This window comes from Carya illinoinensis, chromosome 1, assembly GCF_018687715.1.
Source record: "Carya illinoinensis cultivar Pawnee chromosome 1, C.illinoinensisPawnee_v1, whole genome shotgun sequence".
Lineage (NCBI taxonomy): Eukaryota > Viridiplantae > Streptophyta > Magnoliopsida > Fagales > Juglandaceae > Carya > Carya illinoinensis.
In genome coordinates this window covers 29,964,902-30,036,990 of record NC_056752.1, presented here as the reverse complement: position 1 = coordinate 30,036,990, position 72,089 = coordinate 29,964,902, and the positions used below count along the sequence as shown (strand labels likewise).

The window sequence follows — 72,089 nt, the reverse complement described above, 5'->3', positions numbered from 1 at the left end:
CATTTCCTGCAGTTACAGTTTATCATCATCTCTTTTGGAACTGTCTACGTGATTTCCATTGTGAAAGTAGTCGAATTCTTACTCACTACCAGCTGTTCTGAAGCGAGCTTCTTTTGGATGCTTCACCTACAACATTTAACTAAAAAGAGGATGGGAAGTATTGGAAAGTCAATAACTGAGCTACCTTGCTTTGTAAAATGAATGCTTTTGTAGGTAGCTGCAGATTGCTTATTCAAATTCTAGATAACAGAATTCAAGTTACAGTTTTTCCTTCTTTCAAGGAGGTAGCAAATATTTGTTTTTCAAGGAGGTATCCCTTCTTTGTGCTTTAGTCCAAGTAGAAGCAAGTTAATGATTTTCAAGGAGGTAGCCCTTCTTTGTGATTTAGTTCGAGTAGATATAAGTTTTGGTGTCAAATATTTGTTTCAATGCCAATGCTTTCATAGCTGGCACTAAATTAGCTAGAAATGAGTTCGGGGCCTTTTATTTCATTTTCCAAGAGTTCGCTTATAGTTCTTTTCTTTACTAAGGACTATGCTGAGATTTTGCAAGTTCAATGGGTCTTTAGCCAAATTTCTTTGCAAGCTCTAGAGAAGAAGGAAAAAGATGGAATATGAAAAGGTACATCTGAATTGCAAAGTTGGTTGTATAGTTCTCAAAAATATTGATAAGGAGGTTTTGGCAAGGGTTGACCTCAAATGTCTTTTTTTTTTTGGCAAGAGTTGGGGTTTTGGGGATTTGGAAACAGAGCAGGGTGTTCAGTTGAATTGGGAAGAAGTGGTTGGATGACTAAACTCAAGTTCAGTTGGAAGAAGATGAGATTGTGGTGGAATTCTGGTGATATAGTAGTGGTATCTGAACTCATCACTCATGTTACCTACATTTACCTGGCAATTTCCTATTAGGATTGAAGATAATTGCTTACACTCCAACTATGCACTCTTCATTTCCTATGTTAGTTTGAACTATGAATGCTGATATAGTGGTGGTGGAGAGGGTTTTTAAGTTACCAAGTTTGGACAAAGTTCATAGAGAACTTCAAATAAGATGGGTTTGAAACTAGACTTATAGCTAATTATCTGGAGGCAGTTCGTGGCATTTGTGAAGAAGATGAAGGAACCCACAGGTGCCGGGAGCAGGTGGAGCGAGAAGCTGAGCATTTTCTCATATATTACCCAACCTTTGGTGCAAGAAGCCGCTGTTGCTCATATGCACTAAGAATCTTAGGTCATGCCTGCTTTTGAACTTGGGACACTAGGGGGGTAGAACAAAGTCATATAGTGGCAAATGCGTGTCTTTTTCCTATTTGTGAAAAATATAGATATTTGCTTTAATTTTATCATGTATGGAAATGTCTAATGTTGTCTTATAAGATGGACAATTATAGGCTTTGGAAGTGTATAATGTCGTCTTATCAGATGGGGATTATAGGGTGCATTTTATCATGTTAAAATGCATTGTCTTCTCTCTAGACTGGATAATACGTAATTATATATACTCCTTCACCTCGTTACACTCTATTTGACGTTAATGTCAAATAATCTTGTTCTCAATCACAATCGTGCGTATTGGTGGCAAAACATTTTTTTTTAATGATCACTTAGATTTGTGCCATCTCGGCAGTTTTGGGGCAACTTTCTAGCAATAATTGGCTATAAGTCCAAACTTGCTTACCACCACGAACCGCCTCCAGAGGTTCAAAACTACAGTCGTTTGGCTATAAGTCCAGTTTCAAATTCACAGGAAAAAATTTATACATTAAACATTTTCAGTAAATATATCTAGCAATACCACATTCTAACCATATCAAAGACACACATATATCGCCTTGGGCTTAACCATATCACACTCACACACACTTTCAAGCCATATATTGTTACCCAAATGAGTTCAGCACTATCAATAACAAGAATAAAGTGATCAATCTCTTTTGTGAGAGAGATAGACAGAGACAGAGACAGAGAGAGAAGAAACAAGAGGAGATTCAAGATAGGCATGTCGATATTGTGTGAAAAATCTTCTTGTAAATCAATTCCTAAGCCAACCAAATTTCACCAAAAATTCAAAATTCCCTCAAGTAATAGGGACTAAGAAAGTTACCTGGTAGGACCTTGTTCTAGGACCTGTGGTGGTTTAGAACTGACGGCGACGACAAAAATGAGATTTGTGCGCACCAGTGTCTTTGTTGATGGAGTTCATGGCAATTTTTTCCCCTCAACTTGGGGTGATGGCTTTTATACACCATTTGGGATTTTACAACAAAGAAAATCCGCTTTGTATCGTACAGAGAAACCATGTGTGGCTACTGTGTGCATAGAGGTCAGATTACTTATCCTCAAAACTGACCGAGACAGCCTTTACGGAGAGATTTTGCTCTAGCTAGAGGAGAAGGTGTCTGTGACTCTGTTTTATCATGTACGTTTATTTGCACTACCTCACAATTTCCAACCAATCAAGGTGAGTGATTCACCGATTTTGGGTGGAAAAAGCAAATAATCGCACATCTAAACGATTTCACATTCAATCTTGAATAGGTGAGCTTCCAACCAATTTTGGGCATGTTTTGTAAAAACCGAATGAAATAAAAATTACACAAGAAAATCATGTGTTTTGGTAAGCTCATCTTCACCCAGTCGATGGGCTCACTTTTTCATCACCTTCAACCTCCATCCCATGCGTATAATTTGAAAACTACAAAGGGTTGCATCGTGACCAAGAACAGCTGAGGAAATCATTCTCACTCGGGGATTTTCCCATTTTTTGCTAAGGAATTTCATCTGACTCGGGGATAAAACCATGGGTAGCTGAGGTTTTTGGTGTGACTCTGGGAATAAACACAATGACTAGCCTTCGAGGAACATAAAAGGATTGAAAAATTTTGGACTTATTGGTGTGTTGTCAGACGCAAGTCCATCTCAGCTACAGTTCAAGACATAAAATTCTAGCTTCAATTCTATGACCTTTGACCGTTAGGTAATATGGTTTTAGTTGAGATGGAAAATTGGGATAAGAATTTCGTGTCTTATCCTAGTGGCCATACGGTACCAGGTTCTGTTTGGTTATTGAGAATTTTCAGAAGAGAATTTTGAATTTTAAGATTAATGTTAAAATATTATATTTTAATATTATTATTATTTTGAGATTTGAAAAAATTGAATTGTTTATTATATTTTGTATAGAGATTTGAAAAAGTTGTAATGATAAGATGAAAATTTTATATTTAAGATAAAAAATTCCAATAACCAAACGGTAACTAATCTTCTTTTAAGTAAAAATTCTTTGTACAAATTCATACAATTATATTTTAAAAAAATAAAATTATAATAATATTTTTTTAAAATAATAATTTTCTTTTTTAGCCTGATTGATTACACACGCAATCCTCATTCAAAATTATAAATAGAATTTCTCGCATTACTGGATTCGAGGACAGAAAGTGGATCCCATGCATTTTTTTAATATTAATCCCAGGCCTCTGAGTTCCTCGTGTCAGAACCCAACTCTCCAAATCACCTCCGTCTTCCTCCATCATTTCATTTCTTCTTATCTTCAACACTTCCTATTTACTGTATCTGACGAAGAAAGGCACTCTCTCTATACGACATAGAAAGGCATACATACCAAATACAAGCACAAGGATGACGCTCGTAAGGGCAATAAGCCCCAAGCTACTGTTCCACGCAAAGCCAGCAAAAACCACACCCAACCATGTCAGAGCCCCTGCCTTCATCCAAAGCATCATGTCTGAAACAGGTCAAGCTCCTTCTTTCGAGACGCCCAGATTGGTGGTCAAGACGGTTTTGGCCACAGAACAACCTGAGGGTGATGGTGCTGTTGTTAGGAGATCCATTGGAAGGTATGCTTGCATTTCTTTGACCCATTTCTTTTTGTTTTCCTTACAAAGTTATATCACTCGATTTTTCTGGGTTATTGTTTTTTTGGGAGATAATATCAACTTAAGAATTTGATTTAATATGATCTTGATTTATTTAATCACATTTTGAGAATAAGAAAGTTACAGCTATCAATTTTTCTTCCTCCCTTCTCTATCTTTATTTCTATGTTATTTATATTTTTTTTTATCATGGCAGGAGAGATTTTGGCTAACGCCAGGCTTGATCCCGTAGATCATTTCTTTTAAAACTCTTCTGCTAGCTTTATATTTGACAAAATTTTCATCTCACTTCAACCATATTTAGTTTAAAATCTATATTTTTGGAATATCTTTATTAGCTGTGGACCTTATTTATTGGATTATGCTCTATTGTGAGCATTGTTTGGAGCTCTAGATCTATTTTTAGCCTTTTGATTTTGGTTCTGTACTTGACTAAGGCCATGTGTATCGTATTGTCGGCTCAATTTCAGTCTATTACTAGGTTTTTATTGGCTTTGGCCCATTATCAACCCATTGTTTGGCCATATCTTTAGATTTGATGGCAGTCACTTGGTGATCTTAAATTGCGATCAATTAACGGATACGAAGACTACATTCAAATTTTAAAATTTCAAAGTTTTCCACCTTAGTTTAGGAGATGGAATATCAAAGTCAAGAATTTGATTTGACAATTGATATTATCTTGATTTGATTTTCATAATGATTAAGATATTTAACTTATCTTATAACAATGTAATTTTCTTATAAATAGAGATATATGTCTTATATTCAATCACATTTGATAATAAGAAAAATGTAGCCATCGGTCTTTCTCCCTCCCTCTTTTCTATCTCTATTTCTATTTTATTTATATTTTCTATCAGTTTTCATCACTTTTAGGCCTCTGGGAATTGATTCTTTTGAGTAAATATTCGATTTTGGTTCATGGTCATTCTGTTTTTGGCTTTTTTCATCTGGTATTAACTATTTTTTTGAGTTTTTTTGTTGGTTATTTGATTCTCAGGAGGGAATTAAGGTCTTTGGATCCCTTTTTGCTGTTGGATCATTTCTCAGGTACACTTGGTTCTAATCTGTTCTTGCCCAAGTGTTAGTTTGCCTTTGATTGATACATATGGTATTGAGATTATGGACTGTTTGATCTTGCAGTGAGTCCTCCTGGGGGATTTCATGATCATCCGCACAGAGGTTCTGCATTTATACTATATAATCAATCTCATTGTTGTTTGAGAAATTATACCTAGTCCACAAATTATGATTGCTTATGGTTTTATGTGCTTATGTTCTTGCCTATATTTGATGTGAGTTTTCTTTTACAGGTTTTGAGACTGTCACATACATGTTCCAGGTAACTTCGGCAAATTTAAGGTTGAACCATTAAGAAAGTAAAGTTTGGATTTTCAGAATCTATTCAGTACTTTGTCCATTACCCAACCTGATCCAACCCTGCAATCTTATGGTAACTGCGTTTTCCTATTACAAAGAATAAGAACAAATTGTGATTTTTCCCCATTTTAGGGAGCCATTACCCATCAAGATTTTGCGGGCAACAAGGGGACAATTCAAACTGGTGATGTGCAGGCAAGGCATTTCAGTTGCAATCTATTGTCTTTGGAAAAACTAGATAAAAAATGATTGGAAAACTTAATCTTGCGACACTCATCTTTATTTCATACTATGTTTGTGCAGTGGATGACAGCAGGTAGAGGAATCGTCCACTCTGAAATGCCTACAGGAGGACTTTCAACGGGATTACAGCTTTGGATCAATTTATCCTCCAAATATAAAATGTAAGAATTCTTCTTTCCATTTCCATTGTCATCATTTTTTAATAAAATTTTCAAGTTATGAATCACTCGTTTCTATGTTCCTTAGCCCCACAGCCAACTCCTCTAGAAGTAGTTTAAATTCTTTCTGGGTATCGCATACTTCCTATTATAGATTCATGGCCCCCCAAAAAATTGAATACTGAATGCTTCACTGCCTTGCCAGTTTTCTAAATGATTGAAGACTCAATTTTCAGGATTGAACCAAGTTATCAAGAACTCCTAAGTGAGAATATAGATAGGGCAGAGGAAGATGGGGTTGAGGTCCGAGTTATAGCAGGAGAATCCATGGGAGTCCGATCTCCGGTTCACACCCTAACTCCAACAATGTATCTGGATTTCACTCTAAAACCCGGAGCTGAACTGCGTCAAAGTATCCCAGAATCATGGAATTCCTTTGTGTATATAATTGAAGGAGAAGGGATCTTTGGCTCCCCAAACTCAGCACCCGTGGCAGCTCACAATCTCCTGGTTTTGGGTCCTGGAGACGGTCTAAGTGTGTGGAACAGGTCTTCAAATAATTTGAGATTTGTGTTGCTTGGAGGGCAGCCACTTAATGAACCAATGGCTAAGTACGGGCCTTTTGTGATGAACACACAAGCTGAAATCAATAGGACTCTTGAGGACTTCAAACATTTCAAAAATGGGTTTGGACTGGCCAGGACCTGGAGATCTCAATGAGTTGAAAGATAAACCTCTCTTATCATTAACGTTTCATGAATTTATTATGGGTTCTTGGATTTGGATTCCCTAGAGTTTCTTCCCAAATTTTTAGGGTTTAGAGTGAGAGATAATGAACATACATATTGGATCCCATTATATTTATTTAGCATAAATAAAAAAACACCTCATGGAATTATCATCCCAAGTTAAAATGGTGTAATTTCTATGACAATTTGCCTTTTTTGCTTAAACCTAAGCAGTTTGTATATTTATGTGTTTTATGCACAAACTTTGGTTGTATCAATTCTTAATGCTTTATTAAATATATGGACCGGTTGGATGATGTGCAGAATTCATAAGATCTATGAATGTTCAATAGGTGATTCACCAAATTAATGGTATTATTCGAAAGAGATTTTAAGAGTGTTCATAGTTTTTAGAACAGGGGTGAGAATTTTGAACTCTTTCTAGTGTTTTATTTGGAGCCTTCAAATAGGGCTTATAAAGAGGTAAATTTTCTTGAATATTGTATGATACGCACTTGGTTTGAATATAGAGGTAAATTTTCTTGAATATAAATTATGGTCTTGTGATGTGTTGATTCTGAAGGGAGTTTTTCAAAAATCATTTGGACAATTTTATTTTTCTGCAAACTCTGTAGTATCAGAAACTCCATGAATCATGTTCTTTGATTTCTTTGATGATTATTAAACTGGGTTTCTAGTGTCTTTGAATTGGTATTTGTAGAACTTATTTATTTTTTTATTTGAAAAATTTTATACACTATATTACTATCTCACTCACTATGTAAGATATAACATATTTATCATGGATCCTAATAAGTGCGCCACATCTTACATAGTGAAATGAAAATGGAATGGTAGTATGGTGTATAGTATTACTCATGAATATAAACTGAAATACCTTTGGTAGACCTATCAACCTCAAAACCTAGGAAATATTTGAGATTTCCAAGATCATTGACCGTGAAATGAGAGATTGAAGAAACATTATAAGAGCGTCAACAGTAGGAAGATCAGTACTGGTGAAGACCATATTGTTAACATAGATTTTTTCAATATTTTTGAAAAGAGAATAATCTAATTAGGACTGATGGAAGTTAGAAGCAAGCATCTATGTACAAACAATACAACCAAAACTCCTTGAGGTGCCACAAGAACCCTAGTGGCTACATGCCCCAGGAATATACTTCATTAAAAATTAGCAGTATGGTGCGAAACATCAACTATGGAGCTCTTATGAGGCATTGCTTGTAACAGCCCGCTAGAAATTCAATTGTGAAATTTCTATTAACTTTAAGAACCTCATGAAAACCCCGTAAGTTTTCACGAATCCATTAATCGTATAGGTTTTTGTCTAACTACATAGTTAGTGTTATTATTTACTATGGTATCAGAAGTGTGTTTTTGATTATTGGAGATAGTTAGAAGTGTCAAAATGTATTATGGTTTGTGCCATTAGACTCGGAGGGTTATTTAAAGTCTTATGGTGCAATAACATTTTTTTTTCATATTTTCGGACAAAACGTCTGTTCAAAACTGTAGATATTATTGGATAAAAAGAAATATTTTGAGGTAATTTTCATGAATATTATTGGGTAAAAATATTTTGAGTTGATTTTTATAGATATTATTAGATAAAAATATCTTAAGTTGATTTTTTGTAGATACTATTGGATAGAATATTATGAGATAATCTTTTATAGATATTTTGGGTAGGAGAAAACTACATTCAACTCTCAACTCCAGTCTCATCTCTTCCATATCTCATCCATAAGTATCTTCAGCCACCTCTCCCCACGAAATTATCTTCATTTACACTTTCCATTGAAAGAATATCAAACACTCTCTCTCGGACAGCTTTTAGGAGGTCTTTTGCACACCCATTTCGAAGTTTTTGTAAGTGTTTTATCATAAAGTCTCCTTCATATAAGTTGTTCCTTTTTTAGTCTAGTTTACATGGATATCTTATTTGTCCCATTTGAAGATCATTTGGTTAGTCAAATATTGTGTAAACTATAGAAAGGTCATTCTGGAAGATAAACTGGAGAATATGTTATAGTTTGGAGTTTTTGACCAAGCTAATGAATAGATATTGGTCTGAAATTTTTATAGAGTATTGTTAACATGTATATGTGACTATTAGTTGAGGATTTTTGCATGAATAAAAGTTTTGATGAAAGATTTTCTTAGATTTAGAAACTTAGAAACTGGAAGAAGAAAAACAGTTTCTGTTTTGAGAAAGTTTAACTCTTTGGTGGTCTAAACCTATTCCAATGACTTTGATAATTTTATTGGAGGATCCTAAGCATCTTATATACATGTTATATTATTATTTTGAAGATATTTGGTGTTAGTTTCAAAGATATGAAATTTTATGCAAAGAGATATTCAAATAAGCCAAAGTGTGGATATTCTTGGCTAAATTTATGTTTTGGTTAATTTCTAACCATGTGATCTTGAATTAGAAGCTTATATATGTTTTATGACATCTTTTTAAACCATGTGATGGTTTGGTTTGAAGATCATGTATTTATAAGTCATAGATCAAGAGATTTATCAAAACTAGTTGAGCAAAAAGTTTCTGTTTTTGGACTAAGTGTAAAACCAAAAATTCCAAATGTTATTTTGTGATTTTGGTGACTTTAGTTTGATGATTTAAAGCATGGTTGATGTTAGGATGATATTATGAATATGTTAGAAGTAAGATTTGATTTTTGAAATTCTTGGAGATGTTTTGATTTAAGGTCAAAACTTGTGATTCAAGTGCTTGGATCTTTTTACAAAAAAAAGTTTGGTGTTAATTATTAGCTTTTTCTAAATGGATGTTTTAAGTATGGTTTTGAACTTAGGATTGGAAGATGTTTGTTGCAAAATTTTGGTTTAAGCATGAGTTTTGAAGTTAGAAGGAATTGCAACAAAAATCAAGGGAAATGGCCTATGGATGTTTCGGCCATAGTGTGTTCTTCATAGTTGTGTTTTGTTTTAAATTTTTCTGAGTTGATATTTAAGTTTAGGACAAAATTTACATGAGGAATGTAAATTTTGGAAACTTTTGGAGTTAGTATGCAAAATCCTTAAGTTATGGGTAAAACGGTCATTTTCCCACATGTAGAGAGTAAAATGAAAATTTTACTCTTTAAGTTAGTATTTTCCATATTTCAAATTATTAGTGATTTAGTTCTAACTTTTAGAATCACTAATTACAGTTCCTCGTGGTCGCACTTGAAGTTTTATAAGAAACGCGGAGATCGAGGTAAGTTAGCTTTTAACTTACTAGCAGTCTACTGTGTATGTGTGCTAAGTAAAGGAACTACAGTGTATGTATGTGTGTTATCATATATGTCATGCTATGCCAAGTTATCACGTAATTATCTATTATACAGAATTTATTCTGTCGTCAATTTTTATCTGTTATATAATATATTCTGTCATGTATTACTGTACCTTACAAGTACGTCATACTAAGTATGCCATCTATTACATGTATGTCAAGTCATGTAATATTCACTGTTGCAAGTATGTCATGTTAAATATGTTGTCTATTATATGTTATGCAATATTACGAAATATTTCTATCTCAAGTTGGTCATGTATTTCAAGTTATATTCAAGTCACGTTATGTTACGTCAGGGTTTCAGTCATTTCGTATTCCAGTTACGTTTCATCTTGATTCTTTATGTATGGGGTCACAGCAATTGTGACGCATACACTACGTGAGACACAGCAATTGTGACACGTAGAATACATGGGGCCACAACAACTGTGGAATGTGTATTTTTCATGTTAAGTCAAGTTTGTGTAGAATACATGGGGCCACAACAACTGTGGAGTATATATTTACACGTAGAATACATGGGGCCACAACAACTGTGGAGTATGTATTTTTCATGTTAAGTCAAGTTTCAGATCAAGTTCATGTTTCAATTTAAGTTATGTCAATTATACTATGTTGTACGTCAAGTTATGCTTTAATTACTTATGAATTTGATTATACATTTATGCTTTTACTGTCATGCATGCATCATTAGCTTGTGTGGAAGTTTTTTTTGTTAACTTACTGAGATTTATAATCAAATCTCACTTTGGTAGTCCCAACTACCATTCCACCCGAATGGTAGATCTTGTTACAGGACCTGAAGGAGAATCATGAGCTGATCAACTAGACACAGTTGACTAAGCGACGGTGCGACGTCAATGTTAATATAGTAGTTAACGTAAATTACTACTTGTACAATGGAGTTGCATCTTTAGTACTTTTTGGATCATAACCATTTTGGACTAGTGTTGTGATCTATTCAATGGGTTTTTATGTATGAAGTATGTTTTAAGCATTTGAGATATTTTCAATTTGGTGCATAGTATTGCTAAAGAAAAAAAAAATTATCCGCTGCGAATATTGCATAATGTTAGATGCATGTTAGGAACATTGCATCTTATATGTCATGAACGGGGGCAGGTAACTTTATGTTGCATGTCTCGACGCTTCAAATGTCCGTCCGATCCCAAACGGAATTTGGGGGCGTCACAGGGTGGTATGATGACAGATAAAAATTGAATTCTTATTATGTAACAGATAAAAATTGATGACAGAATAAATTCTGTATAATAGATAATTACGTGATAACTTGGCATGGCATGACATATATGATAACATACATACATACACTGTAGTTCATTTACTTAGTACACATACACAGTAGACTGCTAGTAAGTTAAAAGCCAATAACATTCATGAAAATTACCTCAAGATATTTCTTTTTATCCAATAATATCTACAGTTTTGAACAGACGTTTTGTCCGAAAATATGAAAAAAATGTTATTGCGCCATAAGACTTTAAATAACCCTCCGAGTCTAATGACACAAACCATAATACATTTTGACACTTCTAACTATCTCCAATAATCAAAAACACACTTCTGATACTATAGTAAATAATAACACTAACTATGTAGTTAGACAAAAACCTATACGATTAATGGATTCGTGAAAACTTATGGAGTTTTCACGAGGTTCTTAAAGTTAATAGAAATTTCACAATTGAATTTCTAGCGGGCTGTTACATTGCTCGGGCATTTTGATTTGTTATCATCAAAATAGACCATTTGATATTGTAAGCATTCCGAGTCTTCATCATTGCCAAAGCATGGCTATCTGTGGGCCTCGCATGTGTGTTTTTAGTTGTCACCACACTTTAGCAAGATGGTTCAGGTTTGCAAATTTAAGCTTGTGATTTGGATTATCTAATCTAACATGTTTGGTTTTTTAGTGCAATCGCGCTCCATCTCCCACCACAATGAAGCGGTCGAGCTCAACTTTAACTTCAGTGTGGTCGAGTCCATCACCCGCCAAAGTTGATACTCCACACTTGGACCCATAAGCTTTAAGCTCAATGTGGTCGAGTCCATGTCTCACCTAGCTCTTAAAGTTGAGTAACTCCACTTGCATCATTAGCGTGGTCGAAGTATCCTCCCACCAAAACATAAGCCGAGTGTCTCCACTTGCCCCCTTAGCATAGTCGAGGCATCCTCTCGCCAAACACAAGCCAAGTGTCTCCACTCGCCACAATCGCTGCCAGCGAGTTACCTCCAAGAACGAGCCTTTGAGCTTTACAACTACCTCGTGCAGGTTTCGTTCGAGAATGAGTTAAGGGGCTTAGCAACTACCTAGGATAGACCATGGAGGTCAACAGGCTCCTTGACCACTTAACCACGGGTTCTACAAACAAACTCTTTCATATACACCAAAGCAGAAACATTAAACACCAACAAAAAATCACAGTATGTGGCAAAAATCCACTGATGGCACCAAAACCGATCACCAAATATGGAAATATGCGCATTTTGCTAATGATAAACAGTCATATGCAATCGTTAGTACACTCAAATATCATGAAAATGTTCTTACAAAAAACTTACCAAAAGCCCATCCTCGAAGACCCTTACTACAAATTTCATAGATTCTTCTTAACCACTAAGGGAGATCTCCATTACATTGCATAACAGTAGGAAACTACGGACTAGTTCACAGTTGATTTGAAGATTCACAAGGCCTTCTTGTTGAGTAAGTTGACCTTAAGAATCGAGGGCATCTTTTAGGATAGAATTGACTAGGTCCAACCAATTGAAAATCTATCACTAATAATAAGGGATAGGGCCAAGAGATAAAGTAGGAAAGAGATAAGGCAGTGAAGAGATAAGACAAGGAACCGATAAACCAAAACAAGTTCTGACTTCTAAAAGGAAAAGGCTTCAGAATGAAAGTTGGACTCAATTACTCTAAGGAAGAAAATTGATCACTATAAAAGGAGGAGATCTCTACAAATTAAAGGGCTCTTCACAACTTCTCTACGCATATACTCCTCCATCCACAGCGACTCCACAAGAGGTTCTCTCAAGGGAGGCATTGTCTTCAACCACCTGAAAATTTAAATTTCTCTATCGTATTAAGCGATATGTGAGGCCATGAGATATTGTAAAATCATCAATTATAATAGATTTTGCCCCCAAATAACCCGTAGATATAGGCTTTTATGCCAAACTATGTAAATCATTGTTTCTCTATTTATTTTTTACTTACTTATTTACTATTTATTTTATGAATGAAAGCGAAGAGCATCCTTAAAAATCTCTTGGCATCTCTTTCTATCCTAAGTCCCTCACTCTCTTTCTGCCCCATCTCTTCTTGAAGATCATTAGGTTTTCTACCTCTAAGCTCGTCGACATATGGGAATCACAGTCACCTATATCTCAACTGTTATAGACGTGTTTCATACTCTTCTTGGTCACTTGCAACTTACAACAAGAAGGAATGAAGAGGCTCATAGGTGTAGGGACATCTCCGATGCCTAAGTTAGGAGAGTTGCTTGGTATTAATCGTAGAATAGAAAAGTAATGTTTGTGTACCTCCTGGAATACTGATCAATGGATATATATAGAGTGGCAACAAGTGCTCCCTTTTGGCCTTGTCACAACCTTATCCTTCATTTGAAATTAGATTAGGGGCTCGTTAGTTTAATTTACCTCATGTTACTTGCAATTCATCTAATCTATAGAGAGTTATTAAGATCTCTTGGTCGTTAGGAGTTTGTTAGACTCTCATCTCATCAGGTGTGGGGCCGTGGTTATGATTTATAGCCAGTATGGTGTTTTTACTCGAGCCCCAATTATCTGGGCTTGGCCCTTGGGCTGCATAACATGTCCATTGGATCTAAAAGGAAGACTTGTCTCCTCCATTGACCATTTCAGACTTGTTCTCTGCCCTCACCTCTTCCCCACAATGGCCCTCCTTCGACCCAATAATACTTTGCAGCGATGTAAGCAACCCGCTGGGTGGAAAAGTCTTAGTGCCTTCACGAAGTCTTGCACCTCCAATAATTGACACTAGTTCACCCTTTTAATGAAAACGAACAAGATAATTCTTAAACTCTTGGGCCCTTGGCAAGTTTTTTGTACAAGTCATTATTCAAGGTCCAAGAGAATCTAGAGTTTTTAGCTTCATAATCACATCGGAGTGTTTCTTCAAGAAAGATGGGTGGGTAATAGCGGAGACTCTCAAGCGATTGCTAGAAAGGTCTTGGAAATCCAAGAAGTTGTTTCTCACCCCTTCGCTATCCCACCCATATCTCCTTCTGGCTTGCATGATTTTCACATCGACTCATCATTCCCCCATTTCTTGGAGTAAAGATTTAATAGAGTAATTGAGGGGGAAAAATTGAGGGCTGAGGAGGGAGATAGAGATAGAGAGACGAGCTTCATAAGAAAGAGAGAGAAAGCGACTAATGGTGGGGAGAGATACTTTGTATAGGTGGATTATTCATTGGAATCGTTTCCACAGTAAGTACATACTCCAGATCGTTTACGTGTCCATTTTCATTGAATGGTATAAAATCAAAATTTTCACCTCATCCGATTTGAAGATTTTATCTTATATGGTCATATAACAAGCATTTGTTTGTTTGTTATATATATATATATACACTAGGTTGGGAGTAACGTGCAAAGCACGTTTGTTTAGTTGCATGAAATAATTTTTTTATAAAAATAATATGGCTTTTCATAAAAAAATAAAATAGAAAAGAAGGTGATTAATTAATAATTTAATGCATAGAAACTCTTCCATCTGATGCAAAGAAAGTCTTCCATTATTTTGGCAGAATGGCATGTTTTCTTCTCCAATGTGATCAAGGTGATTTAAGACTAACCCTAGAGAAAGAACAGAATAAATTAGAAACTTTAATCAAATGAAGGAGAAACTGAGGCACGAAATAGTATAAAACATTTATCTCCACCTAAAATCAAATAAGGTTCTTATAAAAAGCAAATGTATGACAGTCATGAAAAACTCCAATTGCAGGCATAGTAATGGTAAACTGGAAGTTGTAAAAGTAATCCACCATGGTACACTCATTTAGAGCGAGCAAAATAAACTTCTACAAGATTGCACAAATATTAATTTTGCCAGAAAAGCTGATGAGCAAGAAAAACAAATTGAATCCCCAACCAATATAAGCTTAGCAACTTTGTCATGACAGTCGGAGCAGCAAACCTAATAAGGAATTCTAATTTTGGAACCCATACAGTTAATTATTAGATATAAACAATGAGGGGTTTTTTGAACAAATTCATAAATAAACACCAAGTTCATCTCCAACATTTTTAGTTATCAGCCTAAATGTTTTGTATAAATGAGGAAAACAAAGACTGAAAAGGAAAAGCTCAATTACAGTATCAGTCAATTTATAACTGCAACAATCAGTGATGATGAACTGCAAGATAAATATACTAATATACCATCAACCTTAAATTGCTCTTTTCAAGGATATTTGTAAATTATATTCTTTGCTTTCAACATCATCCTCATTCTACCTGAACAAGAACCATTTTCAATCTTTTGAAGACATGCAAGAGTCACAAGCAACTGAGCATACCTATAATTAGTTAGGGGGATAAAGTTAGCAAGTTTCCCACAATCTAGGTCATCCTCAAGACTCTGTGTCAAGAGTAGCCCTTCATACTTCTCTGTCATGCCGCACGACAACATCAATGACAAGCCCCTCATCATCAAAGCTCTAAAACATTGAAACATCACTACTTAGTAACAAAGGAAACTCATCAAATATGAAAAAAATAATAAGATACTTAGGACTTATGCTTGCTTTTGTAGAAAATAAATATGTTTTGGAGGTCTTTTCCAAGACTCCCATAAAAATTAATGGAAGTGGTTTAATTTGAAGAAAATAAGTGACCCGGGTCACGATCACACCCACTGATGGATGACACATTTCTTACATGTTTTGATATGGCATGATCGTCTCTTTCAGAAGACATGCTCTTGTCAATGACTGCCCAAATTCAATAGGAACAATATTCAATGAAAAGAAACATCGGAGATATCTATATTATAAAGGTATGCTTTTAAACTTGAGTGTTTTACTACACAAACCAAATTTGCTTGGCAATTATATTGATCAATAAAATTTGTTTTACCTATAAAAAAAAATTATGTTATAAAGATATGCTTTTAACTTGAATTTTTTACCACAACATGGTTTCTTCACATGCGCATGAATTATAATGTAACATCATCAATGGAAAATGAAAAATACATTTTGACATACCCATGTATTAGATACAAGATTGTGAACAGCAGTTTTCAGTTTATCAAGTTGAGCTTTCAATGCATTAGCATTATCCTGCATACAAATTTAAGCATCATCATCATCTTGTAGACCAAATCCACGTGGCTGATCCATGGCACAACAACATTGGGGATATTCTTATTCCCAGAACAATTTCCCCCTAAAGCATGGAAATTTTAATCATACTTCTCACTCTAAAAGTCCATGTAACATGAGCCTATATTAATGAATCTCGATCCATCTCCTATCTTTGCTCTATGTAATTTAGAAGTAATTGATTTTCCATTAATCGTGACTTCTAATATTTTAGTACCTGGCTAAAATTATTGTGAAAATTATTTATTATAAATAAACTGCTGCAATATGAAGCTATGTTAAAATTGTAATTCATTGGTGAGAAGTAGCAAAGAAAGTTTAACTATGAAACTATTATTCCTGAATGGGTAGAGGTACTTTAAGAGTCAAAATTTCTATAATAGTCTCAAAGAAGCTTCAGCATATGCATAAGCTAGCATATAGTTCATTTCTATCATAAGCCTATGTTAGTCTCTGGACAAGAAATAAAATTCATTACATCAAAATTAGCATGTCAACTTATTTTAACAGGCAGAATTAAGACCATTTTTTAACAAAATAATGCATGCTAACAAACAAAAAAAATATCCAACTTATTAGAACAAACATCAACATTAAATTGCATAGTACCTATAATTGAAAATACCTTTTTGACAAATAGCAACAAATTACATGCATTGTACCAACAAAAAAGATCCTTCTCAAATAAAATTAAGAAAAAGATCAAAGTAAAAACGTTTTCTATCTGCTTGGCAATTATATTATAAAGATATGGTTTTTAACTTGAGTCTTTTACTATACAAACCAAAACATGGCTTCTTCGCATGCGCATGAATTATAACGTAACATCATCAATGGCAAATGACAAATACATTTTGACATACCCATGTGGGTAAGCCTCAGACATTGTTCCAATGGTCTTCTTATCTTTAATGTCATGTCTTTTAACCTACAAGCAAATATTTTATTATCAATGGCCAAAACAACTGGGACAAAACAAAAGTTTAGAAATAATAGTATGATCAAACTACTTACGACATTCAGTAATTCAAAATACGTAGTTGGACCAAAAGGTAGATGGCTTATAGTCATACCATCTGGCACACTGGCCACGGTGTTCATGAACTAAGATAACATCTGTAAAATCATGCGCATGACAAGTTTCAATACTTTCTTTAATAACCTATAAAAAAGAAATATTCAAAAATATGCTTGACGATGGAAAAGGACCACAAGACGCATGCAAAGGACCACAACGGCAAGTTTCAAGGCTACTACACCATTTACACTTTATTGACAATAGAAAATTAAATTCAAAGCATGATAATGAAGAATGAATCTCGGTAACTTTGAAAAACAAAATTTTTTCATGTTCTAGATAGTTATGTAGATCCATGCTTCCAATCATCAAAATCCTTACAAAGCCCTTGAACTCTTTCTTCATGGACCTTCCTAGGAACTCCATTCGGAGTAGCTCTTTTGTGATCTGTGGGAAGGGAAAAAAACAATTGAAGATATTTCAAGCAAATGGAGAACGCATGCTCTGTTTTTGTGTGGTAGAACAGAGCCTTCCGTCGTGCGGGGTGATCTAGGATTTATTGGCTTCTCTTGGGTCTAACTTCATGGAATCGGTACCCAGGATCTCCTGCTTACAAGGGCCCTGGGGCTGCCTCCCCATCACGTACAACACCTCGGCTATCTCTATCTCGATCTCATCTTGAGCTGAGGAGGGTGACTTGGAAGACGATTTCAATGGCCGTGGTTTGGGACCATTAGGCTTCTACAACGGCAGAGAACCTCGTTAATAAATCACAAAATGAATGGAAAAGCACATGGGAATCAAAGGAAAAATTGGAAACCAAGCCCGCCATCTTCTTTCACATCGAAGCATTGGAAGATGTCAGTGAAGCCAGAGCTGGCAAAGCGACCGTGGCCATCTAATGCCGATGAAGCTGTAATCAAGAAAATCCCAAGAGATACTGTCCTCTAACAACGATGGATCCATTTCATTTGAGTTTTGGGATTTTGGAATTGGGAAAATGGAATTCTAATCATCACTTGCTTGGTATTCAAACGGACACGACACAAATGGCCATAAACGGTGGCTTAACTGCTATTTAACGGGAACAATAAAACTAACGGAGAAACAAATTTTCCGTTTAAAGCAAGAAATTCCGTTTCATACACACCTTTTATATATAGAAGATATATCCTTTTTTTTATTTATTGGATTTTGGTCATACAATGCTTGAGCCTTATAAATATCTCTTTCAACTATCATCCCATTTCCAAACATATTCAACCAAATAAAGTTGCATTGAAAGTTAAGAAAAATTGTATTTACAAGTCGGTGCAGAGGATACAACCTCTACATTGTTTATATGATAATATTTGATTAATGTGCAAATTTAAAAATTAATTTAATTAAAATTAAATATGATCATTATACACTATTGAGCTTTGAGCATAATAACTCTTAAGAGCTGGTTTGGATTAAGAGATGAGATAATTTTAGATAAAAAATGACAGTTAAATAAAATATTATAAGTATATTTTTTTAATATTATTATTATTTTAAAATTTAAAAATATTAAATTTTAAAAAATTATTATAATGAGATAAGATGAAAAAAAATAAAGATTTCTAAATTCAAATGACCTAGAGCTAAAAGGTAAAAGCTTTTAATTGGAATTTGATGATGCTCTACTGATGGGCTCCACTGGCCCATTACATGCCACCCGTTCAACATTTTCGGAGCCTGGAGCGCTTTATGGTTCTATTTGAAAAAGACTAAAAAAAATGAGTAGAAGTAAAAACACAATGCGGGAACGATCAAAGTCATAGAGCTTTTACAAGAAATTATTTGATCAAATAATAACAATAGAGACTTAATTTTTTTATAATTTTATTTTACAAAAAGTATATTTTTATAAAATAATACATTTAGTTTTATAAAAGACTTGCTTATTTGCAAGCTTCATATCTTTTAACATTGTTGTAAAATACATAAATAGAGACGCACATACACACATATCTAAGGATTATTTAAATAATTGCCTGTGAGAACTATAACACAAAACTTCATATAGAAAAATAAATACATTATTTTAAGCAAATAGCCTTTTCATTTTTTTTTTTTTTGGAAAGATTTCTTTCGTCTTTTGGGAATGTGTATTGTGAGAGCTCTCTTTCCTCTTTTGGGAATGTTAATTGTGCGAGCTCTTTCAATCCAACTTTATTAGCTTAGAAAATAATGTTAATTGTTATGCAATTAAAGAAGATTTACCTTCCTATTGAAAAATGTTAGACATACAGTCTTTTTTAAAACATTTTCTACAATCATATTTTAAATGAATGGTATTTTTATAAAATAACTTAAAGCACTTACAATGGTTTATCTATCCTATCCTTTAAAATACATCATCAAAACCTACTTTTTCTATTTTACATACTGACTTTTACAATATACCATACATAAGCTTATCTATTTTTTCTTCATATCATTTAAATATTATATTTTTTATTCTTTATTATTCATTTCAAATATTTTCTCCAACTATCAATAATATCCTCATATATTTTGATATTTGCAATATCTCCTCATATATAGTATCATAAAATTATATTCTATTTTAAATTAACCCAAATTTATAAGGTAAACTAAAATATAAATTAATTCAAAAAATAAAAAGAATAGATTATATAATAAAAATATTCTCAAAATATATTATGAGAAAATTTATTTTTGATAATTGTAAAAGAATATTATTAATATGTTTAGAATATTAAATGAGGGAAAGAGAAATGAATTAAAAATGTTTAGATTGATGAACAGTATTCTCTACATGTAGAGGGATCACTGTAGCAAAATGTAAACTAATTTTAAAATACAAAATCCAATGGAGTAATACTTTAGGAGCATTTCTTTAAATTTTGAAGAAAAATGTATTATAGAAGAGCCATTGGGAGTGCCCTTACAAAAGTAACATCACTTTATATAAATACCATCACTTTAAAATATTATTATATAATGGATTGTAAAAAAAGTTGTAAGTGTATCATTACTCTTACCTATTAATTATCGATTAATTCCTCCATGTCCTTACTTTGTGCATAAATGGCATCCGGGTAATAAAAAATATAATGATTTATACAAATTTGGCACAAGCCATGCCATTTGAAAAAATAGAAAAAGAAAAAGTAGAATCTACCATGAAAAATTGTAAAAGATTTTTTTTTTTTTGGAGCCCACTTTTTTATTTTTATTTTTTATAAAGGGTTTGTGCAAATATTAGATTTTGTGTAGATGATTATATCCTTTTTTGCAAGGCTGATGTGCAAGAGAAGTTGAAGATCCAACGACTACTACAACAATATGAGCAGGCTTTTGGTCAATAGGTCAATAGAGGAAAAACAACAATGTTGTTTAGTAGAAAAGTGTCAAATGTTCTGTAAGAGAGGCTTCTGTCTATGCGGGAAGTGCAGAATTTCCATCAATATGATAAATATCTAGGGCTACCACCAGTTGTTGGGCTCGCAAAAAATCAAGCTTTTTATGAGATTAAACATAGAGTGTTGCAAAAGTTGAAGTGTTGGAAGAAAAAATGTTGTCATAAGGGGGGAAAGGATTTCTGATCAAGGCAGTAGCTATATCTATACCAACTTACTTTATGAACTACTTTAAACTACCAGAAGGCTTGTGGAAGGAGGTAGAGAGCATGGCGTCTAAGTTTTGGTGGAGACATAAAAATAAAGAGAACAAGATTCATTGGGTTAGTTGGAGGAAGATGTGTGAACTTAAGAGAGATGGAGGGATCGTTATTAAGGATCTAAAAATGTTTAATACAGCACTCCTTGCAAACAAGGTTGGAGAATTATGTGTGAGGAATCAACTTTCTTGCACAAGATCTATAAAGCAAAATACTTTTGTAAAAATGATTTTCTGGGTGCAAAGTAGGGCTATTCACCTTCTTATGCATGGAGAGGTATTTGGGAAGTAAAGGGGAGTTTGAAACCTAGTTGTAGATGGGGGGTGGGTAATGATTCAAATATTAAACTTTGGACTGATTATTGGATCCTTGATTTTAGACAATTGCAACAAAATGTCAGTGAGGTGGTTCTAGATATTAATCAAACTGTTGGAGACCTTATTGATAAAGATACATGTTGAAGGGATGTAGAGAAAGTGAATTAGATGCTTACACCTCAAGCAACCTCAAAAGTCTTCAAAATATTATTAAGCTCAACTAAAAGCATAGATAAGCTAATTTGAGAGCCTGAGAAGAATGGTGGGTTTAGTATGAGAAGTGCATGCAACCTTTTTAAATCTATGTAGATAGACAACACTATTGGTGAAGCCTCTAATGTAGAAGCACATAAGAAGCTATGGAAAGGATTGTGGAAGCTGTAGTTACCTAATAATGTCAAAGTCTTTGCATGGAGGGCTTGTAAAAATGGTCTACCAACAAAATCTAATTTGATGAAAAGACAGGTGCAGATGGAAGACAAGTGCATTTTTTGTGAAAATGATGCAGAAGATGTGTTGCATGCTTTGTACGAATGTTCCAGTTTGAGACAGTGTTGGGAATCTCATGGTTTTGCTCTACAGTTTGAGACAAGAAGGGTGGGTTTTGTTGAGTTGGCTAGAAAAGTTCAAGCTGAAGTGAAAAGTGAGGGTCTGGAGAAGTTATTCCTTATTGCTTGAGGGTGTTGGCATAGAAGAATCCAAAAAATGTATGAGAATTGTGATATTCATCCTGTTGCAGCAGTTCAACATGCACTTTCCTTAAGAACTGACCTTAAACAAATGAAATGTGTAGAAAAGAAAAGCAAAAGGGTTTGGTTTGCCCCTCCACATGGATCTTTGAAGCTAAATGTTGATGGTGCTATATTTATTCTCAACAAAGGGCAGGTGTGAGCATAGCTCTTAGAGATGAAAATGGAGATGTTCTGTTGGCAGCATGCAAGAAGGAGCCTTTAGTGAATGATCCGATAGAAATTGAGTTGCTGGCTATACTCAGAGAGCTACAATTATGTCTACAAAGGGATACTCCCAATTTGGTGATTGAGAGTGATTCCTTACTTATGGTTCAAACTATTAACAACTTCGATGTTAAGTCAAGATCTGTGGCACCTTTGACCCCCAGTGTGATTTGGTAAGAGTCGTGACACTGGGGTGATGGCACACACCTCAACGTAGAGTGCAAGTGTGTGTAAACATGCAATATGTGTGCATGTTAAATATACTTAGTGGAAAAATAAAGGCAGTTCAAGCTATATACGAGAAAGTTAAAGTCTACAACCCAATTGAATACTCCTCACGTTAATACAGTTATCCAAAGGATAAAGTAAACCAAAGGTAAAACTCTCAAATTACCACTACAATTACTCCAAGTTTGCACTCCTCGGGTGGGGTTGGTTCCTTGAAGCTCAAACCTGTCCCTTGCATAAAAAACTAGGGTTCCATGAAATGAAACTGTGAGTGGAAGCACCACTTGAGATTTTGCAATCTCTGCAAGTAATCAACGCGCAACAGCCAAGAGTTTAAAACATACATTTATACAACCAACAAAGTAAGACAACAATAAAAGCAAAAGACTATAATATCCATTTTTCTAACCCTTTCTGGAAAGAACACATTTAACCAGAACTACACATGCCAATAACCTCATTGGCCCAAACATATCCATTTATTACATGTACACTATGGTCTCCCATCGGGACCATCCACACATCTTGGCTCCTTTCATCACACCACAGGGAAAGACTGTGCATGTGACTTCATATCCAAGGATTATTCAAATAATTGCCTATGAGAACTATAACAGAAAACTTCATAAAGAAAAGTAAACCCATTATCTCAAGCAGGTAGCCTTTTCGTTTCTCTAGAAAGATTTATTTCATCTTTTGGGAATGTGAATTGTGAGATCTCTTTCAATCCAACTTCATTTGCCTAGAAAATAATGTTAATTGTTATGAAATTAAAGACGATTTACCTTCCTATTGGAAAAATGTTAGACATATATAGTCTTTTTTACAACATTTTCTACAAATATATTTTAAATGAGTGGTATTTTTGTAAACTAACTTACAAAAGCAACATCATTTTATATAAATATCTTCATTTTAAAACAAGATTGTATAAATGATTGTAAAAAGGGTTGTACATGTGTCATTACTCTTACCTATTAATTATCCATTAATTCATCCATGTCATTAATTACTTTGTGCAAAAATGGCATCCGGGTAATAAAAAATATAATGATTTATGTAAATCTCACAAAGATTATGCCATTCGTGAAAAAAGTGGACCCCACCATGAAAAATTGCAAAAAAAATTACTATTATTATTTTTGTTTGTGGAAACCACTTTTTTATAAAGGGTCTATGCAAATCTTACATATATAAAACTTATACTTAACATTACTCTTCGCATATCACCCAAGTCTCCAAAATGGAGGTCTTGGGTTCATTCCCCCTCCCCTAATATATCAAAAAAGCATTGCTCTTAGCATCTATGGTAATTAATTACATATTTATTCAGAAGAAAAATATCTTTGACAAAGACCATGATTCATGGATTTTATTTTATTATGCCAACCCTCGTGTGATATGATTTGATTGTGCCTCCGTATGTGGAATTACAACTTTTGTCCTCAAGAGTCTATTTTGAATTCATTGAGCATGCGCTTCAATGGAACTATTATCTTGCTAAAACTAGTATCTAGTATCTACGAGAATAAGGGTGATGGTGATGCAGGGGATTTGGGTTTGATGATATAGACTGATAGATTCTATGTTAATAGAGTTGAATTATCATGAAAAGGCAAATCAATGTAAATATGACACGAGATGAAGATTCTTTGAATCGGAGCAATATTGCACATATGTCAATAATTTGGTCATAATTAGTATGACTACAAATATCAGATTAGTGTATAAGATCCCAATTTGAGAAGCTATTTTCAGCAGGCACGTTGTACTCACCATGCTTAGTGGTCCACGTTTTGACTTTGTAATTAGCCATTTTCCACTTCAAATTGTCAATAAGTTATTTATTGTCTTTTATGGAAATATTTAATTTTCACTTTGGATATGAATTTAATTTCGATTTGGACCATATTTTTACCAAGATTCTTATTTATTACATATTTTATTTTTATATAATAATTGAGAGTTTGACTTTTCAGGCAAAATTATCATAATCTCGAATTTCTATAGCTGTTTGAGCACAACTCGTAGGTTTCAAAACTTACTCTAAAATTTTGCTCTTTATTTTACATGTTTTCTCAATCTCTATTCATAGTTTCTCAACTCAGTGATCGAGTTTCAATAAGGGTCCACCTGGGAGTAGGATGTGGTGTAAATAAAGATTATACACCCTATGAATTTTATGGAATGTAAACTAGAATTAATTGTAGGCAAAAAAAAAAAAAGAAAATCAAATTACAAAGATTTTTCTCCCCTCCCCCTCACCTGTGTATCCTTCTTTCAAAACTCTCTCTCTCTCTCTCTCTCTCTCTCTCTCTCTCTCTCTCTCTCTCTCTCCGAACTTTAAGGTCTAATTTTTTACCCTGATTCTCGACCCCCCTCTCTCTCGCTCTCATCAAGCCAAAGTGAGGAACTTCGCCCTTCAATCGATCTTCGTCGGTCGAAGTGAGTTAGTACAAGAACCTGTAGTTAGGTTTGATGCAGTGAGCTTAGGCAAAAGGATGCCCTTTTCATTTTTATAAAATAATTTAATGTATTTTGAAATTAAAATTAATTTTACAATACATTTAGAATTTAATTTTACAACACATTCTGAGCAAACATAAGGCAGGAGTTGGAGCTATGGTGGAGGATGATAAGGGGGTAATGTGCTGATAGCCTGTAAGTAAGCTTGAAAATGAAGTGAGTGATCATGAAGCAGTGGAGCTATTAGCTATGTTTTGTGGACTTCAATTCTGTGTTCAGTTGGGGATTTCAAAGATCATAATTGAGAGTAATAGTTTATTGATGGTTGAAACTCTACAAGCAAGAGGGAAATCTATGTCAATTTTGGGGGAACTTGATCCATGAGGTTAAACAACTGATATAACAATTTTTTAGTTTATGAAGTTTGACTTGTTTTGCGGTTGGTAGACAAAGTTGCATGGAAGGTTGCAGATATTGAGTTTTGGATGGGTTCATTTCCTTATTGTATTTCTCAATCTGTTTGGTTGGATCAAGTTCACTTGTAATCTGATTTTGTCAATGAAAGTTTAATGTTTATAAAAAAAAAAAAAAGGACGAGATTTTAAGGTGGTCTTATGCAAAATCAATTACCACTTATAGAGATTTTGAGGTGAGCAAATAAAAAACACAAGATTTTACCAAGTATTAAACCACTTACTGTGAGCTTAGGAGAAATCGACAACCAAATGGAGGGAGAATGAAGCTTTAGGGAGAATATTGATTCACGAGATGAGAGAGAGAGAATGAAGCTGTTGAGGTGGGCTAGAGATGAGAGAGAAAAGGAAACATAGAGAGGAAGAAAACAAAAAGGAGTGGGAAGGGACGGGGTAGGAAGATCTCCCAAATTATTTGATGTCAATAGAAACTAAACCCATTTCTCTATTTCACCTAAAATAAAATCCAAGCACTCAAAAAAATACACTATATTTTGGGTATTAGAAATAAGAAACAATAGAATTGCAAATTGCAAAAAAAATTGTCTAATGTTGATAATCAACAAGTCCACCGTTTCTCCAACTGCAATGAATAAATCAAGCACCAAAATTCACCGACTAAATAAAAAACCCAAGTAAATGAAAAAGAAATTTACAAAAATCAGAGATGGAGAGGGAGTGAAATAGTTGGGTTTGAAAGGAGGTAGCTCATGCTTTCAGTTTTTCGATTTTACAGTGAAAGGCATGTAGATGAGGAGAGAGACGGTAAAACAAGAATGAATGTGATATTCTTTTATTCAAAAATGGAAAATGATCAAGTGTGTCTCAGTTTATTGCAAAAACGTTTAGAAACTAGCATGTCTGCAATTTCTAGCTTAGTGTACATAGCCCTTTTTTTCTAATCAAGCTTGCATATATTATAAATAGAAGTATTGGATTACAAGGTTAGAGGTGGATCCTTTCCACTATCAAGAAACAACAGACACGTAGAAAGTAAATCAGAGGGTATACAGCCAAAAACAAAGTTGGTTGCAGCCCATTGAACCACAACGTGTGCACATCAATTTGCAAATCGATGAATTTTAGCAAAATTTTGCTGCTTATAAGAAGCAGATAAATGCTTAATATCTTCAATGATGGGATTGATTTGTTAGTTGGGGATTGGTTCTTGTGTTATCCAAGGCATCAATTACTAGTTGCGAGTCACCTTCCAGAATTGCCAATTCTTGTTTACTTTGGCTAGAAAAGCTGCATTTGCTTCAGTTATCAGAGGATTGGAAATGAGAATCTTTTCTATCTAGATTTCCACAATGTTTTCCCTATGATCCCTATAGACTGCAGAGATCACTGAGAAGGAATTTTCTGACCGTTGCATTAAAAGAGAAAATGTGATAATTGAGAGGAGGACACTTTCAGCTAATAATCCTTGTTTGTTTTTTTTATTATCCACGCTTCCTTATAATCCTGATAGATTTTTTTTAGATGGGTTGTTGCTGATGCAAGGTTGAATGGGGTATGATTATGAAGTATATCATTTCTTTGCTTCCAAATGAAATCCAAGGATAAAATTGCAAACAATTAAAAATGATGTTCTTCTTCTTTCCGTAGTCCCAATTCTTTGCACGAAGAGAAGATGATTTTTATCCAGTCTATCATGGAGAGAATTGGTAAAGTTTCCAATTTGAGTGGCCATGGGCTTTGATACCACAAGATCTTGGCAATAGGATGGTTTATGAAGAGGTGGAAAGACGTTTCTTTTTCATAATTACGAAAGAGACATTCTTGAGAAGGGGCTACTATTATAACTTATTTTATTCTTGAATTGGTAGGTTCTTGAGAAGGGGCTACTAATATAACTACTTTTATTCTTGAATTGGTAGGTGGTGTGTTCCAAGAGAGTTTCCAAATCAGAAGCTTGTGTCTTTCATGAATTTTCAATTTCTATATGCCCTTGAAGAAATTCGAACTGTGGACTTGCTGGGTTTCCTCTTGATTGTTGATGATCATTTTGTAGGCTGTTTTGACTATGAATTCGCCTGAATTACTTGGAGTCCAAAATACTTTGTCATGACTTCTTGAGAAAGAAGGCAATGATATTCTACGTATTTCTTGGATATTTTCTTTATCAAATACTTCTTGCATTTTTTGGATGTTCCAAGATATAGGGACCTCAGAAATAATATTAGAAACTTTTAATTGTTGTTGATTCTCTTCCATTCTACATATTGGCTTTGGTTTGAAGCCAGATGCAAGGAAGTCAACTCACAAAAGAAAGAAGCAAGGAACAGCAGGCGAATGGGCAAAAATTGAAAGGGAAGGAAATTTTAATATATGATAAAGCAAGGACTAAGAGTTACAAACTGCATTTCTCAAATCGGGAGAAATTACTTGCCATGGTGATGGAAAACAACATACTCAAGCACCAAAACTACATCAATTCTTCCCAGATTCGGATGAGAGTTAAGAAAAACCCATAAACCCAACCCAAGAAATCATCTTTCACCGATCAACACCTCTATTATACTACAATGCACAATCCCTATTAATTGCCTCACCAACTGAATTGAAGGTAACCACTGTGCTGTCCAACAACTCTTCCAAAAATCTCAGGCACTTAGATAGAAACAAATCCATCAACATGATCGCTGATTGTAAAATCCTTGAGGAAGCGGATTCATTAACTCTTCAGCAGAGTTACACTTCAAGAAGTCATGCGGCTATGAAAAGCTACACTACTTGGAAAGCATAGTGGTGGAAAATGTACATGGCCATTAAAGAATATAAAGAACAAAGAAAAAGAATTGGACTTTCCACACCTTCTAGCTCTCAATCAGCCCATGAAGTTAAGCCCATCTCCTCTCACAATCCAATTAATTCAATGTGGCCCGTAGATACTGGAGATCAAAGAAATTGGACCTAAGCCTTTATAAACAAATTGGGTCTATTCCGCCCATTTGCTTGAGCCAAAGCGATCCCTCAGCCTTTCATACAAACCAACAAACCATTATCAACAAAGGGAGTCTGAAAACCCATAAAAAGCCCAACTCCACATTTGCTACCAAGGAAATGGACATGGCTCCCTCAAACAAAAGCCCTATCAACTCGAGCCCAATCAGCCCATTTATTTTAAGACCCCCAGACTTACTTTTCAGCAACAGAAGCCCTCAAGCCAAGCTTATCCAAGAAATACATGATTTAACTGAGGGAACCCACCTTTCAACGAAATAAACACCAGATACCTTCATCGTAAAATTCAACCCTCCATCCTTCACAATACCCCCACCTAGCTTTGCGAAGCCAGCTTGCCTTGAAGAACACACCTCATGCCGCAGGACTCATAGTGTGAAGTCAATGCAAAATAATGGAACCCAGCTGAACTATCACCTGACTCATCCTCCTCTATCCCTGAATCTAGCAATACAAAATATGAGCCCCTAAATGAGATACTAATCAGTGATTGACTAGAAAAGATAAAGGAAAGCCATACTCAGATAAATCCTTCAAGCAAGAGCCAAACAAAAAAGAGAATTCATGAACTCACCTTAGAAGAAACTCCATAGCCACTGAAAAAGTGTCAAAAGTGCCCAGTGAAGTTATAAGAGTAGATTGATAGTCAAGTCACAGAGAATGCACATAATGTAAGATGCTTCTTTGGCTTATACTCTGATAGAGATGCAGGCAGGTCACTATGGGAAAAGAAAATAAAAATAAAAAATCTGAATGACCATATATACAAGAAAAAATGTACCCACTCTCATAATGTCTAAGAAAGCTCAGGAGGCAAGCTGCAAAGGGCCCCCCATTGGGAATGAGAGTAATTGCATGGAATTGTCGGAGCCTAGCCCGACCCAAGGCAATTTAGAATTTAAGGGCTAATATTAGAAAATATAATATAGATGTAGTTTTTTAGTCGGAAACCTTGGTGATGGATGACCGCACCCTATCTATTGCACATAGCTTAGGTTTCCATTATTTTGTGCACTTCTCAGTTTCGTGTAAAAAAGGGGGACTACTACTTATGTGGAGGCCGGGTATAGGAATTGAATCAGTTAATGTGAATATGAATGTTATTTCTGCTTTGGTTTACTCGGACCCACCTCATCATCCTTGGTTAATTACTTTCGTATATGCACCAGCACATTGGAATTAAAAGAAAAAAAAAAAGAAGATAACTTTTGGAATGACTCTATGCATCAATCCTTTCAAGGACCAATCAAAGCGAGAAACATGGTGGACATCAAATCAACAATAACTCAAGTAATGGATTGAAAGCATTAATGGATAGACATGGACTCATTGATATAAGCTTCACGAGCCCAAGATTCACCTAGTCTAACAATAGACATGTGACTGCTTTAATCAGAGAGAAATTGGATAGAGTAATAACCAACCAAGTATGGAGAGCCACTTTTCCTAAAACCATGCTATAGCACTTGACATCTTCAGCCCAAGACCATCACCCACGTTTGCTACACACAATTATAGATACTCGCAAAGCAACTTCATTTAAATTTGAAGCTTTTTGGACTTGAGAGCCACTCAGTCAAAATATTTTCAGTGAAGCCTGGAATAGCAATTTCTAAGGCAATCCGACCTACATTATATGCAAGAAAATTAAAGCAACAAAGGATGCACTCAAGCATTGGAACCAAACCCACTTTGGAAGAATTAAGAATAACATTAAAAAATTGGAAGCAGAGTTGTTAGAAATCCAAAGTAATCTTGTTGACAAATACAATCAAGAGAGAGAGAGAGAGAGAGAGAGAGAAACAAGTCCAGCAAAATCTTCATTGACAAAGAGAAAATGAGGAGACACTATGGAAACAAAAATCAGGAGTTACATGGCTCACCTCAACAAACCTTAACACAAGATTCTTTCATCTCTTAACAACAATGCGAAGGAGGAGGAATGCAATTGATTCAATCAAGCTGAGTCCAAGTAATTGGTCTACGGACCCCAACATTATTAAATCTACTTTCATATCTCATTTTAGATCCCTTTAATCTATCTCAAATCCTAGCTTTCTGAATAATTTGGATAATTTGTTTGAGAGGCAAGTAACCAATCAAGAAAATGACGAGCAGTACCAAATGAGGATGAAATTTTTGAGGTCCTGAGGCAAATTTTGAACCATAAAGCGCTAGGTCTAGATGGCATGACAACACTTTTTGTTTTTTTTTAAGATATTACTGGCATATTATCAAAAAAGATGTGGTTAATGCTGTCCAAAATTTCTTTATAAGCGGAAAGTTGTTGAAGTAGATCAACCATAACAACATAGCCCTCATTCCAAAAGCTCAAAGTCCAAGCAAAGCTAGTACCGACCTATTAGCCTTACAAACATCATCTATAAAATTATCACAAAGATGATGTCCAACCGTTTCAAAGCCACTCCAGATAGGATCATCTCCCCTTTGCAAATTGCTTTTATCTCTAGATGCCACATAAAGGAGAATACAATCATTATGCATGAACTCTTCCACTATCTAAAAAAAGAGACACGGAGAAAAGGTTTGATGGCAATAAAATTGAATATGGAAAAGGCATTTGATCAAGTAGAATGGAACTTCCTCTTCATGATAATGAAATAATTGGGATATAGTACAATCTAGATCAATCTGATTAAAGAATGCATCACGACAACATCTTTCTCTATTCTTATAAATGGTTCTCTTAGAGGTTTCTTCAAAGTTCAAAGAGGACTAAGAAGACGAACTTCTTGAGAAAGAAGGCAGTGGTATTCTTCGTATTTCTTGTATGCTTTCCTCATCAAATAGTTCTTGCATTTTTTTGATGTTCCAAGATATAGGGACCTCATAAATAATATCAAAAGCTTTTAATTGTGGTTGATTCTATTCCATTCCACATATTGGTTTTAATTGCAGTTGATTCTCTTCCATTTCTATTCATTTTGGTGACAGAAGCAGTATCACGGATCCTCTTGAAGGCTGAAGCACAAGGCACAAGAGAAGGAGTAAAAAAAAGCAAAAACAGCCCTACAGTTTCTCATCTCCTTTTTGCAGATGAAACAATTATTTTTGCCAAAGCAATAGAAAGAAGTGCAAGAACAATATCTGAGAGTCTAAATAAGTACCAACAATGGTCAAGCCAAAAAGTGAATATGCACAAATCTTCCATTTTTGTCACAAGAAACACAAGTCAAGAAATCAACTAGAAAATTAAACAATGGCTTCCATACGAATTATCCTCAACAAAAATGAAATATTTGGGTTTTCCAACTTCATTTAGTAGAAAAAAAAAAAAAGGAATACTATTAAGAGTTGTTTACTAAGGTGGAAAAGAAGCTGGAAGATTGGACAAAAAAACTCCTCTCTTAGGCTGGTAAAACAATGTTGATCAGAACAGTAGTAAGCACCATTCTATCTTACTATGTCTTCCTTCAAACTTCCCAAATCAATATGCAAGTAACTTGATACAAGTTTCAAAATGTTTTAGTGGGGCTTCCCAAAGTATATAGCCGTTTTTCACCGGATCTAATTGGAAGTTTTTTCATTTGAATAAAAAACTATTTTGGATTACTATACGTACGGTGTATCGAGTCCTATTCTAGAGTGAATTAAAGCATTTTTTTTTAAAAAAAAAAAAGTGATGTAGAATATAATTTAATAAATTATCATACATAATTAAAAATCAATTTCAAACTTTTCATTATCTCAATATACGCATTCAGCAATCGCTTCATTTATTTGTTTGACCTCAAAAGTAGTACAACAATTAAAATATATAGATTATACAAATTAGTTTCGATAAGTTTTTTTTTTTTTTTTTTAAAAAAGAAGAAGGATAAGACACGTAGTTTCAATATTGATGACTTTCGACAATTGGAGTATGCTACATTGCAATTCTCAATCTAGAAATGAAATTGAGTGAATCTCCAATTCAGATTTGAGTTGGGGAAGAAAAAACCCTTTAAAATCATTGATAATGAGCTAGAGGGAGCATTGTTGTCTCGCTTCTTTGTATATATGGCTTGTTTGGAAAACACATCTTATCTTTATGTATCATCTTATCTCAAAAATTTTTTCTCAAACATCACTCAAATATAATTACTTTTCAATTTCAAATATTCAACTTTTTTATCTAATTATTATATAATCCTAACATAAATATACTATTAAAAAATTATATTTCAACAATATCTTATTTTTATAATGTTTTTATTTAATTTTTTTCTCTCATTTTCTGAATATCATAAAATATCTTAATTCATATCATTTCACTACTATTTATTGATTTCTCATCTTATGTCATTTTCCAAATATCCACACTTTTTCTTTTCTAGACTAAACACTAAGCTAGCATGACAGATAATAGTCAAATACCATTTTCTTGCTACATTCACAAATCCAAAGGATTTATTCCATGAGTTTTGCAACGTATAAGCCAAATCGTGTACTAATTTGTATATTAATACTGATTCATTCATATTCAAAATTTAAATTAGCATTGTTTTCAATAAAATCTATTTTTTGATCAATCACATTAGATTGGTGCACATATGAATGCACAGTTGTGCTTGCAACTAGATTTTTCCTTATTCAATAGTAGTTGGAGAGTAGTAAATTAGTTGGAAGTTTATCATCTAATGATAACTCATGTCACTAAAAGAAAATCACAATATTTTGGGATGATTTATTTGTGCCAGAAGAAATCATTTGCATCTAATAGGAAACTATTTGCTGCTATTTGGTAGGGAAAAGAAGTTGTGGCAACATGTGGCCGCAGAAAACTATTTATTTTAGACAATAAAATTATTTCCGGCAAGTTATATCATCAAAAAAATCTTTAAATTCTATTTTTTTTTTTAAATTCTCCAAAACAGTTTTCAAATGCTTAATAATAATTGTTCTGATTGACATAAAGTAAAAATTCAAAATGACCATTAGCAACCACAATATGGATGAAAGCAAAAAGTTCATTTACAAATTACAAATATAAAATAATAATCACTTCCAATCTATTAAAATAAGTCCTCATTTCTTGCCACCTACATGCAATAATGGAAGTTAATTAGATAGGCAAGTAAATGCTTAAAAGAAACTTAAAAGGAGGTAAGAGAGAACCAACTCCAGTCCACACAGTAGCATCCATGAAATCCAAAAAATTCAAGCTTCAAACAAAACATTTTAAAACAACATAAACAGAAAGTACCTTCATATTATATAACTGTAAAGTGCAGAAACCCATATGAATACATATATGAATTCAAGATAAATGAAAACTAATTCTTGCCAAATACGGAAAAATATGGGGCAAAGTGAGAGACAGAGAAACCCAACCTAACATATAGCTAGTGAAATCACTAAAATACATGCAACATGTTGTTTCATTTAACTTATTGTGGCAACACTATTTTTGGAGAATAAAATTGTATTTTTCATTAAACTTTTTGTGGTCACCAGTCTTGTACCAATGGTCCTGAATATTTTATCTTTTTGCGGCAATATTATTTCTGGCAATAAAAAGTCATTTAAAATGGTCTTTTTTAAGGCTATTGTTTTTGTTGACAGAAGATTTCCACCCAAACAGTTGAATTGGGTTTTTTGCGACTATATTTTAGTCATTGGAGACAAAAGTAGCCATGAAAAACCCTTTTTCTTATAGTGATGGGATTTTTCATACTTCTCCTAGGTCTAGTGCATGCCAATTAGATTCCCCCAACATCTCTTTTTCCATTTCCTACTATCCCCTCTATATCACTCAAAGAAAAAAAAAAATACTAACTAAAGGTAGGAGTGAAAAAAAAAAAAAGTGAACCAGTAAACCGGACCAAACCGATAGTTTCGGTCTGACTCTAAGTTGGTTAATGATGGAAGGGGATCCGAGACAGATGATGCTGAGCTGTCAGATTGTACCTTGATGGCACTAAGATATCATGAGTGTGACGCCCCTAAATCCCCACGCACGGACACGGGGAAATCGAGACGTCCGGATGATGATAACCCGGGTCACCACCCTATCGACGAGTGCCAAGTGTGTGTAAAAGCAACAAATGTGCAAAAGAAAACACAGCGGATAACGAAAGTCATAACTAAGCACCAGAATTTTTTTCTTAATATAATACAAAGCTGTTCAAAGCTTACATATTAAAATATTACAAGATACAAATATTATTCAAAGCAACAACAAGATAATAACTTCAACTCAGAACTCCGGCGGAGCCGCATCCTCGGGCTCAGCCTCCTCCTCCTTTTCGATTCCTGCACCAAAATCTACGGTACCAAAAATGGTGCCGCAGGTAAGTAAAATCCAAACACCACTAGATAAAAACATAATAAACTCCACAATATGCATGAAAGAATGCAAATGTTCTCTTCCCATAAAATCACATATTTTTCCATGCACGCCAAAATCCCATTTGGCCCAAAAATATATTATATAAAACCAAGCCTCACCATTATCCCAGATAATGGCCCAAACCACCATTTTTCCAGAAAATGGATCGCAATATCCTCAACAAAACCTCGCCATTTTCCCAGAAAATGACCCATTAACCAAACCATCATAGCACTGTAGGCGGGAATCGCAGGCGAGACTCTACCACCATTCCTGCTCACCACCATCCCCACACATGCACCATAGGTGGGAATCACAGGTGGGACTCTACCACCGTCCCTACTTACCACCATCCCTACAAGTCCGTCTGTAGGCGGGAATCGCAGGCGAGACTCTACCACCATCCCTACGCATGCACCGTAGGCGGGAATCACATGCGGGATTCTACCACCGTCCCTGCTTACCACCATCCCTACGCGTGCCTCTGACTCAAACCAGTCAGTCCAACCGTTCACATATACCATAAATCATTTCTTGCTTACCAGCACAGCTTTCATTTTTCAAACACATGTACATGCATGCAACTACACGAAAAACCCGATTTTCCCTTTCTAAACATGAACATGCGTGTACTATACAAAGCAAACATCAAGGCACAAATATCTCAAACAAATAACAACATCAACCAAACAATTCCGTCCTCAATCCATCAGACCCCCGAACTCCTCGGACTCAGTCCGGAATCAACCAACCAGCAGTCAAATAATTATTGTAGGAGGAAAATATATTTAAATCTAAAAGTAGAGTTTGGAAAATACTTACAGCGCTATACGGTATTTTTAGAAAGCTCGCGGAGTTGCAAACGGCGGAGGAAAAGCAACGTAACAATGTAATTTACATTGTGGCCGTGGGTAATAAATTACCCACTTTCGAACGAGGACAAACCAAGGCACGAAATTAATAGGGAATGGTCTTGAGATATTTATGAAGCTAAAGGAAACGAGTTTTGGCCGTGGGTGGTGGTGGAAACGGCGGTCGAAGGCCAAAAAGGGGCTGAACGGAGTTGAGCTCGTGGGAGCTGCTCTGGCAACGAATCGAGGCTGGAAATGGGTGGGTTAGGTCGGCAAGAGGTGGGGGAAGAAGCTGTGAAGAGATGGTGGCCGGAGGTGGTGCGACGGCGCCGAAATCGGTGAAAAACCTTTTGGCTTGGTGGAGCTCGTGGTGGCTAACGGTGGGTCGGATGGAGGTGAAACTTGGTGGGGATGTTCACCTGTGAGAGGGGAAGAAAACTGGAAGGTTGTGTAGGGCACGCCGCCGGCGAGCGGCGGTTCTCGGCTGCGAAAGCAACTGGCGACAGGGGGAAAAACAGAGCAGGTGCCGTGACTTCCGGGGGCTCGCGGCGGCTAACGGCTGGTCCGATGGCTCTGAAAATTGGTGGGGATGATCTCTGGTGGAAGGGGAAGAGAATGGTGGTGGTGGTGCACTAAACGGTGGCCGGATGGGGGAGAACTGGGCGGTCAAAGGGGCGATGACGGGAAGGAAAAAAAGAAGCTGTTCGGTGTACGCGGGAGAGAAAGGAGAAGAAAGAAGAAGAAAAGAAAGAAAAAGGAAGAAAAAGAAGGAAAAAGGAAAAAGAAAAAGGAAAAAGAGAAAAGAAAAAGAAAAGATGAGGGAAAAGAAATGAGGTTCAGTCCTCACTCCGGAAACCAAAACTGATCCGCTGAAAACGATTTTAAAAACCGTAAAACGACTAAATAAATTAAACACAACATCAAATAAATTAAAACCAATTTAAAATACAATAATTTAAAATAAAAGAACTATTATATTAAATAAATTAAAAAACGCATTCAGTGAAAATACACGTAAAAACAGGTCATCACATCCTCCCCCCTTAAAAACAAATTTCGTCCTCGAAATTTGCAAGATCAACCATCAGCGCCAAACAGATACAAGATACAACTACGAACATATATGAGAGATAAATAACATCGACAACTTCCAACAAAACCAATGGTTATTAACTTCACACCATAAATTGCTAATATCCACGACGTCTCTGCTTTACCTTCCAAACTTTCATCCCATTCCAACTTTGCTAACTTACTAGCCAACTTTGGTAACATAATAGCCACTTCCAAAGTTAACCATCCGTAAACCAAATTGCACGACCAAAACATTAATCTCCCATTAAAACTTTGAATCACTACTAATCCTTCAAAATCAACACAAAATTTGAACTTCTAAGAATCTCCAAAAATCATGTTTTCGCGCGCACTCTGATAACTCACCAAAATACATAAAGGTTATGTCCTCAAAAATTAATATCATGAAGTATAAACTCAATCCACACCTAATCACAAGAAAAGCTTTACCACCTTTCCATAGAAAATCATATACCTAAAAAAAAACCATAAATCTCCACTCGTTCCTCAATTGGCCATCGCTGCCCTAAACGAAAACCAACATTCCGCAAAAATACATCCATTGATTGATGACGGAAACCAGTACTAATCAACCTCTAGGCCCCAATTTGAAAACACGTAGCATCATCCTAAAATACACCTGTCTCTCCTAAAGATAAGGAACATCTCCAAAAGGCCCAAGTCCTTCCCAGCCAACTAACGAGAGCGCTTATAACTTCTATCCGATATCCCATACTTCAAACTCATTACCTATATTATGAATAACATCTAATCTTGCAATAACTCACACACTATAAACTACCACTGACTTCACCTAGACATAATCGAAACACTCTTGGTAACTCACCCACCTACTTGTACTCTCAAAAACTTTAGTTTTAGCACAACTAATTCCTTCAATAGCACTTCACAAAAAAAACATCTCAAGACAGGTCATACTGTTTAAATCTTCAATTCATCAAAAACTATTAAACAACATTCAAGGATCCTACTGCTTTATTACTTCATATATATGATCATGCTACCCACCTTTGATGCATAAATTTCAACTTCCAAGATTTATTACTTCATACACCACATATGGTGACCTAACGATCTCTTTTCAAGTTAAATAACCATATCCTCAATTCTCCTAACTGGATACTTGATTTCCAAAGAAAAATATAGCCTCACCAATATAAATTCATATGACTTCAAGTCGCAATTAATTTTCAAGATAAACACAACAGTCGTTTCAAACCATCACCCCAATGGGTAACCCGCTTCGACTGCACATTCCATTCAACTTACAAAACAACTCAAAGCCAAAATCTCTTGAATTTAATATTACCACACAGATTCCTCTTCAACTCCTACCAAGCCAAAAATGGATGAGACTATAACCAACACTCCCCGAAATCCATACGCACTTACCATTACTACTCATCGATCTCATGTACTCTTAGCCAACACCACAAATCATTCAAACGTACAAGTGATCCATTATTACATTTCCATCACCTAGACTTATATCCTCAACTCAACAAGAATCATTCCTGAATCTACTCAACTTATATCCTTAAATCAGCAACTAGCCATTACTTAAAGTTTGGTACCGAGAATGACCTTAAACTTGCTAAGAATCCATTCCCAAAAGTCTACGGATCGTATAGCCTCAAATTCAATCGTATTCAATACCAACACAAAATTAACTATTTCCAACACCCTGATTGACCTATATCTTTCGAATCAATAGAATCATTTCCTAAAATCTACCACTACAACCTCGAGTTAACAATAATTATTTTCTAAACTAGCTCGATATCTTCAATCCTCAAAGAAATACACGCACTAGGTCATTACCTCCAATCCTCAAAGAAATCTACTCTAGAAAAATTTTCATATCAACAACTCAACTCTAATCAACCCCATTTTAATGGTTACAAACTAATCACTCACTAGAGTAGATCAAGCTACAACACTAAGTCTGTAAAACTAAGAACTCAACTCTTATTATAAATCAGTCATTCAACTCTGCAATTCTAAAACCTTAAATCAAATAAGAATCATCTTCCGGAACTTCTAAGATCAAGAAACTTACATCGCATAAAAGAAAATCGACTCTCAAATCCTTCAAATTCTAAAACATTACTAGATAATAAATCATTTTCTGAAATTCTCAAGATTGGTAGCTTTAATCCAAAACATTCACCTTAAAAGCTTGTAAAATCTAAAGCCCCAATTGCCACCAAATTATTCAGCCGAATCACGAAATCTAAAACTCGAAATTTAATTATTCCCCCCCAAAGCTTGTCGAACCTAACACCTTAATTACCATAAACCTATTTTCCTAAAATCTATAAGGCCCCAAGCTTTAAAACTTTAATGAAACTTCATAAAATCTATCCTTGAAATTTGTTGAACTTACAATCTACTACGTTATAGATCATTTCATAAACTCTACGGAACTAGAGAACTCAAGTATTCTACTTCCCTAAAAGATCACCCAGATCATGCCATTCTGTCCAAGCCTCGATAATATACATATATAAAAGAAAACAAAACCACACAAGGCATTCATCACGAAGGATTAAATTAGACCCATACCTGCCATGACTCCAGCATTCTGAGTTTCTGTAACCTCGCCTCCAATGGTACCAGGAGTCATTGCGTACATTCGAGCCTGAGCCAAATGCCTCTGGTTAGCTCTACCACTGCGATGAGCTCCACGGCTTTCTTGAACTCGACTTGGGCATTCACGAGCAAGATGTCCTGTCTGACCGCACTCAAAACATTGGTTACTACCTAGACGACACTCGCCTTCATGAGCTCTATTACATCTTCCACAAACTGGCACTCGTCCTCCCATACGCACTCCCGAGGCTGCTAATGGTCGAATCCCAGTCTGCTGAACAAACTTCTGAGGCGAACCCGAACTACTTCCTTCACCAGAAAAACTCCGCCTCTTATGTCCTGGAGGGGAGCCCATTCTCAAATTATTCTATCACTCCACAAGAGTGCCCACATCTACTAAATCCTGAAAAGTGGATATCCGGTTGCTGACCACCATACGGCGTATATCAGGACGTAGACCCTCCTGGAAACGCTCGGCTCGCATTTCTTCTGTGGCGATGAGGTGGGGAGCAAATCGCCCAAGTTCTATAAATCTTCGGGCATATTGTTCCACTGTCATGCTCCCTTGGACCAAGCTTGAGAACTCTCTTACCTTTTGCCACCTTACAGAAGCGGGAAAGAAGCGATCATTAAACTCTTTCTTGAAGCACTGCCATGTCACAGCGGCGAAAGACCCTAGTTCTGATTCCAGCATTACTCTCTTGGTATCCCACCACTCAGAAGCGGTGCCTTGCAACAGATAGTTGGCGTAGAGTACTTGTTGCTCCTCAGTGCAACCACACACCACAAAAATTCTTTCCAAGTCTTTGACCCACTTTCCAGCTTGAAGTGGATCCTCTTCTCCAGTGAAGTGTGGAGTTCTATGCGCCAGAGTGCTCATAGGTGCACCCAGCTTGCACCCCTCCACTAGGCCCTCCAGGTAGTGGCCAAGGCCCTCCTTGTTGCCAAAACCCTCATTGTTGTGGCCAACGACCTCCTGGTTGTGGCCAAGGCCCTGCTTGTTGTGGCCTAAAATTCTGTTGCATGAATTCAGTCATCTGCCGTATTGCTTGGGCTATGGAATCATCTCTCGATGTATCGTCTCGTGGCCCTTGAGTAGATTTCCTTGGTCTCACCATTTTCCTGCCACAACACAACCTTTGACCCCCCTTTAAGAAAAACAAATAAAAACCCATAACATAAAACCAAAAACCAAAACCAACACCACATAGCCAGAAACAAAAGAAACCAGCATGCAATAACATAACTAAATAAATAAAAACAAGCAAACAAGCTCAAATACATAAAACAAATAAAACACGTCAAACAGCAACTTTACTTAAAATAAATTTTAAAACACAACTTTAAAAACATTCTGGTACTACCTACGGGACATGTGGTTTTACCCAGAGCCAAACCGCTCTGATACCACCTGTGACACCCCTAAATCCCCACGCATGGACATGGGGAAATCGAGACGTCCGGATGATGACAACCCAGGTCACCACCCTATCGACGAGTGCCAAGTGTGTATAAAAGCAACAAATGTGCAAAAGAAAATGCAGCGGATAACGAAAGTCATAACTAAGTACCAGAATTTTTTTCTTAATATAATACAAAGCTGTTCAAAGCTTACATATTAAAATATTACAAGCTACAAATATTATTCAAAGCAACAACAAGATAATAATTTCAACTCAGAACTTCGGCGGAGCCGCATCCTCGAGCTCAGCCTCCTCCTCCTCTTCGATCCTTGTACCAAAATCTACGGTACCAAAAATGGTGCCGCAGGTAAGTAAAATCCAAACACCACTAGATAAAAACATAATAAACTCCACAATATGCATGAAAGAATGCAAATGCTCTCATCCCATAAAATCACATTTTTTTTCCACGCACGCCAAAATCTCATTTGGCCCAAAAACATATCGTATAAAACCAAGCCTCGCCATTATCCCAGATAATGGCCCAAACCACCATTTTCCCAGAAGATGGATCGCAATATCCTCATACAAAACCTCGTCATTTTCCGAGAAAATGACCCATTAACCAAACCATCAGAGCACTTTAGGCAGGAATCGCAGGTGTGACTCTACCACCATCCCTGCTCACCACCATCCCTACGCATGCACCGTAGGCAGGAATCACAGGCTGGACTCTACCACCGTCCCTACTTACCACCATCCCTACAAGTCCGTCTGTAGGCGAAAATCGCAGGTGAGACTCTACCACCAACCCTACGCATGCACCGTAGGCGGGAATCACAGGCGAGATTCTACCACCGTCCCTGCTTACCACCATCCCTACGCATGCCTCTGACTCAAACCAGTCAGTCCAACCGTTCACATATACCATAAATCATTTCTCGCTTACCAGCACAGCTTTCATTTTTCAAATACATGTACATGCATGCAACTACACGAAAAACTCGATTTTCCCTTTTTAAACATGAACATGCGTGCACTATACAAAACAAACATCAAGGCACAAATATCTCAAACAAATAACAAAATCAACCAAACAACTCCGTCCTCAATCCATCCGACCCCCGAACTCCTCGGACTCAGTCAGGAATCAACAACCAGCAGTCAAATAATTATTGTAAGAGAAAAATATATTTAAATATAAAAGTAGAGTTTGGAAAATACTTACAGCGCTATACGGTATTTTTAGAAAGCTCACGGCGTTGCAAACGGCGAAGGAAAAGCAACGTAACAATGTAATTTACACTGCGGCCGTGGGTAATAAATTACCCACTTTCGAACGGGGACAAACCAAGACACGAAATTGATATGGAATGGTCTTGAGATATTTATGAAGCTAAAGGAAATGAGTCTTGGCCGTGGGTGGTGGTGAAAACGGCAGTCGAAGGCCAAAAATGGGCTGAACAGAGTTGACCTCGTGGGAGCTGCTCCGGCAATGGATCGAGGCTGGAAATGGGTGGGTTAGGTTGGCAAGAGGTGGGGGAAGAAGCTGTGAAGAGATGGTGGCCGGAGGTGGTGCGACGGCGCCAGAATCGGTGAAAAACCGTGTGGCTTGATGGAGCTCGTAGTGGCTAACAGTGGCTTGGATGGAGGTGAAACTTGGTGGGGATGTTCACCTGTGAGAGGGGAAGAAAACTGGGTGGGTGGTGTAGGGCACGCCGCCGGAGAGCGGCGGTTCTGGGCTGCGAAAGCAACCGGCGACAGGGGGAAAAACAGAGCAGGTGCCGTGACTTCTAGGGGCTCGCGGCGGCTAACGGCTGGTCCGATGGCTCTGAAAATTGGTAGGGATGATCTCTGGTGGAAGGGGAAGAGAATGGTGGTGGTGGTGGTGCACTAAACGGTGGCTGGACGGAGGAGAACTGGGCGGTCAAAAGGGCGGCGACGGGAAGGAGAAAAAGAAGCTGTTCGGCGTTCGTTGGAGAGAAAGGAGAAGAAAGAAGAAGAAAAGAAAGAAAAAGAAGGAAAAAGAAAAAGGAAAAAGTGAAAAGAAAAAGAAAAGATGAGGGAAAAGAAATGAGGTCCAGTCCTCACTCCGGAAACCAAAACTGATCCACCGAAAACGATTTTAAAAATCGTAAAAAGTCTAAATAAATTAAACACAACATCAAATAAATTAAAACCAATTTAAAATACAATAATTTAAAATAAAAGAACTATTATATTAAATAAATTAAAAAACGCCTTCAGTGAAAATACACGTAAAAACGGGTCATCACAATGAGTTGGCAGATTAGCGCAAAGGCGGGAATTGATTGTGATATGTTCCTAATTGGGGCCGTTTTAAGTGCTTTTGAGTCTTTTGGCCATAACTTTGGCTACAGGCATCAGAATCGCGTGTAAGACCCCAATTCGGAAAGCTCTTTTCGGCGTGCATGCTGTCCACATCGAGCAAGCTCCATGTGCCTTTTTTTTACGTCAAATTCTGCTAATTTCCCCTCCGAATCACTAGTTTTATTATTTTTTACTATTTATGGTAATATTTCATTTATCAATTAGGAAGTCATTTTAAACCCGATTTGGGCCCCATTTTTTGTAAATTGCTTATTTTATTTTGAATTTCAATTTGGAGTAATTTTTGAGATTTTGCTATATTTGGCAAAATTCAGATAAACATTATTTTTGGCTATAATAGTCCGGCTCGTGGACTGATTTTTATTATTGCTTGATTTAATAATATTCAGTTAAATCCTAGAGACTTTTCTCTCTGGTTTTGGGTGATTTTTCTCATGTGAATCATCTGTTGAAACTAGCCTGTAGGATAATCGCTATTCTGTCCGACGTCAGTTAAGTCTAGTACCGGTTACATTTTTCTTAAAACTAGTTGAAATAGATCTAGTTTTGATTTTCTTTTTTCTAAAACCAGATTGAACCGAACCAAACCAATTTATATATATATACACTTAAATTTTATATTATATCAAATAATTTTGTATTATATGATAAATTACTAATTAATATAATATTAAATTTAAAATCCTATATATTTTATCACTATATATCATTACTATAGTCTATAATATTAGTAGTTATATCAATACTATATCACTATATATTATAATATACTATAATATATTACTATAGTCTATAATACAATTATAATATATATTATAATATACTACAATATATTATCACTATATTATTATATTCTATAATATATAGTATATTATATATAATAAGTCGAAAAAACCAAACGGAACTAGGAAAATCGAAAATATCGGTTTAGAGGTGTAACCGGTGTGGTATCAATTCTTCAAGTTTCAAAACTGGTATATACAAGTTCAGCTCTAAAATATGTCTAAAATTGGACCGAACTGTTAATGTATCAACACAAGATTTTGCTGTTCAAGATAATGTTCTTATCTCTGTTTGTTGCATAATTATTTAAATTCAAATCACTTGTAACTTATCTGATTCTTCTCCTATGTACTTCTATAAATATATGAATATATTCTTTAGTTGGTATCTTGCCAAATCCCATTATACTTTAACTTGTTTCACGAACCAAACTGGTTATACCGGTTTATAAAGGATCTTTTTCTATTTTCTACATTTTGTTTTCGTATATAAAATAAGATTGCAAAATACTCATAATGCAAGTTTTGAATAATATGATTGGTAGTTGCTTAATTTTGACAATATTGCTATGTATGTTCTCTTTTATTCTTCTTAAAAGAGTGGCTCCATTAACAGGTTTAGCCCTGTTATTAAACCTTCTACAATTCGTGTGTTACTCAGCTTAGCAATTCGTTTTGATTGGCCAATTCATTAGCTGGACATTTCTAATGCATTTCTGCATGGGGTTCTTGGAGAAGATGTATATATGGAGCAACCTCAAGGATTTGTTGACAAATCATTTCCTGAATATGTTTGCATGCTACAAAAGGCTCTTTATGGTCTTAAACAAGCTCTACGAGCTAGTTTATACATTTATCAATCTTTTTACTTGAGCTTGGTTTTAAAGGCATCTTTGGTAGATACTTCACTCTTTATTTATCATCACCATCATATTACAATTTATATCTTGATTTATGTGGATGACATACTCATCACTAGAACAAATCTTGGCTATATAACATCTTCGATCAAGCAGCTTCAACATGAGTTTCCTTTGAGAGACTTGGGTAGCCTTGGTTTTTTTCTTGGCATTCAAGCCACTCGGACCTGCTCTGCTCTTCATTTATGTCAAAGCAAGTATATCTATGATCTTTTGCATCAAACTCACATGTCTGATGCCAAACCAACTAAGTCTCCATGTTCCTCTAGTTCTAAGTTATCCAAGTATGATGGCACAACTTTGTTGGATCTTACTAAGTATCGACAGGTTGTTTGTGCTTTTCAATATTCTACAATCACTAGACTTGAGATAGCCTTCACTATCAACCAACTTTATCAAAATATGCATGATCCTACAACTGTTCACTAGGCTGCAACTAAACGAGTTCCCAGGTATTTAAAAGGTTCTCTTGATCATGGTTTACTTTATACAAAAGGATCACTACAATTATCAGGTTATTGTGACTCTAATTGGGCTGACAGCCTTGACAATTGTCGATCAACCTCTGGTCTGGACATTTTTCTTGGCCTTTGCCTTATTTCATAGAGTTCAAAGAAACAATCAGTTGTTTCTCAATCATCCACATAAGCTGAATATTGTTCTCTTGCATTGACAACTGCTAAACTTTTTTGGCTTTGCATGCTTTTCAAAGAACTTCATATCCCTCTTACATCAGCTCCTACTCTATGGTATGATAATGTTAGTATTCTTGCTCTTGCCTCCAATTTAGTTTTCATGCCCAGACAAAACATATAGAGGTTGACTATCATTTCATTCGATAAAAGGTATTGAATGGTCATATCATGCTTAAATACATCTCCTCTGATAATCAAATTGCTGATGTTTTGACCATTGGTCTAAGTTCTGCTCAATTCTCTCGTTTGAAGTCTAAGCTGATAGTTGTTGCTCCTTCCATCAGCTTGAGGGGGGCTGTTAGTGTATCAACACAGGATTCTGCTGTTCAAGATAATGTTCTTATCTGCATTTCAAATGATAAACCGGATTTACTCCAAGAAAACCAGAAAAGTAGATAACGTCTGTTAGTTATAGTTCCATTTGTTGTATCATTATTTAAATCTGAATCACTTGTAACTTATCTGATTCTCCTCATATGTACTTCTATAAATATATCAATATATTCTTGGGTTGGTTTCTTACCAAATCCCATTATACTTCAACTTGTTTCATGAACCAGACTAGCTATACTTCTATGTAAATGATATTTTTCTATTTTCTACATTTTTTTCTTATATAAAATAAGATCTCAAAATACTCATAATGCAAGTTTTGAATAATATGATTGGTAGTTGCTTAATTTCGACAATATTACTATGTATGTTCTCTTTTATTCTTCTTAATTTTGCAAAAATATAATGAAGATATGAACTATGTTTATTTTTGTAAATGTTGTTATGGAATGACAGACCACTATTTTAAAGGTACGTTAAAAGCCAAAACATAAAAGAAATAGAAAACAACACTATAAGAAAAGAGGATTTTTTCCAGAACCCTAAATTAGCAAAAAAAGAACATTTTTGGCAATAAAATGATTGCTGCATCGTAGCCACAAATGTTGCGCACCAATTGCCTATTTCCAATGAGATTGTGGAATAGTTTAAAATAATAGCGTTTTTTCGACAAAGAATATCATCAGTAAGAGTGACATATTTTGCCAAAAAAAGTAGATAACCATTGTTAATTTTTGCTAGGAAAAATTAGAACTTTTCCTAGTGATCTTTTCTTGCTGACAAATACTATTTTACGTCTAGAATATTTATGTCTTTTTGAAAATAGAGGCAAAAAGAAAACTTTTGCATCGGTTTTGAAGTGGTCATTAGTTTTCGACGCAAATAGTGCCAAACGGTTATTCAAATGGTTATAATAGTTTTTAAGACATAATTCTAAATTTTTGCGTCTAAATTAGAGTGATGCAAGAAAGAAAATTTATTGCAATGCAATTTGATTATTTAGCTTCTAAATTCAAGAGACGGGAAAAAAACAAAACTTATTGTAGCACAATTTATGGTTTTTGCAGCTAAAGTTGAGCGATGCAAAAAATAAAAAATAAGAAAAAATCTGACTTTCTATGTCTAAAATATTTCCGTGCTTTAGAAAATCGACCCAAAAAGAATACATTTGCATCGTTTTTAAAATGGTTGCTAATTTTTTACGCAATTGTTGCTAACTGGTTGCAGTATAATCTTAAGTTGTGCATCTAAATTAGATCGAGGCAAAAAAGATAACTTATTGCGTCGCAATTTGAATTTTTTGCATCTACATTCGAGAGACGCAAAAAAAAACAAAATTAAAAATAAAATAAAATAAAATGAAACTTATTGTGGTGTAATTTATGATTTTTGTGACTTAATTCCAGTTTTATGTGTCCAAAATTTTTTCTGTCCTTTGAAAATCGATGCAAAAGGAAAACTTTTGTGTCGTTTTTAGAGTGGTCGCTAATTTTTGACACAACGGGTTCCAACTGGTCGCGGTAAAATTTTAGGCATTTTCTGTCTAAATTAGAGTGACGCAAAAAAGAAAATTTATTACATCACAATTTGAATTTTTTGCGTATAAATCGAGAGACACTAAAAAAAAACCTTATTGTGGCACAATTGATGTTTTTTGGAACTATATATATATATATATATTTCATTTGCCATTACTACGAGGGATCCCAGCTTTCTCTCCCAAATTTTTCTAAAACCTAATTCTGAAACCCTCACAGTTCTGTCGAGTCTCCTTCCGTCCATGCCCCAAGAGAAAGGCACTGACCAAAAACTCCGGCAAGGAAGATCATGGTGATGAAAATAATCTTGCAGGGACTAGAAAGGCAAAGGTGGTTTGGACGACTTCACTCCGCAACCACTTCTTGCAAGCTATAAGATAGATTGGCTTGGAAAGTACGTAATTAAGCCATCCCAGGTTGCTATCTAATTGATTCCATGCTTTTCCTTCTTTATTTAGAAAAATTATCAAGTATTCCATACTTACAATTTTGAATAATACACATATATTGGTAACAACATTGTTAATTTAATTACTAATTTTGATTCTTTCAAAGGTTGTCCCATAACCAGAGAAAAAGTAGCAAGTCATTTACGGTTTGGTTTTCCTATAAAGAAATGTGACGGCAATCACTAACAAATTAATGTTTCTCTAATTTGAATTCTTGTTTCACAAGTTCTCCTAATTAGCAATATTGTGTACACCCCTTTAGAGAGAATATTGGCTTGGCTTCACTCGAGTTAGATTTCTCTTAAACATGTATAAATCTTGAAGATAAATTGGAAGTTTTGCTACTCATGTGTGCGGATTTAAAAAACATAAACAAACCTAATCAAGAAATTTGTATAAACCATAGACAAACCAGCGCATAAAGATTTTGAAAACACAAAAAGGCAAAATACTATTATAATTAAAGATGTCTAGATATATAGTGTTTGGATGTATAAATAGAAAAATTGAGATTTATGATCTCATAAATCAGTGAGGGCCAAATGAAGTTTCAGAAGCTAATTAGTTCAGATACACCTAAATTTATAGAGAGAGCATTCGTACTTGTTAATTTCACCTACTTTGATTCTATATTTGTATTAGAAATTGTTGTTTTGTAAATTCCAACTAAATTCTGTGGTGGAATTGCTAACTTGACATAAACTGTAGAAAATGAGAAGTTCAGTCAGCAAGGATCCAAATAAACTTGGAGTGTCTACCTTTTTCATTGTAACTTCTCCTATGTCATAAGGGCATATTTGAAAAACTCAAATGTTACTTGTCAGAAGAAACAAGATTGATAAAAAGGAGTAACATAGGGCTATCTTCAAATGATGCCCTGCATCTCAAAACAAAAAGAAAAAGATTTTGGCTAGAAAGATTTTTCTTAGTGGAGTTAAGAATTTTTTTTAATACCTTTTACATGATGATACACAAAATGTCAACATTTATCATCGGATCAATCATGAAACTTTAAAAAAAAAAAAAAACTAAATGTAGTGTTTCGATGATTTTGTCGTCATCAAAAATCAATTTTCCATTTTGATGGAATCTCCAAAATATACAAGATCCACAATGGAGCATAAAGTTCCAATAGCACACTAGTCAGTGCTGTTGAACTAGCAGCAATCCTAGAAGGTACTTGGCAATTAAAATAACAAACCATTCACTACATATCATTCCTATTATTCAACAATGTAGATGAGAAAGTGGTTTTCTTCCCTGTCTTGGATTTGGCATGAACAAGGAGAGAAACACTGTTATGCACTTCACCTTACCATCAGGTTTATTTAATATTAGATGATGGATAGACTTTCCTTCCAATGTACCTCCCTTTTACTCCACATATTTGCATATTCAATTTTAACTGGATGGCAAAGGGTGCCTTAATGAACAGGATTTCCAATACACCTTCTGCCACATTCTATGTTATGCATACTCCTTGACACAAACTGGTTTATAGAAAAATAGTAACTGAACAAAATATGTTGTACTTTAGTGAGCAAAGGTAAAAGGCTCTATAATTAGTTACGTTTTCTAACTTCTCATTTTCCACAATTTATATCTAGTTAGCAATTCTACCACATACTTTAGTAGGAATTATAAAACAACAGCTTCTAATACCAATATAGAATCAAAGTAGGTGAAGTTAACAAGTATAAAGGTTCTCTCCAAAAATTTAGGTGTATCTAAACTAATTAGCTTATGAAACTTAATTTGGCCCTCACTGATTTATGAGATCATAATTCCCAATTTTTCTATTTATACATCCAAACACTATATATCTAGACATATTTAATTATAATAGTATTTTGCCTTTTTGTGTTTTCAAAATCTTTAAGCCCTGGTTTGTCTATGTTTTATACAAATTTCTTGATTAGGTTTGTTTATGTTTTTTAAATCCGCACACATGAGCAGCAAAACTTCCAATTTATACTCAAGATTTATAAATGTTTAAGAGAAATCTAACCCAAGTGAAGGCAAGCCAATATTCTCTCTAAAGGGATGTACACAATATTATTAATTAGGAGAACTTGAGAAACAAGAATTCAAATTAGGGAAACATTAATTTATTAGTAATTGCAGTCACATTTCTTTATAGGAAAACCAAACCTGTAAATGACTTGCTACTTTTTCTCTTGTTATGCCGGGCACATTGATAAACTGGAGAATACTCTTTGGGACAGCCTCTGAAAGAATCAAAATTAGAAATTAAATTACCAATGTTGTTACCAATATATGTGTATTATTCAAAATTGTAAGTACGAAATACTCGATCATTTTTCTAGCTAGCAAGTGTCATATGGCTTAATTGATTCAATTAGCTAGCAAGTTGGGATGGCTTAATTTCGTACTTTCCAAGCCAATGTGTCTTATGGTTTGCAAGAATCTGTTGTGGAGTGAAGTCATCCAAACCACTTTTGCTTTTTTAGTCTCTATAGGATTATTTTCATCACCATGATCTATATTCAGTTTTAATAGGCCAGCAGGGAGTTGAAGCCATCTAGCCAATTTGACAGGTGTAAATTAACTCCTAAGAGCATTGGTAATGGGTTATTTATTTTCATCTTCATCTTTGAATTTGAAGAATATGCCCTTAAAATAGTTTGAATTGGTTTATTCATATCTATAATTATAAATAACTATGTATAGTTGTTATTCAAAGTTGAAGACCTCATTTTCCTTCTTCAAACTATATTTTATTTTATTTTTTTTCCTGGCTCTTAATTGACAACAAGGCTGATTCAATTATGGAAAATGTTATAGGTATGAAGACTTTTACCTAGGTTTTTCAATGCAGCGATGCACTCTATTTTTTCAAAAAAATAAAAATAAAAACAGGCCAAACGTGCAGAACCACAAGATACCTTTCAATCGGTGTACTTTTCCCTTCTCAACTATTAATGATAGGATAATTTAATAATATTAGATATAGCCTTAAAGTGGGTAAATATTTTAAGTACAAAGTAAAAACATATATAATTATCATACATCCAGGTTTAAATGAGTAAAAAAAAATGATATTTATAATTATAACATATGCAATGTAAATCTCGTATATTTCTTTTAAAAAAATTGAGTAAATCAAAGACTTATAAGATAAAATTAGTTTTTTAAAAAATGAGCTTCACTTATTTTCAAAGTGTTCAAAATTTGTAAGCTCTAAAACTATATATATTATTATTTAAAAGAAATTATATAACATGAAAAGTTAAAAAATAAATAATAATTTTTATACATTACAAATCGTACAGTGGAGTGCCACGGCAGTGCAAAAAAAGCAGCGCCTAAAAGTCTTCGTACGTGTAGCAACGCACTTCAATTATAGAGTAAAAAGATATTGTAATTTGCTGCTTAGTGTGGCTAAGCTGGAATTTATATAAAGTATAATGCTAGCTGAAATACAATGGATTAACGGCAAGGTCATTTTACAGTAAAATAACGATTTGTTTCTTTGTTTGCTTTTGCAAATAAGTCTTTCAAGTCAACTTTTTACGGAGATTGAAGAAGTAATATTAGATCTTATCAATAATTGATATATTTTTATAATGATTGATTAATTATTAATAAAAATATTTCCATTATCATCTATTAAATGAAATATTCCAAGGTTTATTTAATAAGTACTCCTACCAATAATTAGAATGGTGTATTAAATTGTTATATAATTAATTATTTTAGAGAAATTCGAATTATTTTTCGTTTTAAAGTATTTTTTGGCTTAGTCATTTTCATAACCCATTTTATTTAAGTGGTGGTTAATTAGTGATATCATTATATATTGTAAATTTAAGATGAAATATACCATCCAATTTTGTAAATATACAAACTATTATTTAAAGTAATGATTCTATTCAAACCAGTGATTCTATTCATAAAATCCACCATGGTAGGTCAACAGAGCACCATGTGCCATTAAAAATCATTTGCATAAAATAGAGCAAATGGATAACTCAACTCAATATGTACTAGTTGTTGTTCACTTACAAAAATAAGAAAGATGATTGGAGTTCATGTAGATCAAACCTTGAACCGTTACCATTTCGGTGTCTTGAACATAATTCTACACCATGATGTTAAAAAGTACAATTTTCAATAGCCATTCCTATGTGTCTATATAGGTATTATAATCTCATCTCTAATCGCATACATACCTTGGGCCGATGCACTCAACATGTCTTGAACATGTGAGGATTCAACTGCCTCATCAACCCCATATCCCTTTGGAATTACACCTGTGCCAAATACCTCAAAAAACTCATCGTTGTATGATAACACAACATACAACAACAATTAGCCCTTGCCTGATTGGAATGTATCGAGGTAGTCCAAAATTTTAAAACATTCTTTCAATACACAAAATGTGCATTTAATAACACTTCCAAGGAGTAAAGTTGAGCGCTCTAGAGAGAGAAGCTCTCACTTCTCTCTAGAGATCTAAACAGCAAACCTCCCATGAGGGAGGGAGTAGGAAGAGGGCTTCTTTACTATTTATTTTCCTATTATCTTCCTGTCTTGATGTTTCCAGTCTTTATATTTTGTTTTGTTTTGTTTTGTTTTGGTGCTGGAAAATAAGGCTTTCGATGGTTGAGGTTATGGTGGCTTAAGGGCGATGGGTGTTTGTCTTCATGGTTGTTGATGATAACCAACCTCCTCTAGGTCTAAAACTAGAGAACAAAGTAATAAACGCCTCTAGAGTCTCAACGATGGCCTCTTGCTGTCGGTGGCTGGGTCTCGACGTGAAGGAACGAGTGGATGCATTTTGCGACATGCATGGAGATGGAAGTGCTCTATTTTGGCAAAAGATAATAGAGGAGCTCACAATTGTGTTTTGGAGCTCACAGAGCTAGTTTGCAATCCATTTTGGGCTAGCTCACTACGGGGCAATCATGGGGGGCTTGATGGTGGACAATGGTGGTGACTCATGGTTTTGGCTGCTGCTATCATGCACTGTCGTGATCGTGAGATGTGGGGGAGGGATGTTGCTTCGATGATGAAATGGTCTAGGTTGTAGCGGCTGAGCTTTGGAGCTGGTTGTTGTTGCCTTGGGGGCAGGGCGTTAGACATAGAGGATTAGAAAAGCGTAGGTGTTCTGATCGAGGAAGATGGAGTCTCACACATGCATACCGTTCATGTGAAGGAAAACATGAGTGTTTGTGGGACACCTATGGACAAAAATGGATGGGCAAAAGATAGTGGGCAAAAAGTGAATGCTAGACAAATAGAAAATAATAATGGGCAAAAGTCCATCATGACTGACAGCTAGTTGGAGGGCCATTTGAGTGCATTTTTAATGTTGTTGTAATATTGTTTTTATATATTGTATGTAGGTAAAAATAAATAGAAATAGGTTATTGGACTTGTTGTGCATAGTAGGCATCTTCCTCTCCTTCTTTGGGGGATGAGGGTTTTCTCTCGGTCTTCCTTTGAAGGATGTGGGTTGGGATATCCTCTCCTCTTTTTTAAGGGTGGGGGATAGATATCATTATTTATACAGAGTGGTGGTTTCTCTGACAAGGCGAGATAGACATCTCTGTTGCTACAGAATCTTGCATCTCAGAAGATCTTGTCACTAGAGAGTTTATTGAAGTTAAGACAATGTCTATCACAAAGAAATTTGTGTATCGGGAAGCCCCCAACAAATGAGTAGCTTGGCTCGTAATATGGATTTTTTTCTGTATTTATCAGTCACAGCTGTAACTTCACTTCCTTCATGAACGAAATGAAGTCTATTTCTCATAAAAATAAAAAAAATAATAATAACAATTCCAAGAGAATAATGCTGATATTGGGTAGTCTTTATATCTCCTAGATGAACAATTACTATTATGAGAAGAGCTATGATACCTTTCCTCTAGATATGGGGCACAAATTCAATGTCCATTTTGGATAACCTTATTTTAAGTAAGAGAAAAGCGTTTTTAGGATAATAAATTAAATTTAAATGCCCATTCATATAATCAACAAGTCTACTTTTAAATTTGTTAAGAAATTCAATCCATGTTGTTTGCCACCACCAACTCAACAAAATATTCCTATGCCTTTGGAGTCAACGGAAAAAATCATTTAAAGTACTATATCATGCAAAACAGGATATTAAATTTATTCCTAATATATTACAGAATGTATCAAATTAACAAACCAAACAAAAACCCTCCACTCGTACACTTTTTGGGAACAATAATAGAGATCACCTTGAACAACAAGAAAACATGTTTGCAGCTTGCTTGGATCCATTAGCCCTATTATTAACAAGGCTTATGTTGACAGATAATTCCACTTTGAAGGTTCTAAACTTAGTCCCATTATTAACAAGGGTTGCCCTGTTGATAGATAATTCTGTTTTGTAACTATATGAATTCAGAACCTTCCCGCTGACGTTGCTGTATATTTCTCGGATAACAATCTCAAAACCCTTTTTAACATTTGTTGAATCTAAGGCAAACGTCTCCATGAAGAACAATCCTTTTGCTTTAGCTAGACTTGTGCCTTCCTTAATGCTCACAACCCTGATATTGTCCAAATCACATTTGTTCTCCACCAGCATCCTTGCCACAGTTGCATTAGAATGAACTGCATTATTTTTCAGTCAAACATGAACCTAAGATCTTTAGTCATAAGCAGATATAAAAAGTTTACCAAGATAATAGAGAGAGAGGGGGGGGATCTATTGTAGCATTTGTTATGGGTTGGAAAATGTGGAAGGATGGACGAGATCATGGATCAAGGCCAGCATGAACAAGGCTGAAGTATTCAAATTGCAAAGAAAAGGATTAGTACGCAGCATTTTGTTTAAGTGTTGGTTGGTTTGAGCTAATTGATTGTGATTGTGTCATTTAGTTATAAGTAAATGTAAATAGAACAGTATCATTTCATGACTATTGTTTAAGTCATTAAATGGTTGGAGTTTTGATAATTCTACTATAGTTTTCATAGACCATTCATCTATAAGAGGTAACTATCAGCTGGGAAGGAGGCCAACTTCAGTATTCAGTTTCATTCAGTCTCTCTCTCTCTCTCTCTCTCTCTCTCTCTCTCTCTCTCTCTCTCTCTCTCTCTCTCTCTCTCTCTCTCTCTCTCTGTAGAATTCTTGGAGGGTGATGTCTTCAAATTACATCAGTTCTTTGTTATCGTGAAGGGGCTCATTACATTTTGATATCAATAGTCAGTAATGGTGGAAGGGGCAAGATTATATGCATAGAATCTTGATCCTGTGAATCATCCGTATCTACAGCAAGACCATCAACAGAAGCAGATTGAAGATGCTATTGCAATTCTGGTTCAATAGCAAGAAACAGCAAGGTTGGAAAGAAAGAGTCAGGATATGAAGTTTGCTGAATTACTACAACACATTTCGAAGATTTCTTGTAATACTCAGTTAGAGGTTAATGTTCAAAATGCAAGAAATGTACAGAATCCTCGTCATGGGGGAGATGGTGATGGCCAAGAAGGCATGGGAGAATTTTATTGTAGAAACATGGGTGAAAGGCCCAATATGAGGGGAATCAAGTTGGACTTCCCAAGATTTGATGGAAAAGATCCTTCAGCATGGATTTATAGAGCCAATTAGTATTTTTTGTATCATCAAGTGCCTCCTTATCAGAGGATTTTCTTGGCTTCTTTTCACATGGATGATGATGCATTGGTATGGTTCCAGGAAGCTAGTGAATTTGAAACTTTTCACTCGTGGGAGGAGTTTACTCAAGCGATGCAAGTTCGATTTGGTTCATATGCTTAAGATGATCCTATTGAAGCATTAAGTTTAAAACAAGCTCATTCTGTTACTTCTTGTAAGACTGAGTTTGAATTGCTTTCCAACCGTATTAAAGGCATGTTCGAAAAGAACAAATTAAACTATTTTTTAAGTGGCTTGAAGGATGAGGTTAGATTGCCAATAAGAATGTTGAATCCCTTTTCTTTGAATAAGGCTTTTGGATTGGCAAAATTTCAAGAGCAATATGTTTGGAGTACAAAAAAGTTGTGGAAGAATAATTTCACTGGTTCACACCAGTCGAGTGGTGGTGGATCTATTTTAGGAAATCCTAAAGTGCCTAATGTTAAGATGCCTTATTAGAAAATTAATGAGACTCAAATGCAAGATAGAAGGAAGAAGGGCTTATGTTAACTTCTGTGATGAGAAGTGGCAGCCAAGCCATAAGTGCACTAAACCAAGAGTTTATGTGTTGGAAGGAATGGATATGGGATCTAATAGTGAGGCTACAAAAGAGAGAATTTATTGTAGAGGAGATACATGAAGAGCCTAATCTGTAGACATAGCTTCTATTTCTTTGCAAGATATGGTGGGGACCCCAAGTACTAAAACTATGAGAGTAGTTGGGCAGATTAATAAAGGAATGTGGTCATATTGATTGATTTAGGCAATTTCCAAAATTTTGCGGATACTGCACTAGTGAGTAGGTGCGTCTAGTGGTACAACAAGGGCAAGCTATGCAGGTAAAAGTTGCTAATGGGGAGATTTTGAGCAGTAATGGCAAGGCTACTACAGTGGGCATACAAATTATAAGGCACAAGATTTGTTGCTGATTTTTTTACTTTGACTTTAGAAGGGTGTGATGTAGTGTTGGGAGTCAGTTGGCTTTCATCACTTGGGCTTATACTTTGGGATTTTATAGACTTACTTATGCAGTTTGGTTATAAAGGGAAGAAGGTTTATCTCAAAGGCTTTACATCAATTGCTACTAGTTTGGTAGAAGATAAAGAAATTTCTATGATTTCTAAGGTGGGTTCCAAAGGATTATGGTTGCAACTCATGTCTGTGGAGGTTGTGAAGAGTCAGAACAGTTCTTGTCCAGAAGTTTTTCAGTTGCTATAGAAGTTTGGAAAGGTTTTTGATGAACCTACCACTTTGCCTCTTCATAGAACTCGAGATCACCAAATAATTCTTAAGAAGGATTTTGTACCTATGAGTGTCAGACCATACAGGTATCCTTACTTTCAAAAAACAGAAATAGAAAAGGTTGTTGCTGAGTCGCTTAAGTCTGGTGTGATTAGACCTAGTCAATTTCCATTTTCATCTCCAGTATTATTAGTTAGGAAATCTAATAGATCTTGGAGAATGTGTATCGATTATATGATGTTTAATAAGGCTATTGTTAAAGATAAATATCCAATACCAGTTGTTGATGAGTTATTGGTTGAGCTTTTTGGCTCAACAGTTTTTTCAAAGTTGGACTTGAGATCTAGTTATCACCAAATTCGAATGAGAGATGAAGACATGCCTAAAACTGCATTTAGAACTCATAAGCGACATTATAAGTTCCTTGTCATGTCATTTGGACTCACAAACGCTCCCTCAATATTTCAAACATTTATAAATGAGGTTTTTAAACCTTTTCTTAGGCAGTTTGTCATAGTATTTTTTATAACATTCTTGTCTATAGTAAGGACCTGCTATCCCACTTAATTCATTTGGCCACTGTGGTGAATATACTTGAGAAGAATCAGTTGTTTGCAAAGAGATCAAATTGTTACTTTGCATGCTCAGAAATTGAGTATCTTGGTCATTTAATTTCAAAAGATGGTGTAAGGGCTGATCCAAGGAAGTTGGATGCGATGGTGTCTTGGCCAATTCCAAAAACTCTTAAGTCATTGAGGGGTTTCTTGGGAGTGACAAGATATTATATGAAGTTTATTCGAGGATATGGTCAAATAGCTGCACCTTTGACTATTTTGTTGAAAAGAGATGCATTTCAATAGCTGAGACAGCAACTAAAAGCCTTTGAATAATTGAAGAAAGTAGTCACTAGCCCTCTAGTTTTATGCTTGCCTGACTTTAATAAGCAATTTGTAGTGGAATGTGATGCATGTGGAGTGGGTGTAGGAGCTTTCTTGATGCAAGATCATAGACCATTGGCATTTCTAAGTCAAGCTCTCAAGGGTAAGAATTTGATGCTTTCTACCTATGAGAATGAGCTACTGGCACTTGTTATTGCTGTCAAGAAATGGAGACCCTATCTGTTAGGGGCTATTTTTGTTGTGAGAACTGATCATCACAGTCTAAAATACTTGTTAGAATAGAAAGTGGGGACAGCTACTCATCAAAGGTGGATTTCGAATTTTTTAGGCTATGAATTCACTATTGAGTACAAAAAGGGTATTGAAAACAAAGCAGTAGATGCTTTGTCAAGGAAGGAAGCCTTAGATGGTACCACATTGATGGCTGATATTTCATTTCCTACTCTAATTTGGTTTGAGGAGTTGAAGCAGGCTTATGCTTCAGATCAGAAGGCACAAGAACAGTTTGCAATTCTGCAATGAGGTTCTTCTTCTACTTCTGCATTTTCTATTAAACATGGGTTGTTATTTAGAAAAGGTAGAATTTACATTCCTTTTAACCCTGAATTGTAACTGAAAATTTTGAATTTTTTCCATGCTAGTCCATCTGCTGGACACTCTGGTTGTCACAAGTCCTTACATTGAGCTCAACAAGATTTTTATTATCCTAGTATTAAACATGCAGTGAAACAGTATATTAGAGAGTGTGATTTGTGTTAAAGAAATAAGGTAGAACATGTCTATCTTGCTGGTCTTTTACAACCCTTACTTGTGCCTACACATATATGAATAGATTTCTCCATGAATTTCATAGAAGGCTTGCCAATCTCGAGGAGGGGGTTTTCTGTGGCTTGCCAATCTCGAGTGGGATAGGCCTAAGTTGTGGTTTGATTGGTTGACTCTGGCTGAATGGTGGTATAATTCCACTCCTCACACTTCAACTAAGCTGACTACATTTGAGGTGGTATATGGTAGACCTCCAACTAAGTTGCAGTCTTTTATACTTGGTTTAACTGCTAACCAAGCAGTTGATGAGGTCTTGAAGACTTGAGATCAAATTCTTTCTACTCTTAAGCTTAACTTGGCTACTGCTCAGGAAAGGATGAAGTTTCAAGCTGACAAGAAAAGGACCGAAAGGGAGCTAGCTGTAGGAGATTGGATTTATTTGAGATTGCAACCTTATAGGCAACAATCACTGGTAGCCAAAAGAAATTTCAAGCTTTCTCCTCATTTCTTAGGACCTTTTCAAGTTGTTCAAAGAGTGGGATAGGTTGCTTATAAGTTAGAATTGCCACCGAATAGCTTTATTCACCCATTTTTTCATATTTCTTGCCTCAAGAAGAAATTGGGTTAGCATCACTCTCCACTGTCTTCTTTACCTTTAGTGGATTTGCAAGGTGAACTGACACCTGAGCCTAAGGCTATTTTGCTGCATCGAAGTAGGCAGGTTCACAATAGAGTAATAGTTGATGTGTTGGTTCAATGGAAGGGGGCTAGTGTTGATACAACCTAGGAGACTTATTGGTCATTGCATGACAGATTTCCTCACCTTCTGGGCAAGTTGCTTTGATGGGGGAGAGTATGTTAAGGGTTGGGAAATGTGGAAGGATGGATGAGATCATGGATCGAGGCCAGCATGAACAAGGCTGAAGTATTTGAACTGCAAAGAAAATAATTAGTACGTAGCATTTTGTTTAAGTGTTGGTTGGTTTAAACTTAATTGATTGTGATTGTGTCGTTTAGTTGTAAGTAAATGTAAATAGAGAGATGTTGTTTCTTGAATGTCATTTAAGTCATTAAATGGTTGGACTTTTGATAATTCTGTTGTAGTTTTCATAGACCATTCATCTATAAGAGGCAATTGTGAGTTTGGAAGGAGGCCAACTTCGGTATTCAGTGTCATTCAGTTTCACTCTCTCTCTCTCTCTCTCTCTCTCTCTCTCTCTCTCTCTCTCTCTCTCTCTCTAGTTCTTGGAGAATTCTTAGAGGGTGATGTCCTCGAATTACATTAGTTCTTTGTTATCGTGAAGGGGCTCATTACAACACTCTTGTTTAATTAACAAGCATTTAAGCTGGTTCCTTATGGCAATGGCCTACGAAGTTAGACTCCATAGCAATCCATAGAAAACCAAATCGGAGGTAGTTTTCCTACAGTCCTCATTGCATACATACTTCACCTTGAGAGCACAACAAATGCATAGATGCATTATCAAATTCGCATTAATCTCACCTGTTTTCAGCAAAAGAATCCCGACAATATTGCACTTTCTTGTGACAATTTTTATATGCTGAAGACTTGTCAAAAAAATTTTACATGCTAAAGTTTGTTATATGTTTGTGGAGTAAATTTACTCAATAGTTGCAAGTGCTACTTGCATAACCAATGACAGGTCAGCACCGAGTCATACATTCTAAAATTGCTTTCAACTCTAATAACGGCTATCTTGCACATTGTTTCAAACACCAATAATGTTGGGTTGAGACATGATTCCAAAAAAGAATGTGGTTTCTAGGGGCCATCAGATTAGGGAAATTTTTCCTTAATTACTCGACTTGCACTTGTCAGAAACTCCTTGCCAAGATCATGTACACTGCTAGGATTAGTTAGGATTTTTTCACAGACATAGTGCTAAAAAAACAAAACAATTAAGTGTTGAAGTGGTTTAAGCACATGGACACCAAATACAGAAAAGGGTAAAGGCATGGGTTCAAAATTCTAAATCCATATCTAAAGCAGCAATTCAAAATCCTACAAAATCAAAATGAACCAAAAATGGAGAAATGTGTTTTTTCCCTTAATTGTGCTATTCTTCTACAGAAACCCTCTAGTTACAAGAGACTTTTACCTCTCTCTCTCTACTGGCATCTACTGCAAGCTAAGCACAAGCATGAATTACCAAACGATATTTAAGTACCATTTTAAGCCAAAGGATATAATCATAAGGAAAAGCACGGATCTATTTTTGGGTGAAATACAGGGATCTTTAAAACAATGCCGTTAAAAATTTCATTTCTTTAGGTGGACATGCATGTCATATATGGTAAAAGTATTCTAATGGCAACCTTAATTTATATCCATTAACTTACAATGTCACTTTATAATATTATTGAAGTAAAGAATTCTGGGCAAGCTAGGAAGAGCGAGTTGGGTCTATTAAGAGACAACACAAGTGCGACAGAGCAGGTAATTCGAGCTTTTAACTCTAATAAAAAAATTGTGATTTACTAAAAAAACCCCTCCTTTTTTTTTTGGGGTCGGGTAGCTTAGCTTCTAAATGAAGTATTCAAATTGAATGAAAACAAGCTGGGATCTATAAGTCAAAAAGCATAAGAATGCACCCAGATCAAAGACAAAATCATCAACTGTCTGTTCAATGGGCATTCAAAAAGAACAAGTAGGAGGAAAACATAGTTAGTGGGATGAGATAGATGATATAGTTTTAGATGTGTTAAATAAGGTTAAATCAAATTACATTAAGGAGCTAAATTTCTACAAGGTCGGATCTATGCTCGTCTTACGGCCCATGTCACTTTATTGTTTGCACTTCTACGTCACTTAGGAGGTTACTAGAGCCTCCTAAAAAATTTCAAACTTCAAAATCAAGAGGTCTAGATGGTTTCTCTATGAAAATATAGAGAGAGATGAGAGTTTTTATTAAACTTTTCCACACTTTAAAATAATGTACGTAAACTTTTATTTAAAGAGTTTTTATATGAGAAGTTAATTAACTTTCCTGAAGATGTGGTAGTGGTGGGGGGTTAATTAATAGGAAAACACTATAGACACAAAGGGATCCCACAAAGGGATCTACACGTTGATGTTACACACTAATAATGTGCCATGTATCTTCTTTTTCTTCTTCTTTTTTCCTTTCTCCCCCTTATCTTCCAGCGCATTTCCACTCCCCTCCTCCCCCATGCCTCTCTGTTCCCCCTCCCCGCACCAGCATAGTGGTCTGGGACCACCTCAAGGTGGACAGAAGCCGTCGGCAGTCCAAGCAGCACCATCCGGTGGCCAAGGTGGTTGCGGCGTAGCTGGGGTAGGCGCAATCGTGTTGCTGGGGTGGTCACAGCTGGGGTGGAGCAAGGGAAAGGCATGGGGTGGTCGATGGGCTTCGTTAGTGACTAGGGTGGTTGACGATCCGATGGCCACAGTGGTTGAGAACCGCCAGCACGAGGAAGGGAGAGGGAAAAGGGAGGAGGGGAGGGGAAATGCACGGGGAAAAAAAAAAAAAAGCATGGCACACTGATAGTATACCACATCAGTATGTGGAATCTCTTTGTAAGATTCCTTTGCATCTCTAACAGCCCTCTAATTAATAACTTCCCACCCATTTAGACTTAACATGGGTCATGAGACTTACTCATTACCAATAAGATGAAAGTTAAAAGTTGAATAAAATATTGTTAAAATATTATTAATAATTTAATATTTGAAAATGTTAAATTATTTATTATATTTTATATAAAAATTTGATAAAATTATGATATTGAGATGAAATGATTTCTCTATCCAAACGGTCGTACTGTTGTGCTCTTTGAGCCAGCGAGTGATGCCATTGAAGGTGGAATGGTGCCTGATGTCGTAAACGAAGAGGGCGCTGACAGGTAGTAGGTAATGATAACGGCGTGGTGGTGTTCCTAGCTGACAGTGTCCCAAATCTGGGCCTTGACCACCTTTCTGTCAATTTCCATGACTTGGGTCTAGAACTCGACACCAATGGTGGACTTGGAGTGCATGTTGAACTCATTGCAGGCACAGAGGGAGAGGAGGTTGGATTTGCCAACACCAGAGTCGCCGATGATGACTATCTTGAAAAGATATTTTTCTCCACCTCTTGACTCCGCGTCTGACGACATTCTTGTCTTCTCTTCTCCAACAGCCGTTGCTGCTACTCCCCGGCTCCTCTAAGTGAAAGAGAGTTTTAGAAAGGGGAGAAGAAATAATGAGATTGGAGCTGGCAGACGCATACTGCTAGTGTAGTTCCTTCTTTATCTATTTATTGTCTTTTTCTAAATAAATAAATACATTATAATAATAATAAATCACTCATTTCTGGATTCTTTTTGTTTCTCAAACTTTTTAAGAAGAGTTCTTCTACATACCGAACAATTCACATGAAAAGTATCTTGAATATTCTTTTTTATTTTTTATTCATTTTTTAATCATTATAAACATTTTTAAAATAATTAAAATAATCATAACATTATTTAAAAATACTTCCTTAATCACAAAAAAAAAATAAAAAAGATTTGTGACACTCATTCGGGACAAATAGTATTTCTATTTTACAAAAGATAAAAACTAAGTGCTGCAACCGATTTTATAAAAATAAAATTATAAATTAAAGTTACTTTAGATAATAAGTTATTTATTTTATAATAAAATAATTTTATAATTTTATTTATTAAATTCTGTCAATTTATAATTTTTTTATAAATTAATTAAAAAGTTTCTCTTCTGAAAACCTTTGTATTATTTGTTTAGTTAGCTAAGGTTTTTAATTCACAATTTCCTTTTCTTGTCGAGATTTTTAAAACCTAAAATATGAAGTTTCCTATTTTTATGGGACCGGATGTCCGTTGTATTGTTTAAAGAGTGTGTATAAAAGGGCCGGCGGGGGGGGGGGGGGGGGGGGACTTAAAATAATAATAATAATAATAATTAAAAAAAAAAAGGGTAGTTAAGGGTGGAGCTCGAGGATGAATCTTGATAAGGTCATTGGGTATTTTTTATTTATTTTTTATTCATTTTTTGATATTCTAATATTTCGATAACTTTAGTTTTTGCCTGAAATAAAAAAGGAAATTAATCCAGTTCGCTATCATCTCTCTCCACCGCCTTTTTCTCTTTTATGATAAAAGTGTAATAAAGTAAAAATTGAAATTAATCAGCAGTTTTCTTTCTAATTAAGAAAACTCCCATCATAAAAAATAATATTATTTTAGATAAATATTTTATTTATAGAGAGATCTCGTAAAAGTATATTTATAAATTGACGTGATTTAACGTAATATATTAGATTGTAAAATTACTTTTATCATAAAATAGATTTAATATATTATATCAAAATATATCAATTTATGAATTTATTTTTATTAAATTTTTTTATAGTTGTCGCACTTCTCTTTTTATTATTGAATTACTATATTTTCAAGTTGGTATATAGTGTATACAATTTATATCAATTAAATGGTAAATTTTAATTTATAAGATTAAAAATTTTAAAATTTATCTTTTAAATTAAATTATATTATATAAGTATTGTGTAGTGTAAGATTTTATAATAAGATTTTCTCGTCTTTTAGCTTAATTACTTAAAAAGTCACGGTCTTTACCTCAGCCACTAATGGAAAGAAGGTGAGGAGGGGAAGCACCTACACAACTTCTAGACTCTAGTCATACCCATCAAGTTGCTGGCAAGCCCACCTAGAAGTAGCTGCTATCCACCAACTGTTAAAAAATTTTATATGTAATTATTTTTACGTATTTTATTAATATAATTAATTATATCATATTTTTTAATATAAAATAATTATTTTAATTAATCACATAAATAAAATGTATAAAAAATATATCAAAATGATTATATGTAACATAACTTATCAACTATAATTGCTCGCAATCACCGAGCAAAACTTCCCCTTATTAGATGGTTGCGAAATACCATCTGGATGGCTTTCTATCTAGACCTTAAGAGTGGATTGGAACACATCATGTTGGTATTCTCTTTTAATAAATATTGTTTATATCGTTGTTTATTTCAAGTGCAATTATGGTGGCATTTGAATTTGAGAGTAGTCGTTAACGTGTTTTTAATTCCGAAGAAATGAATTTATGAAGAATTTATTTTTAATTCCACACCTTGTTACCCTCCCACCGTTCGGCTTGCCCATGTGGATCCCCATCTACCAAATGCGGGTGGCGGGGCCACCCGCCTCACATCTGGCCCCCTAGCAAGGGCAAGTTGGGTCCAATCCCGCCTTACATTTTCCTTTTTTTTAAATATTTTGAGAAAAGAATAATCTAATTTTGAATAATTGAAGTCATAAACAAGCAACTATGGCGAATTTGGGAAACCATTAGTACCTAGAATCGTGCTTCAACCCATTGAGTGATTTCTTTTAACTTGAAACTCAATTATCATTTATTTTTGCAAAACCAGGTGGAGGTGTCAGTCATATAGACTTCTTCATCCAAATCTCATGCAAAAAGACTTTATTAATATAAGTTGATATAAGTGCCAATTGAGAGTGACAAGAACTCGTGCTCAGGTCTCGTGTCTAAGCTTCGCTGTCATGGCCTAGAACTCGTGTCTCAGGTCTCGTGTCATTTTCATCCTCTCCGGACTCCTGCCCAGTATCAAGCAGTCCCACCGTTTCTTCAACACACTCGCTTCCCCTTTAATGGGCAGAATGCTCTGCTCGGATACTACTTTGTTTCATTATGTGCTTGGGTTAGCCAAGGCATAACTAGCCTATTAATAACTTAAAAACTGATCATATCATTCACTGTCATTTTTTCGATAGACCATTGGTTGAAACAGTGGCTCTATCAAAAGAAAATTGTATCTGGTTAGAGGGAAATGTAACTTTATGGTGAAAACCAATCAGCTTTACCGAATAAAGAAACGAAAAGAAAAAACCTTCCTTCGTTCACAAATATCAGGTGAAGCCAGACCTCTTCTAGTAGCAAAAGTATTACCAACTGTTGGAGCAAAGCATGCATCCCATGCATGCTACGTACAGCAACATGCAACCCATGCGCAACCTGCAGCTGTTGCAAATAACTCCAAGCAACACGTACAGCAGCATGCAACGGCAACACAGCAGACACAACAGCATCAGGAGCCGCAACACTCAACGACAGATCGTACAAGTCACAAGCAACGTACACAGCAGCACCATGAGCCTCCCAGAGTGCTCTCAACAAATCATCCTTTTAACAACCGAATATTTCCTAGCTGTAAAGCTGTCCTAGCACTAGAGAATTTCGTTTTTATTTTCGTGTATATATACTGAGAGGCTTTGCCTCATTGTAACCAATAACTGAAAGATATAATACAAAAGGAGCTTAGAGTCTTAGCACCAACATATATATAGTCTGGGGATTTCACGACTGCCGCCAAAGCAGAGAAAATATTAACAAATCTAGCAGCTAAATTAACATTCCATTATGCATAACGCAATCTTAGAGAAGATAAATGAATATGACTGACTGTCCACTGTCTTTTGTGCAATTACATGCTTCTTGTATTCAAATTAAAAATAAATAAATAAAATTGGACTTCTTGTTTTACGTGAACCAAATATAAAAATTATATCTATATAATACTATCTTATTTGGTGAAAAAAAACAAAGCAACAAACAATGCAACCAACCAACCAAATCAAATTAACAAACCAACCAAAAACCCTCAACTTGTACACTTTTCTTGGAATTCTGGGAACAATAACAGTGATCACCTTGAACAACAGGAAAACATGTCGGCGGCCTGCTTGGATCCATCAGCCCCATTATTAACAAGGGTTACCCTGTTGACAGATAATTCCGCTTTGTAACTATCTGAGTTCAGAACCTTCCTGCTGACATTGCTGTATATTTCTCGGATAACAATCTCAAAAGCCTTTTTAACATTTGTTGAATCTAATGCAGATGTCTCCATGAAGAACAATCCTTCTGCTTCAGCTAGAGTTGTTCCTTCCTCAATGCTCACAGCCCTGATATTGTCCAAATCACATTTGTTCCCCACCAGCATCCTTGCCACAGTCGTATCAGAATGAGCTGCATTATTGTTCAGTCAAAACTTAAACCTGAGATCTCCAGTCATAAGCAAATATAAAAAGATCACCAGAATAACATCAAAGAAATGGTTATTACCCAGTTAAGCAAATAGAAGTGCAAGCTGGACGTCAAGTGTTGAGGATAATGATGAATCTTACGAGTTATATTCAGGAAAACAAATACCTATTTTAAAAGCAAGCTGGACATTGTAGCACTCTTGTTTAATTAACAAGCATTTGAGCAGGAAAACAAATACCGACAAAGGATATTTTTGTATTCCATATTTCGAAGTAATTTCCCAAATTTCAAGTTAATGGTTCAAAAGAAATTGGAAGAATACCTATTTAAAAGCGAGAGAGAGAGAGAGAGAGAGAGAGAGAGAGAGAGAGAGAGATCTATTGTAGCACTCTTGTTTAATTAACTAGCATTTGAGCTGGGTTCCTGATGGCAATGGCCGATGAAGTTGGACTCCATAGCAATCCATAGAAAACCCCAAAAACTGGATGCAGTTTTCCTACAGTCCTCATTGCATATACTTCACCTTGAGAGCACAACAAATGCATAGATGCATTATCAAATTCTCACTAATCCCACCTGTTTTCAGTAAAAGAATCCCCACAATATTGCACTTTCTTGTGATAATTTTTACATGCTGAAGACTTATCAAAAAAATTTTACATGCTGAAGTTTGTTATATGTTTGTGAAATAGATTTACTCAATAGTTGCAGGTGCCATGCATAATCAATGACAGGTCAGCACCGGGTCATACATTCTAAAATTGCTTTAGACTCTAATAACAACTATCTTGCACATTGTTTCAAACACCAACAATGCTGGGTTGAGACATGATTCCAAAACAGAATGTGGTTTCTAGGGGCCATCATATTAGGGAAATTTTTCCTTAATTACTCAGCTGCACTTGGGGGAACCCCTTGCCGAGGTCATGCGCACTGCTGGGATTAGTTAGGATTTTTTCACGGACACGCAGTGACAAAAAAAAATAATAATTAAGTGTTGAAGTGGTTAAGCACATGGACACCAAATACAGAAAAGGGTAAAGGCATGGGTTCAAAATTCTAAATCAATATCTAAAGAAGCAATTCAAAATACTACAAATTCAAAATGAACCAAAAATGGAGAAATGTGTTTTTTCCCTTAATTGTGCTCTACTTCTACAGAAACCCTCTCTAGTTAGAAGAGACTTTTACCTCTCTCTCTACTGGCATCTAATGCAAGCTAAGCACAGTCATGAATTAATTCAAGTACGATTTTAAGCCAAAGGATATAATCATAAGGAAAAGCAGGGATCTATTTTTGGGTGAAATACGGGGGTCTTTAAAACGATGCCGTTAAAAATTACATTTCGTAAAAGTATTCTAATGGCGTCATTAATTATATCCATTGACTTACAGTGTCACTTTACAATATTATCGAAGTAAAGAATTCTGGGCAAGCTAGGAAGAGCGAGTTGGGTCTATTAAGGAGACAACACAAGTGCAACAGAGTCGGTAATTCCGTCGAATCGCATTGGACGGTTATGCAAGAACGCAAAAAAGGGCAAGGACAGTAACCAGATCTACCTTCCCAAGACCCCACTTTGACAGCACGGACTAAACCAGATTATGACATTTCCCATCAGTAGGCACTGAATTGTTTTGGAAAAGCATATATACATGGTCAGTCACACACCGAATTTTTAACTCCAATCAAAAAATTGTGATTTACCCAAAAAAAAAAAAACAAATTAATATTTACTCCTTTTTTTGGGGTCCGGTAATTTAGCTTACCCAATTGAATGAAAACAAGGTCGGATCTAGAAGTCAAAAGGCATAAGAAGGCACCCAGATCAAAGACAATCATCAAATGTGCGTTCAGTGGGCATCTAAAAAGAACAAGAATTTCTAAAAAAAAAAAAAGAACAAGAAGTAGGAAAACATACTGTTGAGCTCTTCGAGCCAGCGAGTGATGCTGTCGAAGGTAGAACGCCGGCTGATGTCGTAAACGACGAGGGCGCCGACAGCGCCGCGGTAGTAGGCGGAGGTGACTGCGCGGAAGCGTTCCTGGCCGGCAGTGTCCCAAATCTGGGCCTTGACCTCCTTGCCGTCGATTTCCAAGACCTGGGTCTGGAACTCGACGCCAATTGTGGCCTTGGAGTGCATATTGAACTCGTTGCGGGCGTAGCGGGAGAGGAGGTTGGATTTGCCAACAGCAGAGTCGCCGATGATGACTATCTTGAAGAGATATTCTTCTCCACCTCCTGACTCATCGTCCGACGACATTCTTGTCTTCTCTTCTCCACCTCCTGCTGCTTCTCCTCGGCTCCTCTGAGTGAAGAAAGTTTTGGAAAGCGACGGAGAGAGGAAAGAAATGATTGATGGGATTGGAGCTGGCAGTCACATACTGCTCATGTAGTGCCTTCCTCCTTTATCTATTTATTGTCTTTTTCAGAATAAATAAATTTATAATAATAATAATAATAATAATAATCACTCATTTCTATATCTATTTTAATTGAATATATCTATTTTATAAATTAAAGTTAATTCAATATATCTATTTTAAATAATTAAAACATATATCTTCTGAAAACCTTTGTATTATTTGTTTACTTAGATGTTTAGTCAGCTAAGGTTTTTAATTCACAATTTCCTTTTCTTGTCGAGATTTTTAAAACCTAAAATATGAAGTTTCCTATTTTTATGGGACCGGATGTCAGTTGTATTGTTTAAAGAGTGTATATCTCATAGGATTCTATCCACGAAAATAAACAATTATATATATATATATATATATATATTCTATTGTTATTCCATTTACCAAAAAAACAAAACCTAGTTTTTACTTTTTAAAAAAATAAAGAAATTAAACCAGTTTTGTATCATCCAACCCTTTTCCTCTCTCTCTCCACCGCCTTTTTCTTTTTTTCAATAAAAGTGTAATAAAGTAGAAATTGAAATTAATATGCATTTTTTTATTTGACTATAACATGAAAATTCAGTTTTTTTTTTTTCCTCAAATTTGCATTGAATTAAAAAAGAGAGTAGAAGAAGAGAGGGCGGGAACTGTCAAAAATAAATAAAAAATAATATTTGTAGTCGTAGTTATGTAAGTGGCGTGTAGTCGCTTTGAAAAAAATAAATTAATATGGAACCCACATAAAAAAAAACTAACTTTTTAATCATGGACCCCACTCTTTTTCAAAGCGATTACGCGGCGTTTGCAATTCTACGACTGAATGTAGCATTGCTCAAAACAAATTCAAAGAAATGACAGTGTATACAATAGAAAATAAAATAAAAACAGACGATGGAACTAATAAATTGCACCCAAACTCATGGGATTGCTGCAAAAGCAGTTTTAAAATCTAACTGGTGGATTTGTCAAGTGTGGTTGTGATCTATATATGTGAAAGCGGCACTGCAACCATTTGATTCGGGGTAACCATTTGATTCGGGGTTGACGAAGGTCTTTACATCATTTTTCCATACATTTTCACTCTTAGGAAAAGCATTGATATAGTCTTATAGCTAGATTGCCAGTATGAACGAAGCCTAAGGAATGGAGTTCAAAGGATCTAGAGGTGGAGAGTCCAGTTGTGGTGTGCGTGTGGTGGTAGGAGGTCAGAAAACACACTGACGAGCATAAAAGCCACACAAGCACACGACTAGGGAGGCATGCGAATCACGTGATGGTCGTTTGGCCACTCCTCCACAAGGATTTTGAAGATCAATGATTGGCGAATACAATGGCGAGACGTGTGTGGCATTTCATCAATCGGAAAGTGACAGATCGGACATGTCCATTCTAGTGGAAAAAGAAAAAGAAAAAAAAATCTACAACTAACCGGAAAACAAAGTAAATTGCTGCTGAAGAGGAGGAGAGGGAGCAGCCTCCCTCCCTCCCCTACTCCTCCCTCCCCTCCAACGAGAGTTTACGGTGTGGGGTCAAGATTAGATATATCAATCAGTTATTATAATATACCTTCTTTTTTTTCTTTCTAATTAAGAAAACTCACATTATTAAAAATAATCTTATTTTGGAGAAATGTTTTAGTCACAAAAATATCTCATAAAATTAAACTCGTAAACTGAAGTGGTTTAACGAACTACGATAGATTGTAAAATTACTTTTATTATAAAATAGATCTAACATATTATATGAAAATATATCAGTTTGTAAATTTATTTTTATGAGATTTCTTTATGGTTGTAACGCTTCTATTTTATTATTGAATTATTATATTTTTTAGCAAACGTATAAAGCACACAATTTACATCACTTAAATGGTAAGATTTAATTTATAAAATTTAAAATTTTAAAATTTATCGTTTAAATCAAATTCTTTCACATAAGTGTATGTGATATAGAGACTTTAAAATAATAATACTTTAGGATTTTCTTTTATCTTTAAATATTAAAAAGTCACGATCTTTACCTCTACCACTAGTTGAAAGAGGGTGCGGTGGTGAAGCCCCCTAAACAACTCCTAGACTCCTAATCATACCCATCAAGTGGCTTGCAAGCCCACCTAGAAGTAGAGTTTTGCCACCAGTGGAGGAATCAACAATTTTTTTAAGGGGGCAAACTTTCAATATGCAACGATATATATATATATATATATATATATATATATATATCTCAATAATTTACAATTTACATGTAGATATAAAATTCTAAAAATACTACATCTTAATATATGTTTCAGATTTTTGACGATAATATTTTATGAAATAATATTCATCCATTATTATTTTTATAATGAAATGTTTAGAATTTATTTGCTCCATTTAAACTATCAAGTGATTTTTAAGAATATCATCTTCATTCTAATATGTAAATTAGTTTATTAAGTTTCATGTAAACTCTAGATAGTTTCGTATCACATTAAGTATATAATACTATAATAGATACCTTAAATAAGTCTTTTCTTACTCAGTGAAGTTTAGAAGATAAAACCTCTTAATTATCTTTCATATAGATCACCAACCATAAATGATCTTTGTTGTATTTTTACTTTGGATTCTATATTAAAAAGCATAAACAAAAAACTTTAGGATCCACATTAATAAGTTTATTATTTCTCTTAAACTTAGTTCTAATTTAATTTTAATGAGACCACACTCTTGAAAATAAATAATATATAGAAATTATACAGAATTTTGAGATAATAGGAAAAAAATTGGAGAGACATTTCAGTATATTGAAATTTTATAAAATTTTGCAAAGTATATGGAGATTATAATTTTTTTGGGGGGAGAGGGGGGGCGTTTTCTATATTTATAAAATTATAATTAAAAACTAGAGTATATTTTGATTTTTCAAAAATTTCTTAGATACATGTAGGTCTACCACTGTGTGCCACATGCTTTGACCACTTCGAGTCCGTCTGAGCTCCGACAGCACTCCGATTTAGACGGAGTCAGAGTTACTCTGGCTCTTTTGGTCAGAGTTGGAGTTTACTTTTTTTTTTCAAATAAAAAAAAATTGGCTTAACTAAAACGACGTCGTTCCATTTAAAGCAGAAAAACATCATTATTTAATTTATAATTTATATGATTGTGTACACCTAGCAGTGAACCTTAGACTAGTTGTGGATGACTGAGATAGATGCACTGTGGATGACCTCTTTATTGGTAAGAAACTTAATACCATGATTACCACCATGCAAAACTCGTTAGAGGTGGAGATGAGATTATAATGTGTCCTATTTTATGTCATATATCATTTGACTGATAGTTCAAAAGTCTATAATTAAATGACTAAATAAAAAATAGTGCATCTGAATAATAAAATTTCATGCAAGAAAATTAAAAATCACTATTGAGTTATTGACTCAAATGCATGGATTGTCAAGACTAATGTGGGAAACTATGTCACTGTGGCTATTTGAAATT

General features: G+C 35.1%; 2 protein-coding genes and 1 pseudogene across 2 annotated transcripts; 1 reads left to right on the top strand and 2 right to left on the bottom strand.

The window, feature by feature from the left end:
• The first annotated feature begins 3,423 nt into the window (after positions 1-3,423).
• LOC122314875 (pirin-like protein) lies at positions 3,424-6,724 on the top strand. Its single transcript, XM_043130513.1, has 7 exons — positions 3,424-3,856; positions 4,899-4,948; positions 5,042-5,080; positions 5,212-5,240; positions 5,411-5,473; positions 5,582-5,682; positions 5,916-6,724. Exons 1-7 carry the CDS (start codon positions 3,639-3,641, stop codon positions 6,397-6,399), a joined length of 984 nt encoding a protein of 327 aa, XP_042986447.1. The 5' UTR covers positions 3,424-3,638; the 3' UTR covers positions 6,400-6,724.
• A 10,982-nt stretch (positions 6,725-17,706) lies between these two features.
• Positions 17,707-62,269, bottom strand: LOC122282946 (annotated as a pseudogene).
• Positions 62,270-65,561: 3,292 nt separating this feature from the next.
• On the bottom strand, positions 65,562-68,604 carry LOC122314868 (ras-related protein RABA5c-like). Its single transcript, XM_043130500.1, has 2 exons — positions 68,135-68,604; positions 65,562-66,194 (listed from the first exon to the last, which is right to left on the bottom strand). The coding sequence occupies exons 1-2, from the start codon at positions 68,472-68,474 to the stop codon at positions 65,872-65,874; spliced, it is 663 nt and encodes a 220-aa protein (XP_042986434.1). The 5' UTR covers positions 68,475-68,604; the 3' UTR covers positions 65,562-65,871.
• Between the last annotated feature and the right edge of the window lie 3,485 nt (positions 68,605-72,089).

What these genes read in the sequence shown, in the direction of transcription:
- LOC122314875 (XM_043130513.1), top strand. Translation starts at nt 3,639, where the DNA reads ATGACGCTCGTAAGGGCAATAAGCCCCAAGCTACTGTTCCACGCAAAG. An exon ending in GCTGTTGGATCATTTCTCAG is followed by an intron (nt 4,949 to 5,041) that starts GTACACTTGGTT and finishes TTGATCTTGCAG; the next exon opens with TGAGTCCTCCTGGGGGATTT. An exon ending in TCATGATCATCCGCACAGAG is followed by an intron (nt 5,081 to 5,211) that starts GTTCTGCATTTA and finishes TTTCTTTTACAG; the next exon opens with GTTTTGAGACTGTCACATAC.
- LOC122314868 (XM_043130500.1), bottom strand. Translation starts at nt 68,474, where the DNA reads ATGTCGTCGGACGATGAGTCAGGAGGTGGAGAAGAATATCTCTTCAAG. An exon ending in CTGGCTCGAAGAGCTCAACA is followed by an intron (nt 66,195 to 68,134) that starts GTATGTTTTCCT and finishes ACAATAATGCAG; the next exon opens with CTCATTCTGATACGACTGTG.